Source organism: Neolamprologus brichardi, chromosome 3, assembly GCF_056152115.1.
Source record: "Neolamprologus brichardi isolate AB-2024 chromosome 3, ASM5615211v1, whole genome shotgun sequence".
Lineage (NCBI taxonomy): Eukaryota > Metazoa > Chordata > Actinopteri > Cichliformes > Cichlidae > Neolamprologus > Neolamprologus brichardi.
Genome location: NC_142106.1, coordinates 27545816 through 27616462, shown reverse-complemented (window position 1 = coordinate 27616462; position 70647 = coordinate 27545816). Strand labels below are relative to the sequence as shown.

Sequence of the window (70647 nt, the reverse complement as noted above, 5' to 3'; positions counted from 1 at the left end):
TTTTACATAATGGTGGCACTAACCATACAGAAAAAGTCAAAAGAGAGACCAATAAATAGGGTAATACTAATAAGACTGTCAGGAAGAATATTATGATGTTCAGTTTCAAAGATAATCCTCTGTAAAAATGCGTTTCAACGCTCTACACTCAAGTCAAAGTAAGATTATGAGAACCCAGAAGTCTCCATTACTGATTGTCATGTCCAGAGTAAGCGTTGAGTGTTAGCAGAGAACAACACAAAGGATTAAATCACTCAAAACTCACCATCCATGATGAAAAGAAATGCAGTACACAGATGAATAGGTTTGACTTCAGGTTTTATGTTGTCCTTTGTTTATTTGTTGCTTCTCGTTGTCTGCTCTTGTGCGCTCCACGGTTAAACTGGCTCAATGACAATTTTGCTTCACTTTTGTTTTGACTGTCAAGTCAGTGAACCACCCACAGATAAAAAAGAGGAAGAGGCTTGTTGTTGACTTATTGTCTTTGTTGCCAGGTTTCAACAACTTCCAGGTTGTCTACAAAACTGATTCCCTAGTCTGGAGTTTCATTTACATTTGTAAATCTGTTGTTGTGATCTGTGGTTTTATTGCTTCAGTGCCCAGTGACATCCAGGTCTTTTTGTGTTGCTGAGCTCACCATGGCATTTTTTTTATTTCTCAGGATGTTCCAAAGTGTAGATTTAGATCTAGTGTAGCAAGTCCTTGGAGGGTTTTTCTGCTTTCGCAGCTTAAGGATGGCTTGTTTCACTTGCATGGAGAGCATCTTTGAACACATATAAAAGATGACTCCTGTTGTTCAGTGTCCTTCTCAACTTTGTGTTTTCTTATGTTCGCTATGACAGACAAAATCTCCTGGAAATTCGTCAAAACTTGTAATCCGGACATTCACAGACCGACATTTTTGTGAATGGTGGCAACTCACCTTGGCTACCTGGGCAAAAGAAACGCTGTAGAAAAAGGCGGCAAAGAGCCGGGCTTCTGGTCAGGTTGAGAAACAGAAGACATCGCACCCTGCTTTCCAGCATTGTTCTAGCAAATGTCCAGTCTCTGGAAAACAAGCTGGATGAACTAAGGGCCAGGAAAACTTTCCATGTCATCTTTATCGACCGGCAGGAAACGTTACACCTGGAGGCTGCTCTTATCGTGCCTGGCGACTTTAAGACGACCTCCAAGGTCAGTCACAAACCTGTAGTAGACAGTTCAAGAAAGTAACTATTAATCTACACAATAACTATCAACAATAGAGCTTCATGAAGAAACAGTAACAATAAGTTAAAAAATAGTTTATGTGGCTCTAAGACGGTCGCCAGCTTTTGTTTGTCTAAAGCAAAAACATCCTATTGATCCTTTAGTAGACGAGAAACCATGACCAGTGTTGAAATCCACTGTGTGGAAACATCCTGTATGGGTGGCTCTTTCTGTTGCCCCAGTCTTGTTTGCTCCTCGTGTAGTTCCTCCATATTAGCAGGGCTGTGTTTAAAGTGACCCGCTATCTTGCGACATTTTGCTAATGCATCACTAAACCTACTATCAGCAAGGCTAACAGTGATGGTTCTTTGCAAGATGTGAGCAACACAAAGCATGTGTTGGAATGGTAGGTGTCTCGCTGTAGCCACCATGGTTCGTGCACTGTCTGTTCCAATTGTGGTGACCTTTTGTTGAATTTCCCATTTTCCTGCCACAGAGAGAAATTGCTCAGTTCAGTTTTCGGCGTGGTTTCTGGTGTTTGGCTTCTCCACAGTCAGGGCAAAAGACTCTAGAATCCACCTTACGTCTTTTAAATCAACAATATGTGCTGTGACTCCCATGTAATTAGAATTACTAACGGAAGTCCATTGATCTCCAGTAAAAGCCAGAAACTCTGCTTTCTTTAATGCATCTAATTTTGATTGATTTTCAAGGTCATAAAGCTGTTGAATTTTACTTGAAATAGTCCTTCTGCACGGCAGATGGAAAGTTGGATCACCTGACGCCAACTGTAGCACATTTTCTAACCCCCTATCTTTACCAATGATAGTAGTCTACAGCCCAGAGCAATCCAGTTTACGAGAGAATTTGTACGTTTGTGTAATTGATATACCAGGAAATCGTGCATTGACAAAAGTTCCCCTTTGCTTGGAATGCAAAGTGCGATTAAATTCATTAATCACTATTAACACGTTAAATTCCAACCCCTGAATATTATATATAATATTGGTTTTTTTAAATACAAAAGTCACAAGCAAAGGGAGATGTTAAACCAAGGAAGGTCTATTCAAAAATTTCAAAATGTATTATCATCTAAATGTATTATCAAACAAACATAACATTATTTTTGTTATGTTCAAAGCACCACAATGGTGGCCCAATATTATACAGAACTCTCACAGTATATTAAACAGAAGCTGTCAATTAAGATCTGTAAAGTGGGCAATGATAATGAAGCAGTTCATTTCAAGTTGTGGATTAAAGTTGCTCTTCATATTTTTGGCCAACTAATACAAAGAACAGATATGAAACTAGAATATGAAAACCTCCAACTCAAAAGACTAAGGCACAAAACCATAATCAACTCAAAATTGGGTCAAAGACTCAGGACCATGACCGATTAGTGATGGTGTAAAATAGATTATTGGGACAGCAGTGCAGAGGCTTCAGAACTTCCCTTAGAATCCTCTAGTTTAAAGATTTCTTCAGCAGTAAAGTAATCCAGAGACAGTTGTCAGTATTTTTTTTACTGCTGCACAGGAAACCCCCACCCTCTTTCCTTTGTGTGTGCTTTCCCTCCAAATAGTCACAAGTCAGTTGATTTGATGAGCAGTGTTCATCTAAGAGTGTGAAACTGCAGCTGCGGGCACAATGCTCACTCTGACGTGTGGCTTCATTGTGCTCCTGGCTGCTGAGTTCTACGTGTTGAATTCACATACGTGTGGTAATGACTACGTGTGCTTTTGCACGACTTGTGACATAAATAATAAAATAAAGAACCTAGTATTCAGTGTTAATATCATCAGTATCAGTGTAGTACACACATATGCACAGATGAAATAAAAATTACACTTTTGAGTAATTACCTGTTTAACAGATAATTCTTTGAAACTTTTCAGTTATTTACTTTTGTTGTTTTTGAAATGATTATTGGGATCCAAATAAATAAAGTAACAAATATAATAGAGCAGGATTTGCTTTTGGCAAGTTATTTCTTTTATTAAGCAACAGGAAAGAAACACTTGTTTATATCAGTTTTCTTACGTTTTGCTGCCATAATGCTAATGCGTTATCAGACAATGTACATGATACTCTGTATAAACATACTATATGAAGACACATTCAACTAACACACATCAAAGAATTTTAAACTATTAATCAGAAAAACACAAAAGATCAAACTTTTCTCTCTCTCGCTGTTTCAAGGTTTGAATCTACAATTCTCCCACAGGCTACAGATTTTAAGAAAGTGACAGCAATAATACAAGAGATAAACTTTGCCTGCATTATCAGCCTAATTTCAGAGAATGTAAAGTATACAGTTTTTAACGTTCAGTAATAACAACCAAAATAAAATCACTATGTCTGTTGTTAGTTTTGGTTGTTTGAAAATGAAAAATATCAAACAAAGATTGATAAAGAGAAAAGATAAATGTTTGGTAAAATACAGATAATCACTCAGATCCAGTCTGAACTGGAATAACTGACTTTTTACTGACTGTTATTTAACATCTAAAAGAAAACCAGAATCTTTGCCTAATCCTTTCAAAACCCTTCAAAACCAAATCCCTTGCTTCATACACTCTTAAACACTGCACATTACATTCAAATTCAGCCATCCAGAATGACCAATAGTTTTTTGACAGGATTTTACCTTGAATCTCAACTTTCACAAAGGTCATTTGCTGATTTTAATATTATGGCAATGTAAACGGTCACCATCCTTATTTTTCATGACCTATAAGCAACAACAAAAGCAACAATCCCACCACCTACTGGTACAAGGAATCCTCCCAGCAGTACTCTTGCTGTAATACTAGCAAAAGTGATCAAAAGCATTTCAGTGCCCCACTGACTTTTATTTTTCCACACTGCCTGAAGCATTTATTTGCTGTAGTAGCTTGTTGAGAAGCTGTTTCACTTGTAACTGATTACTCCACCAGGACTGGTATTATTGCAGATGTTGTTGCAGTATTTACTGTCAGCTTTTTGACATCTAATGAAGAAGAGACGTCTTTGTCCTGCATTAGTACGCTATTTTTCCATATAAATACTGTGACATTGGGCGTTATCTGTCATCAGCTGAGTTACCTCTGCAAATGTGCGCATCACTCAAGGGAACTTTGAAACAATGTCAGGATCTAAAAATACCAGAAAGACTGATGGAGCCTAGGCCACTGATAGCAATGCTACATCCCCAGACACGGCCGCGCTAATGGCTGCCATAGCTAGCTCGGAGAAAAATGTAGTCGCCGAAATTTCTACACTGGAAGCAAAAGTTGAGCCCAAGTGCCAAGCTCTTAATGACCTGATCGATTCGCAGCAATGTTTCTGACCAAAAGGATGAAGTGCGGAATGAACTTTGTGCTAAGATTGATGCTCTAGCTCAGTGGTTCTTAACCTTGTTGGAGGTACTGAACCCACCAGTTTCATATGCGCAGTGACTGAACCCCTCTTTAGAGAAAAATAAAATATTTGATTGATTTTTTTTTTCAAATTCAAGACATGGATATGTTTTTTACTGGTGCACAAAATGAGCTGTGCATGTCACGGCGGAGGCTCTGCCGAACCCTTGAGACAGACTCTCCAAAACCATAGGGTTAGATCGAACCCAGGTTAAGAACCACTGCTCTAGCTACTACCTGCACTGACCACCATAGCTGGCTAACTAGCCTGGAAGAAGCTGCAAACACGTATTTGGACCGGGTTGTGGACTTGGAGAAGCAAGTTCACGATCTGAAAGAAATTATATCAGCTCCTTCGGACAAGACCAAAGACCTTGAGGGGAGCGCAGATGCAACATTCGAATACTTAGCGTGAGGGATCACTTTGAGACTGGGACGTGCCCTGTCAACTCTGTCTAAACGTTATGTTATAGTTGCCGTTCCCTGTTAGGGGCAACTTCTGTTTTAGGGAGTGAAGAGACATGTTGGATATAAGCTCTTTTGGGGGGGAAGGTGTAGCTTGCTCCCGGTTTGTGGGAGTTACGTTTGTAGTTACTCTGGGTTTTTACTTTTACTTTTTCCCCCCTTGTTGGCTGCAGTTGTGTATACTTAACCCAAATTATTGTTCGGCTTGCTTTTCATGATTGTCTTGAAAGTGTGATTATGGCTAACTATGTCACCAAATATGCGGCAACTACACCTCATTCTGCTAGATTAGATTAGATTAGATTAAACTTTATTAATCCCTCGGGTGGGTTCCTCTGGGAAATTTGTTTTCCAAAAAGCACAGCACCGACAGAAGTTACAGAGTTAAGAATATTATCTATCTATATATATATATATATATATATATATATATATATATATATATATATATATATATATATATATATATATTTTAAAGTTGCCCTTTAAAATGTTGTCAAGCCAATCAAACTTCTCGTGATTCAGCCCTTCTGTCAGTTAACGGTGATGGTGATAGTTTGCTGGTCTTTGATTTGTGGACAAATCAAACATGAAACTAAAATAGTCTAACCAGCAGTGATACCAACACCAAAGAAGGGACACGAAGGATAATCCCGTAAAATGCTGCAATTTATATCAATAGAATGTTTATAATGTCCACTTGTAATTTTAACATGTGCTACTGGAACAAACACAAAGCATCAATGAAGTACATGAAAAACTAGTTTGTGAAAAATAACTTTTGTATATACCATATTGTGGTATTTATACTGTAAATAAATGCGCACTGACTGCGATTACCTCGAGTCATGCATTCATTGGTATGTACATGACATTCTCCTAGCTATCCGTGATTAGTTGGACCTGATGAGTAAAAAAAAGTCAGCTTCCTTTTTGAACAGGATGTTTTTTCTTTGTTAGATAGGTGTCTTATTTTCTTTATCTTTTAAAATTATGAGAACACCAGGTTTATTTTACAGCATAATACAAATAAAATCAGCTGATATGAAACACTTGGAGACACAAGAATTTCAGTCTTTTAATTCAACGGATTGTATAAAATCTGAGTACTAAGTGCACTTACTGTGTGTGCAATCACAATAAACCTCCTGATATCGAGAGATTTTCAGTGCATTAACAAATTCATTGCAATAACTCAGTCCTTGTGGCATCACTGACTTTAAGCTGCATTATTTTAGTGAAAGGAAAATATTGTTTTTTTAAAGTAAACTTTGTAATGGACAACCTTTTAATCTTACATTTGACTGATCTTCCAACACTTCAGTCTGATTTCACAACAGCCAGTTTCAGAAAACACACAACAGCATCAGCTCAGTTTATTTCAGCCTTTATTGCAGAAAAATGGACAACATTTTTTTAATCATGTGACTACTCACACAGACAGATTTAAGTCACTGTGGAAAAACAACACACCACAAATGCACACAAAGTTGTGAAATCATCTAACTCTACACTGGGCTACATATTGAAATCTCTTGTGACTGTATATGTTCACATTTGAGACTGACTGCAGAGAACCCAGAGCTGCAAAAATTTAAAAGTGATGCATTTTAAACATTTTTGTGTACTCAACAATGTCTGATATCAAATAATGACTTTATTTGTAAGGAGGCATTAGCTGATGACAGATGGCAGCAAAGCACGTGATGTCAGTAAAATAACTTAAAATAGTTGAATGTTTTGCTCCAGTGACTCAGAAAGGCGTTTGTGCTGCTGAAGCTACTGAATCATAACTGCTACAGTTTTGAAGCTTCTATAAAAGAAGTATGCTCCTATTAGCAGCGCTACATTGCAAAAGACTTTCACTGATGTTCTCCTTGCATTTCTTTTAATAAATGTGACGACCCTGGGGAGAAAGGCTGTTGACTGTATGTGTCTCTTCAGGACCTCAGAGGTGTAGCAGCCTCCTTCATTTCCCTTCACCATGTTCTCTATTGTGTTGAGCAGCTGTGTCACCTGGAAGCGGTTGTTCTCATATTCATGCTGCTGGTTGCTGTTGTTCCAGTATTGATTATCGACGACGTGACACCGACCGCCACACTTCTCCACCAGATCTTTCAGATGCTTTTCTTTTTTGATGAATGCCTCAATTTTCATTCCTTCAGATAACTGGGAGCCACATGTGAAGACAACTGCAGAATATTTAAAAACGTCTGCAGAAAAATATTCTTCGATCTTTCTAATGACAGCCATCTCCTGCTCTGTGAATTTCTCCACTCTGAGCACGATGAGAAAAGCGTGAGGACCAGGAGGGCACTCTGCGATGCTCCTCTGTATCTCACGCTTCAGCTCCCACTCTGACATTTCTGGACTGAAGAAACCAGGAGTGTCGATCACAGTGAGGTGTCTCCCGCTGACAGATCCAGATGTTGCTGCTTCACAAACTGCTTGTGAGTCTGAAAAATATTTGACTTCGAACACATTCTTTCCAAATATGGTGTTAGCCAGGCTGCTCTTCCCAATTCCAGTTTTTCCCAGCAGGACGATCCTCATTGTGTCTGGCAATAAGACACACACACAAAAATCACTATTATCAACAATGTGCATTTTCTTATTCTTTATGAATGTCACTGTTCTTAACTGTGCTGTTCAAAAACCAGCACGAAAACTCTGCTTTGTGAAATTTGCTTTGTGAACTACTTTAGGGTAATTAGTACCAAAAATCATATCCTCTGTGTACAGACACACATAAGTATTCATTAGAAGAGAAAACATTCAGAAACAGAAATGCCATCATATATAACACCACTCACAGTACAGAGTTTAAAGTGTTAATACCCAAATTTCATGTTTTTCATTTTATCCTGACTGAATAATTCACTTAAATGGTTAATGACAAATATGAAAGGGCAGCCAGTTAAATTCTCAGTGTCAAACTTTTACCTGTGTCTTCTTCTGTTACAGATTACCTGGTGATTTTCTGGAGGAGGAACTGAGAGGCGACATGTTGTGGAAGGACTTGATATGGAACTATGTGTGTGGACCTGCAACTGCACTAACTGGAAAACATTTGCTTGGATTTTTGTCATTTTCTTATTGTAAATAAATTGTGTTGTAAATACGCATTTTACACAGGAGTTTTGCATTTGAGTCCCTATTCATTCATCTGATGACAAATTCAGATATACTTAGAATAATGATTAACAGCAAAAGGTTGTGACTTCCTGTACAAGATATTTAATAAGAAGATAAAGAAGTACAATTGTTACTTAATATAACAAGTGATCATCCTAAAATATACCTTAAACTCTATTAGTAAAAATGGAAACCTCAAAGATTGTAAAATGTAGGTGTAACTTACATTTTCACATTTTATTTTGACATTTTTCAGAGAGTAAATGAGAGATACGTTTGTTTCCTGCTACTGCAGCTGCTGTTGTTACAGGTCAGTTATGAATTTTGAATGTATGACCTTTGAGTTGTCTTACTCAAGCATGAGAGGGCAATTTTATAGTATGCTACAAACTGTTTTAGTTAGAAACAAAGGAATAGTGGTGGTGGCAGGGTGGGCTATCATAGATTAGAAAATATGAGAAATACATTTAAAAATTAGCAAATCAGAATAGAAAATATGTTTTGAATCAATATTTATTTCAGAGTTTAGTGTTGTGGATCAAAATAATGTGTTTTTAGTGATCAGATGGTATTTCACACACTTGTTAGTTTAATGCTGCTTTGTAAACAGGACGTGAGCGATTTAAAGAGGATCAAACCATTTTATTCAGACTGTTTCGGTAAACCTGTCTGAGGATCATTGACGAGGTACAGACATATGAACAGAGTGGCTCATTTTACAAAATGGCGGCACTAACAATAGAGCCCAAGTCAAAAGAAAGACATTAAATAGGCTAATACTAATAAGATTGTCAGGAAGAATATTATGATGTTCAGTTTCAAAGATAATTGTCAGGGTTCCTGGGTCGGTGACCCAGTGTTTTCAGTTTTGTCACATTTAGGTTATGTTGCCACATCAATGCTTTCACTTCCTGTTTTTCCCCGTGTCAGCTTGTCTCTCGTGTCATTAGTCAGATTATGTTCAGCCCTGTACTCACCTGTTTCCAATCATTGTCATCATTCAACCTGTGTATTTAAGTTCCTCGGTTTCACCAGTTCTCTGTCGTGTCATTGATGTTATGTTGTCGTTTCCGCCTGCGTTCAGCCAGCCAGCCATTCAGTCCGTCCGTCCTTCATTCATTCATTCATTCATTCATTCATTCAGTCAGTCGTCCAGCCAGCCAGCCAGCCATTTCCTACCTCTGTTCTGTTTGTTCACTGAATCGGCAATAAACACCAACCTTCACCTAACTATCCACGAGTCCTGCGTTTGGGTCACTTCCTCACCTCCACTCAGCAACCCCTGACACTAATCCTCTGTAAAAATGTGTTTCAACGATCTACCTTCTTATGCTGGGCATACACTGTGCGATTTTTTCAGTCGCATTATTCAGCTTCTGCTTAGGAAATTCGTAGGTCACGATGCAGGGTCTCACACTATACGGCCTGATGCCCTGATGCGACCTGAGTGCTCACACTGTGCGTCCATAACATGAAGCTTATAACACAAAATCTGTCTCTCGCTCTCCTTCTCTGCCTTTCACTCACACAGACACACTCGCACCATCAACTTTGCTAAATTGCTAATGAAAATCATTGACCAGCCGGCTTCAATTGAGTAGCAATGTCCATCCAACTATTTTCACGGTTGTTGCGGTCGTGATAATTTTGTGAGGCCACATCAAAAAGGCTCGGATGAGCTTGCCAAAGTTCTACAAGTTGTGCCTCCATGCTTGTGCCCAGCTTAAAGCTGGGCATACACAGTGCAATTTTTGGCCCATTTGAGCCGATTTTTCAGTCGTATGACCGTTTTGCCTTAATCTTGTGTCGTGCATCGTGTAGTATACTTGAGGTAACAACAAGCAATTAACACCTCACGACCAGCTCCCGATCATCAATCGCTTGGTCGCAAGAAAATCAAACTTGTTTGAAATCCTGTCAGCCCACGTGAGGGTGTCAACGCAGCCTTTCACACTGCGCACGCGCAAACACATAAACGCCTGTGAAAAAGACGAGTAGCACGGTAGTGCAGCGTGTGATCTGGACACAAGCGATGGAGACACTTGTAGAACTTTGGAAAGCTCATCCGAGCCTTTTTGATGTGGCCCCACAAAATTATCACGACCACAACAACCGTGAAAATAGTTGGATTTACATTGCTGCTCAATCACAGCTGCCTGATCAATGTTTTTCATTAGCAATTTAGCAAAGTTGATGGTGGTGGTGTGTGTCTGTGTCTGTGTGAGTGAAAGACAGAGAAGGAGCGCGAGGGACAGATTTTGTGTTATAATCTTCATGTTATGGAGGCACAGTGTGAGCACTCAGATCGCATCAGAGCATCGGGCCATATAGTGTGAGACCCTGCATCGTGGCCTATGAACTTCTAACCCCTGCGAGTCAATCGTGCAGTTTGAGCAGGAGCAGAATAACGCGACTGAAAAAAATCGCACAGTGTATGCGCAACTTTAGTCAAAGTAAAAGATATGAAAGATTATGAGAACCCAGAAGTCTCCGTTATTGATTCTCATGTCCTGAGTAAGCGTTGAGTGTTAGCAGAGAACAACACAAAGGAGTAAATCACTGAAAACTCACCATCCATGATGAAAAGAAATGCAGTATGCAGACAAATCAGGTTGACTTCAGGTTTTGTGTCGTCCTTTGTTTATTTGTTGCTTCTTGTTGTCTGCTCTTGTGCGCTCCACGGTTAAACTGGCTCAATGACAATTTTGTTTCACTTTCGTTTTGACTGCACTCCACAAGTGAAGTCAGTGAACCACCCACAGATAAAAAAGAGGAACAGGCTGTTTTTTTCCACTCGTTTATTGTCCTTCTTGTTAGGTTTCCAAAGTTTATTCAACAGTTCATGTCTGCATACAAAATAGAGTACAACTTTCATATTATTCTTATCTTTGTACTGCTCCTGTACAAAAATACACTGGATCGATGTGTTTCATAATAAAAGACTTGATTCACATAGTCAGGAGTTTCATTTATGTTTGTAAATCTGTGGTTTTTATTGCTTCGGTGACCTTGAGTCCACGAGGTTTTATAAGATGAGGGAGCAGGCTGTTTGTTGTACTAATATTGTCATATGTATATATGTGTCGAGCACCACAAACCCAATCTGAAATCAGTGATTTGAATCTCATCTTGTCCAAGCGTGTTCAATTAAAGGTTTGCAAACTTTATAGGAAAAAATGGTTCTACCGTACAGTAAGGCTACACCTGTAAAACACGTGTGACTGTAATATAGATAACCTGAGAAAACATTAAAATTCCCTCAAGTAGTGTAATGCATTTTGTCTTTTATGGCTGTTGACGTCTTCATTTTCATAACTGTATTTTCTGCTTCACTTGTTACCTTTATTATTATAATTGTTATCCCGGAGCAATTAAACACATTAATTAAGCTAGATAATCAAATCTCTATTTCTAACAGTTAAAAAAATTAAACCATAAACTGTTAGTATCTTCCTTTTATTTAGCTTTTTCTCCGCTTTAATGTTGTCTCATTTTATTTTGTCTTTCTGTAAAATGGAACACATTTATTTGAAATGGACCAAGTTACACCAGTGTTATAACATATACCTTTTCTTATAAAAATCTCTCTGTTAAACTTGTTTGTTTTCAAAAACGTTATTACAATCAAATATATCAAATGCGGTAAAAAAAAAAAACAGTAGCTGTTGATTGGAATGATATAACTATATTGAAATGTATACAATAAACAAACAGGAATATAAAATGTAACAGAACAGAATAAAATATGTAGTATATGTTTATATAAGCCAGCAAATAAAACTAATGTAATGAAACAGAAGTAGTTATTTAGTATTACTTTGTTGTATTTAAAATTTACATTTTTAGCATTAAAAACACAGATACTGTCACGGACCCGGCTCTGGAGGACTCAGGGGTCCGTGAGCAGTGGTTATTATTGTTGTTGTTATTATTATTACGACTATTATTTGGGGTCTGTGTCGTCTACTGTTCTGTCCACGTTTGTATGTAGAGTGCGTGTGTCTGCTTCTCTCTCTCCCCCCGGTCCTCGGGGCTGTTGACGGAAGCGCGCGTCGTGGGAGAGGCGTGTCCGGGCGACTGTCGTCACTGGGAGTCCCTCTTTGCTGTTGCAGCTGATTACCTGACCAGCTGGTGGTAATCATCCCTGCCGGCTAGGAAGAGGTATTTAACCTGGACTCGCGGCGACAGTCGACGTGGGATTATTACTCTTGACCGCTATAGTCTATGCTAGGCGTGTGGTCTTGGTAGTCGGCTAGCGTGTGTGGCTAATTGTGGTTTTTCCTTCTTCCTCCAGGAAAGTCGAGCGAAGAAGCGAGTTGGGGAGCACACAAACTAAGGGAGCTACAGCACGGGACGCACTGGCAAATTACATCTCTGAGTTAATTGTTGGACTTACCTGTCTATTCACTGTAATTAAAGTGCACTGTGGCATCGCAGAGTCCTGCGTTTTGGGTCCTACTTTCCTCATCCCCACGGTCTGCCAGCCAGACCGTGACAGAATAATAGACGACACAGACCCTAAATAATAGTCGTAATAATAATAATAACAACAACAATAATAACCACTGCTCACGGACCCCTGAGTCCTCCAGAGCCGGGTCCGTGACAGATAAATACAGATGCAAACAAAGAAATGGTTAAATTGAACAGTAAAAAAAAATCTAGGTTGTGGGTGTACACAAACACACAACACAAAAAATACTTTTATTGTCACTAAGATAAAATATAACTAACTTACAATAATTATGCTGTGCAATCAAGTGTGGAGCATCTTTTTTCTTGCCATAACCCCGGGCTTCAAGTCCATCCCTCCAGAATCATGGCAGCTGTGGTTTGGCAGTACCAATGGGCAAAGTACTGCTGGTGTGTGGTAGGGTCCCTCTCCTGCTGACACTGTTTACACATGATTGTATTAGTCTTCCTTACACAACTCCTCTTCGTTTACCCAATGTGTTTCTCATCCTTTATTTCCTTTTATAAAACTGCTAGGTGGTGTGAGGCACATCTACCAGCAAAGCACATGCAGGTTGGTGAGGAAGAGAACAGGAGGAAGGAAGTGTAGTTTATGGTACTGGCAGGAGAGGTTGTGGAGCTGGGTGGGTTCAAGAACCAGAAAATGACAGCAAGGAAATGGAGCCAGTTGCTGGGGTCCCTTATACTCCTCACAGAGTTTGACAAAAAGGGCTTCACACACACGAGTAGAGTCAGGCCACTGTGCTGGGCATCTGCAATTGTAATAAAACCCATGAAAATGTTAATGCTGTCAATGTCAGCCCAGGACCCTTTAGGAAAAAAAGAGTGTAACTTCTTTGTTGAATAAAGGTTCATATTATTAAGAGGCATCAGTGTACAAAGTATTTATACAATAGCTTAATGTCATATTCTACAAATTACAAGCATTGTTTTGTACTCTCCAAGTGAAACAGTGATGTTTGTGGCCCTGAATCTCCATTTGGGAAGTTGAGTTGTGTCATTGATGGTATATGGTTCATTTCTTCTCATATTCAGACAAACACTCACATACATAAATTATATCAACACACTCCTTTTGACAAGACAAGACTGTAGTATTTTAATTTAAATAAATCTGTCATATTCTGTACTGCTTTGCATCCTTGAATATTATCTGGTCCTACTGAGCCCCAAAATATAAAAAAAAGCAGAGAAAACAATGTCAATCTGAAGCCATTACAGAGGGAAAAAGAAGAGATTGATGAAAAATGGAAACGTACATCATGACTGTTTCCTGCCGATGAGCTAAACAAAAAAAGGAAAGAAAAAGAACATACTTATGTTTACTACTAATAAATCACTGGATGTTATCAAATGAAATGACAATTGCGTAATAATAACAGGACATCAAAAACGTAAAATTTGGAAGCTTTGGTTTATTACTGTGCTAAATTAATTAAATAAAGACATTGACTCACACGATATCTGAGACACTGATGTAGTAAACCTATCTTTTCTCTTGTCAATACGGCAATTCTATTATTTTATTTAATCAAAGCTACAGGTTGGATGATGTCATTTCCAATCAGCAACGGAAGCTAACAAATATATATAACATACAGTGGGGCAAAAAAGTATTTAGTCAGCCACCGATTGTGCAAGTTCCCCCACTTAAAATGATGACAGAGGTCAGTAATTTGCACCAGAGGTACACTTCAACTGTGAGAGACAGAATGTGAAAAAAAAATCCATGATACGGTGACATGGTAGGATTTGTAAAGAATTTATTCGTAAATCAGGGTGGAAAATAAGTATTTGGTCACCTCAAACAAGGAAAATCCCTGGGTCTCACAGACCTGTAACGTCTTCTGTAAGAAGCTTTTCTGTCCCCCACTCGTTACCTGTATGAATGGCACCTGTTTGACCTCATCATCTGTATAAAAGACACCTGTCCACAGCCTCAACCAGTCAGACTCCAAACTCCGCCATGGCCAAGACCAAAGAGCTTTCGAAGGACACCAGGAAAAGAATTGTAGACCTGCACCAGACTGGGAAGAGTGAATCTACAATAGGCAAGCAGCTTGGTGTGAAAAAATCAACTGTGGGAGCAATCATCAGAAAATGGAAGACATACAAGACCACTGATAATCTCCCTCGATCTGGGGCTCCACGCAAGATCTCATCCCGTGGGGTCAAAATGATCATGAGAACGGTGAGCAAAGATCCCAGAACCACACGGGGGGACCTGGTGAATGACCTGCAGAGAGCTGGGACCAAAGTAACAAAGGTCACCATCAGTAACACACTACAACGGCAGGGAATCAAATCCCGCAGTGCCAGACGTGTTCCGCTGCTGAAGCCAGTGCATGTCCAGGCCCGTCTGAAGTTTGCCAGAGAGCACATGGATGATACAGCAGAGGATTGGGAGAATGTCATGTGGTCAGATGAAACCAAAGTAGAACTTTTTGGTATAAACTCAACTCGTCGTGTTTGGAGGAAGAAGAATACTGAGTTGCATCCCAAGAACACCATACCTACTGTGAAGCATGGGGGTGGAAACATCATGCTATGGGGCTGTTTTTCTGCCAAGGGGACAGGACGACTGATCCGTGTTAAGGACAGAATGAATGGGGCCAAGTATCGTGAGATTTTGAGCCAAAACCTCCTTCCATCAGTGAGAACTTTGAAGATGAAACGAGGCTGGGTCTTCCAACATGACAATGATCCAAAACACACCGCCCGGGCAACAAAGGAGTGGCTCCGTAAGAAGCATTTGAAAGTCCTGGAGTGGCCTAGCCAGTCTCCAGACCTCAACCCCATAGAAAATCTGTGGCGGGAGTTGAAAGTCCGTGTTGCTCGGCGACAGCCCCAAAACATCACTGCTCTTGAGAAGATCTGCATGGAGGAATGGGCCAAAATACCAGCTACTGTGTGTGCAAACCTGGTAAAGACCTATAGTAAACGTTTGACCTCTGTTATTGCCAACAAAGGTTATGTTACAAAGTATTGAGTTGTATTTTTGTTATTGACCAAATACTTATTTTCCACCCTGATTTACGAATAAATTCTTTACAAATCCTACCATGTGAATTCATGGATTTTTTTTTTTCACATTCTGTCTCTCACAGTTGAAGTGTACCTCTGGTGCAAATTACTGACCTCTGTCATCATTTTAAGTGGGGGAACTTGCACAATCGGTGGCTGACTAAATACTTTTTTGCCCCACTGTATATGATAACAGACCGTCACTGTTCACCGGACATTGAATATCTGACTGTCAAATGCAGGCCCATCTACCTACTTAGGGAGTTCACCGTTGTCATAATAAAAGCTGTTTACATACCACCAGATGCTAATGCTAATTCGGCGAGCACACTTCTGCACGCAAACATCAATAATAAACAGAGCATTTACCCTGATGCTGTACATATCGTAGCAGGCGACTTCAATCACGCAGACTTAAAAACAGCAATCACCAAACTCCACCAGCACATCAAGTGTGCCACCAGGGGTGACAAGATTCTGGAAAAAGTTTATTCCAACATCAAAATGGGCTACAGGGCCAGACCTCTGCCACATCTGGGTCAGTCTGACCACTTGTCACTGTTGCTAATACCTGCATATGCCCCTCTCAAGAAAACTGCTCCTATCATCACAAAGAATATTACCATATGGCCATAGGGTGCCTATCAGCAGCTGCAGGACTGTTTTGACAGGACTAAATGGGATATCTTTGAACATCAGGACCTGGAAATGTTCACATACAGTGTTCTCTGCTACATAAAACACTGTTACAGTAGACAAATGTATCCAGGCTTATCCCAACCAAAAGCCCTGGATGACCCGGGAGGTCAAACAGCTGCTGAAGGAGAGGAACATCGCGTTCAGGTCTGGCAACAGGGACCACTACACCGCAGCACGATCCAACCAGAAGAGATGCATCAGAGAGGCGAAGGTGGACTATAGGAGGAGGAGGACCATCTGGAGAGTAACAACAGCCGGCAGGTGTGGCAGGGCATCCAGCATGAATCTTAACAAGTGGTACTTTCCCCGGATGGGCAGAGCTCCTAACTCTGCCTGACGCTTTTCTGTGGCACAAAAGCACTATGGTCTCACCGTAGGAGGTAGGGTGCTGTCCCGCTGCTAACTAATCCTCTGGCCTCAAGCTAGTCCAGCAACAGCACAGCTCTCGCTGACTCTCCACGCACTGGCTGTTGTATGTCCTCGCCGCGTACTGGTAGACCAACCCGCACCAACGCCGTGCTCCGCTTGCGGCCGCCACTGCCTGCCACTATCTACTTCGCAATCTCTGCTGCTCTCCTGCTCCTGACCAGCCAGGCCCTCTTATTGGGCCTATGTGACCTCCCAGGTGTGCCAAGTTGTAATCAGGGAGGGGTGGAGTCTCTCCAGGACAAGTCAACAATAAATACAATAAAAGCATGCAATAAAACAAAAATAAAACACTATAGAATATTAAAATATTAACAATAATGCAACACAGCAACTCATGTCCGAAAAAAATCTAGTTAACTTGTCCATTTCCACCCCACCAGGGTGGTGGAAGAGCACGAGGTGAGGCGTACGCTGAGGGCCGTTAACTCGAGGAAGGTGGCGGGTCCTAATAGCTAAGCGAACATTGCCAGTGTACAATTTAACTGAGAATATCCACGGGCTCCACCGAGCCCCATGAGAACATAAGATGTAAAGTACGCTCCTGCGCCAAATAATCCCAGGGAAGCGAGGCCTCTCACTTCTTCCCCTTTTCTTTGTTCTTCCTCCTTTCTTCTCTTTAGCCTTTCTCCTTTGAGTTTCTTACACATCTTGTTGGTGTAGTGGTTTCCTCCATTGAAATCCACCATTTCATCTATTTCATCCAGAAGACTTTTGACTTGGTTTCTACTTTGTGTTATGATTCAGTGTTATGGATATTTTTGTTGTACTGTAGCATAGTTTGTGTCCTGTGTTATTGCTGCTATGTGAGTTCCAGGTGGAGGCTGACCATTGGTGGAGGACTGGGAGAGGCCGGCTATAAATGAGGACCCTTTTCAACCGGCACGCCATCTACTTCCTGTTCCCAACGAACTGTGCATGTGGCTGCATGTGAATTTGTATTCTGGAAGCTTTTGCCGTGTTGTAAATAGTTGTCGATATATATTTTTTTTACTTGGTAGCTGTAGGGGTGAGAAGCCATTTTTCTTTGGGAACCTTTTCTCCTGCTTTTGGTTAGGGAGGCAGGTAAGACAACTGTAATTTTCTTTTGGGGTTTTCTAGAGTTTTATTTTATGTTTATTGTTTTGGATATGCTCACCCGGATGCCCGCTACCTTTTGGGCCTTAATAAATTGACTGGCTGTTGTGAAATCCGTGGCAGTTGTCTTTTTGGTTTGTCTTCCTTGAGAGCAGGGAGTGTGGGGGCATTTCTCCTTATTTTTATTTTCCTTATGTTGCACGCCGGTTTTCCCTGGGCTGGGGTGTAACATAACGATTGTTGATGAGTGAACGGTACCTTCCTCCGCACTGGTTTATCAGTCGTTGTAGATGTTTACTTTCTTTCACGTAGTCTTTCACTGACTTGTTATCCCACAGCAGGTCCCTGTGCATAAACAGAACTACGACGTAGGTGGAGGCATCTTCACCAAAGTTGTCTCGAATCCACTTCACAGCATCGCGTTCCTCTTGCGTGAACCTCGACTTGTGGCTCACCGCTAAAAGAAAAGCGTGGGGTCCGGGAGCCGACAGTTCGACACACTCCTCGATTTTTGTTTTCACCTCGTCTCGCGTTTTGGTCGTGTCAAACAGCCCCGGAGTGTCGATCACAGCGATTTTTCTTCCGACTTCGCCCTCTACCTCTTTTCTTAGACAGCCGTCGGTGACAGACTTGGGCAAAACATCCTCTTTGAAAGCATTCGCATCCCCCCAGGATGGTGTTTCTGGACGCACTCTTTCCCGCCACGATCGCCCTACGATCGAATGTGGGTTGGGGTGGTAAAATACCGCATCGCGATTACTAAGGGATCACAGAGTACCCACGGAACACAGAGCGCCCGAGGTCCCAACTTAGGCCTGTTTACGCATAACTCGGGGCTCATCCGCCTAAGCGCTCGCCAGCGAGAAGCAGGAGAACCGAGAAGAAGGAGGACTGGGAGGCAGGGAGAGTCCGAGGTCATCACTTAGGCCGGTTTACGCGAACACTGCCGAGAAGGAGACGACGATGATGATGATGTGAAGTTGTGAGTTGTTTGCTCTGGCGGTTCGGGGTCCCTCCAGACTCCAGTGTTTGCCATCATAACTTATGAATGTGGGTTGGGGTGGCGAAATACCCCATTGCGATCACTAAAGTGTCACAGAGTACCAACGGAGGACGGAGCGCCCGCGGTCCCCACTTAGGCCGGTTTACGCAAACACTCTTGAGAAGGAGACGGTGATGATGATGATGATGATGATGTGAAGTTGAGAGTTGTTGCCGTGGCGCTTGGGGGTCCCTCCAGACCCCAAGGTTTGCTATCGTAACGTACGCGATCGATGGAGGGTTACAGCCGCTTAGGTGCCTTTGTCCGACGTCGTGATGAGACCCGCTATACCCAGTGTCCGCCTGACCCCCATCCGCCCCCACCCCGAGCCAGAGCCCTGTTTCGCGACGAGACCTGGGTCCGTGCTGCCGGGGTCTGCGTGACACCCCCCCCCCCCCCCCCCCCCCTTCTTTTATCCAGGCCGCACAAGGGTTAATTCTACCTTTAGAATTTGTCTAAACTCTGCGTTGGGATAAAAACTGCAAGTTAAAAGAACACAGCAGACTCTCAGGGATTCCGTTCACATTTATTTCAGCTTAAATACGTCACAATAATTAAAATTTTTACAATAATGAGAAGTAATTATATATACTTGATATCTTAGGCGCTATTAAATTCCGTACTTTTGAATTCTTTTGGCGACAGAGAAAGACTGGACTGGAGTGGTCAAGCTCAAAAAAGAATCTTTATTTTTACACTTCCGCAAATGGAGACCCGCCACACGAACACACAAGCTCAGATCTGAAAGCATTAGAAGCCAGCATGGTTATATAGTTCTGCTGCACGTCACACACACACACAGTTTATTTAGTTTTTCTATACTTCCTGTTTTCTGCACAAGACGTGCAGTCTACTCTGTGACTTTTGGCATACATTCTAACTCAAAAGGGCGTATTCCTACACTGGGCTCTCTAAAACAATATAAACAAAAAATAAGCATTAAGAATATATATTTATATCGTAACAACACACAAGCTATACTGATGTTAATATACTACTGTGGTGCTATGTGCCGACCCTCCCCAAGCCTGGTTCTGCCGGAGGTTTCTTCCTGTTAAAAGGGAGTTTTTCCTTCCCACTGTCGCCAAAGTGCTTGCTTATAGGGGGTCATATGATTGTTGGGTTTTCTCTGTATGTATTATTGTAGGGTCTACCTTACAATATAAAGCGCCTTGATAGAGGCATCTGGTTGGAGTCATAAAGTTATTTTAAATCAGGTTTTGAGCTATAATCTAAGTTATACCATATTAATAAATTACCAAAGAATGAGTAGTGTAAAAATGTAGGCAGGATTCATGCAGTGCTATCCACCGTAGTGATCGTGTATAGGTGCATCTTATAGTTCCTAAACCATCACTAATGTGTCATTGTCAGATAACTGTGGACTTATCAGTGGAAGTTTTATCCTCATTTACATACATTTGTCCTACCTTAGTAGACATAAGTGGATGGTTCAGATGAACCCTTGCTTGGGTCTTTAGCTCTTTTTAAAAACCTCTTTATAGATATCATCAGGAAGATTAAGAGACATTAGCAAACCTCGTGGTTTAACTATGACTTTTGACTGGAATAAATAAATAATATGCCCAAACACCTTGCAGGAGCTAAGCTTGGTCTTTCGTTCTGCTCCCAGTGTTTGCATTTACAGATTACAACTTATCCAGACAATGAATGTGGATGCTCTCAAGGTTTTAAAAAGGATCCTCCGAGTCTCTCGCTCAACGTGCTGAAGTGTCTACAGTGATCCCAGCCTCGATCGGGCAGATAACCAGCTGGCCCGTGTTCTTCCCATTGTCATGTATGCAGGGGTTAAAGTACGGATACAGCGGCTCAGTGAAAGTGAGCCCGCTGTAAGTATAAATGTGAGTCTTTGCCTCTGTGTTGTAGAAGGACACCGAGCCTTCTTCATAGTCCAGGAATATACCGACTTTCTGAGGAATTTCTTTAAGGTGAAGAGTGACGGCGGGCCCAGCGCAGGCGCACAGGCTACCACCGTTACGTCGGCATATCGCCCAGTAACCGTTATCAGGGCAAACTGTGATGGCGCCCTTCCTGTTGATGGACTCCCGGGCCACCCCAAGATCCCAGTCTGTTTTATCCCCAACCTGAAACACAAAGAAGGACAAAAATGATGCTAGACTGCAGAGTAGAGCTTCATTTCTTTAGGTTGCTTTTTAAATGATAATACATTTTTTACTGACAGTAAACGCAGCAGATATAAAATCAGAAGTGAACATCATGTAGCCACCAGGGGGCGTAAAGAGTTTTATTTTCCTGCTTATTTAGATCATATACATTATACAGTCCTAGTCACAGGTTGTGTCGTGGTGTTCATGTGTAATTTTCTTTGGTGTATTTTAACCCAAATCTTACTCTAAATAAAGCTGTTGTGTTCCACTTTGGATAATATTCACACTGATCACAACTATAAGCTGTTTAGCAGTTATTTATTTTATCCTTTTATCCTACCTGAACCACCCAGTAACGTTTCCCAGATGTGAAGCTTTGTTTTCCCAGCACGGCGACGCAGGAGTTGAACCTGCGGGGGTCGTCAGGTAGCGGGGTCGTCCACTGCTGGTAGCTCATGCTCACCTGTGGATTGCCACAATCACATTCATTCACAACAACTACTGATGCCGTACTTGTCATTATTTTGCATCTTACTGACTTCTGGGCCACTAGTTTCCGTCATTTTAGTTCCTGCATAATATTTGTCATCCATTAGCTGTTGTCTGTAATTCACAGACTCTAATTTCACAGACAAGGAATGCAATTTCCCAATAATAGGTGTTGTAATAAGTGTTTTCCCAATAATATTACAGGGCTAAACTGAACTAGGTGTGTATAACTAACTAAGCAAATGACTTTACACTTAATTCTACAAACAGCTGCACATGTATCAACACTTTGTTGGATCATTTTTTACAGCAGGACAAGACTTTGTTTAACTCCGAGCTCTTGTTAAGGTGTTACAGTCAGGAATCATGCAGCTGATAATTACAGCTCACCTTTTTATTATCCGGGGACAGGACCACCCAGCCAGCAGCAGTAGCAGGATCCAGAGTTACATCCACTGGAGACAGAGACAGAAAAAAAAACACATAAAAAGATTTGCTATTTCATATTTATTCAAATTTTCAGGATTAAAGAAATAATATGAAAAAATAACCCTGTTGTTTTGAAGCATATTGTTACTGAAGTCACCTTTTTTGGCAACAGAGTATCTGTATTCTGAATCTTGTACATGTATGAAGATTATTTGAATAAGTGTGTAGAGCCACTTTCTTTCTACTGACATCAGTAAAAGTCTTTATTAGATATGGTGGTGACAAATTTTCAATCTTGTGTAATCCATATAACGTAATCACAATATAAATATCATATCCATACACATACCTGCATATTTATTCATCTTGTTTACCTCTGCAAAAGATCAGAAAAGAAACTGTGTCATTTTAGTTTCATTAAACATTAACGTAGAACAATTAAAATATTCACGAATATTTTAGCGAATGTTACAAGATTTATTTTTGCACCCTAAGTGTATCACTAAAGTTAGTTATGTGCAGACTTATAGTGTAAAATATGATATAAATATATATGCAATACAAAAAGTGGCAGGATTGTGATCAAACCAAAGGAACCGGTGATGCAAAGAAAGTCTTGTGTTCTAAAATCAGAGACTATAATGTCATGTCATCATAAGGATTACAGACCCTCTGCACACAGCTTCCTCTCCAGTTCCTGGCAGATGTCGACCAGTTTGGAGAAATTTCTCCTCACAGTCCGTGCGTAGCTCTCCGATTGGACTCTGACGTCAGCCCAGTGCTTGACGGACATCGGAGCATCCAGATGTAAAAAGTTCTAAAACAGCATCAGTGACAGAAATGAGCACAAATAAATGATTTCACTAACAAGCAGACAGGCCAGTTTGTATTCATATCATATTACAATCGCTTTAGATGCTTTAAACTTGCTTGGCTGCGCAGAAATATTAAACATAAATACTGATTCTGACCTGCTGGAGTTGAACTGGGTTCTCAATGTGCTCCAGGAGGTGCAGCTCACTGCGTCTCTTCTGCAGCTCATTGATCTCCTGGCTGATCTCCTTGAGAAGCTCCTCTGCTCTCTTCTCAGCCACCTCCTGCTTCCGTTCGATCTCCTCGATGAGCAAAGCCTGGTTTCTCTCAATGGCACTTACCATCATTGTGGCAGCCTGAACGCTGGCCTGTATCTCTCTTTCTTTATTTCTCTGCAGATATGAAATGAGTTTAATTAATATGTGAAATATGTTAAAATGCACCACCTTTGTACTTTGCTACCCCTTCTTCAATGAAATGCAAAACAAATTAAACTTAGGGAAAAACTGCTTATGTACGATGATTCTTATTAATATGCCCATAATTTAACACATTTCCCCCCAAAAGAAGACATAACTTCAAAAAGAAGATGACCTCAGTGAGACCAGCCTGCAGTCCTCTGATAACAGTGGATCTATTGTCCCAACCCACCTCCAGCCTTGCTTTTCCATGTCTCTTTATGTCTACATAATGAAGGTTTATTATATCAATAAAAACAACTAATAAAAGTTTAAAAGAGCTCTTAAAACAGAGTCACGCTGCCATATATGAATTACTAAAGATGGAAAAATACTTTGCCTGAAGTAATCCTGACTTTAGAAGATATGCAAGGATTTTAGCTTTTGAGTTTCTATAGTTACGCTGCCCTGTAATCAGAGTCTTTTGTGCACAAGGTTACTTACACTCTGCATGGATATAATAGCAGGATAAACTGCAAATAAAAACCAAAAGTGGATTCCAGGCTTGAAAAGTGAAGCTAATGCATTTTTTAAAATGACCAGCAGGGGGAGTCTCCTCTTTTTAAATACAGTCTACATGAAGCAGAACAACACTGCTGTTTTTCTTCTGGTGTGAGCTTCTCCAAACAAATTAGTTGAAGTTTTGTTTCTTAGAGAGCAAACAGGCCGAGAAATGTTCATGTCTGTAAATGATTAAAAAGGCAATGCTCACTTTGCTCAGCTCCATTGACTGTTTGATCTCCTCGGTCTTTCTGATTCGGATCTGGATCATCTGTTGATACTGCTCTTGGGTCTTCTTTATCCGAGTCTGCAGAAGTTGAAGTCGAAAACATGTATTTTACATCTTGGATCATCTGGAGTTCCTTACAAGATAATCCATGAGCATCGTTATATTTTAACCACTTCTTTCTCCCACCTTGATCTTGATGTCCTTCTCTTCTCCAGACGTGGATGGCTGTTGTGGAATGATGGGTCTCTTTGGTTTGAATCCTGGCATTTCCTTTAATAAGCTATAAGATGATGATGTACATCCGATTAGTTTCAATCAAATGTGCTAAAACGTTGAAATAAAGCACTAGTTACAGTCAACCAACCTTTGAAATCTTTCAGTGATTTCTTTTAAGGCCCAATTCACCCTGAGTTCGGGGCGACTTCTGAAGGATTCTTTGCACAGCGGACAATCCGACTTATGCGCCACATCCCAATAACGTTTGATGCACTCCAGGCAGAAATTGTGCCCACACGGGATAGAGACAGGGTTTTTGAAGATGCACAAACAGATGCTGCACTGAAATTGCTCTTCAGACAATGTGGAGGCCATGTTTCTGACAGAGAAATAACATTTTGTTACCCACACATGTTGAAATTCTTCTGTACACTATGGGATTTAAACTCTTTAGGTCAGATTGTAAAGATGCAGGTTTATAAATCTAAGTTTAAAAAAATCTAAATGGCAAACCAAGAAGACTAAAGGATATTTTTAAACATAAGTTAAAAGTAAAGCGTCCAGTGTGCCCTTTTCACTTATATTTCACAGAAAAGGGCAAAACACATGAAAGCTCATCATGCTGTAGCACAGAGAAAAGTGGACAGATTTATTTCAGATGCTTCTAAGACAACAACTATGTTTAAGTTTAATCTGCAGACTGCAAATATACAAGGGTTCACAAACAGAGTCTGAAGGTACATTTTTATGAATCTAATGGATTTACCAGTAAAGAGATCAAAAAATGGGCTGTGAAAGAGGCAATAGAAGGAGAAAATCTCAGACTTTTCATTGACTGAATTATTGACTACAATAATTTTCTTTGTAGTCAAATTTAAAATCAAAGAAATGCTCATTATTTCAGTGTAGATTAACAAAATTAAAAGAAAGACGTTTTGAGACAATGGGTAAAATTCAAATGAAAACAATATAAAGAGAAATTGTTTCTGAACCTTTTCTTACAATTTCATCACTATATTAACTATTTTACTCACTTACTTGAATTTTTCCCAATAAATCAGCCCTCAGCTCTTTATTAATGCATTTTATTTAGCCACTGCTCTCCCCTTACTGAGTTCTCTCTAACACTCCAGTCAACGTGTTAAAAAAGTAAAAGTAGTAGTAGTTGTTGCTCTAATTTAAAGATTGAAACCTGAAATTACATCCACAATACACACACCTACATTTTACACATCATCTGTGAGATATCCACTTTTACTATTTCTGTGCCTCTATTTAAAAATATTGCTGTCAATATTTGGATCAAAAGTCAGTCTATCTTGAAGAAAAGGCAGCTGATGTCTTGTTTCATGTATTTTTATTCTCTACGCTGTCTGCTTGGTATAAATAATCACTTACTTGTTTAGGTCAAGCAGGCAGACGGTCCTTGAAAGACGCAGAACGCAGAACGAATGCCCACAAAAACACGCTCATTTCTCTAAAAAGTAAAACACGGTACAAAGTTCCTCCCACAGTGGAATTTCCCAACGAGTTATACCGGTTTTTCTTGCACTCCCTGTTAGCTTTTCCTGGCATTTACTCTACATTTTAATTGCTGTTCGCTGTTGCAAATGTTTTTGTATGCAGTTATCAATTTAACTACAGATTAAATCCAAGCAATTAATAAATACAGGCTGGGAATGACAACAACGTGCGCTTTGGTGCAGAAATAATCGACCTTCCTATTGTCTTTCATTGGACATATGTTTCCTTTTATGATCAACATGAAAAGGGTTCAAACAGAAAATATTTATTCGTGGGCTAAAAATAGGCCTAAATTCAGCAATATAAACTTAATTAGAGTGTAAAAAACAATGCTTTGAGGGATCAGGTATATAATTCCTTAATGTAAATAATATAGTTTAAGACAAAACCCAAAGGAGGTCAATGGCACAGTCTCCAGAGCAGGGATGGGGAGTGAATATTCCCACGGGGTCACATGAGAAGCTGGGACTGTTGTGGAGGGCCACTGTCTATAAGCTTATTAGTGCAGACCTCAACAACAGTCCCAGCTTCTCATGTGACCCCGTGGGAAAATTCATATCCCCACCCCTGCCAGAGTCTTTGGACCCTGTTGTCAACTTTGTCCCTGTACTAAGCAGTTCAAGATTCAAGAGATTCAAAGCGTTTATTGTCATGTGTATAAAGAAAAGCATTTCTCTGTGCAATGAAATTCTTTCTCTGCTGTCCGCACACAGATGCTGGTTAAAATGTACAAATAGAACTAGAACAATGGAAATACAAATAGTATAAATAAATAAATGGAGACACAAATTGAAGTGTTAAATAGATTTGTGTGTAAAAGAGCTTAATAGAAAGAAAGTTTACTTTATTGATCCCCGTGGGGAAATTCCTCTCTGCATTTAAACCATTCACTCAGTGAAGCAGTGGGCAGTCATTGGGTGCCCGGGGAGCAGTGTGTAGGGACGGTACCTTGCTCAGGGGTACCTTAGAGTAGCTGTTCAGGGGAATCGAACCCCCAACCTTCCGATCATGGGGCCACCACTCTACCTACTGAGCTATCCCTGCCCATGCTGGTTTAATATGTAAGATGACATTATGTGCAAAAATTACTATGTTATCTTATATTATCTTGGGAAGAGGGATGATTGTTGTGGTCTTGAAGCATGTGGGGACGGTACTCTGGCTGAGGGAGAGGTTGAAGACGGGAGTGAGAACATCAGCCAACTCGTTAGCACATGCTTTAAGGACCCGTCCCGGGATGCTATCTGGTCCTGCTGCTTCAATACATTGAGGTCATCTAGCTGCTAGCAGACTGCCTGCAGAGCTGATGGTGCTGATGGTGGTCCTAAACTCTGTGATGTGCTGCAAGCCTTGCCACATCCGCCCAAGGTCAGCAGAAGAATAGAAGCCATCCAGCTTCTCTCTGTACTGCCTCTTGGCCGCTGTAATGGCTTTCCTCAGTCCATACCTCGCAGCTTTGTACTCTCATTGCCTGATCTAAATGTGAGAGACTGAGTACGCAGCATGTGTCGTACCTGACTGCTGATCCAGTCAACAGGGGAACTTTCTGACATCTGTGGTGGGCACAATATTGTCAACTTAAGTGCTGATGTACTTGGTCACATATTCAGCATAGTCCTGTATAGTGACAGAGCAGATCTCCTTGGTGGCTGCAGTTTGAAACAGTCTGTTTGGGCAAAACAGTCCTGTAGGATGCTCTCAGACTCTGGGGTCCACAGTTTAACAGGTGTGATGACAGGGTTCGATTGTTTCAGTTTCTGTCTGTAAGCCGGGTACATGAACAGAGAGAGGTAGTCAGACTGTCCAAAGTGGGGATGTGGTGCAGCCCTGTATGCACCGTGTATGTTGCTGTAGATGTGATCCAGGGTGTTTAGTAATGTTGCTGCGAGATGCCACAAATTGTAAAATCTTTCATTGTTAAGTTTGTAGTAATTTTAAATCTGTAAACAGAGTAATTCATTCGAGGAAGCTCTGTGTCACAGAGGCCTTGATGAACACACCCATGGTTGTTGGGATGAATCATTCCCAGGTCAGAGCTGGATTTTTCTAATCCATCCTATGTGACACATAGCCAGCTAAAAATATGCAGGAATGCTTTTCAGGTCATTTACAGTAATTGCATTAGGTAGTGGCATATCGGTATAAACACACCCAAATAAAGACAGTAAACACCATCAGCAGCCAGCACACAGACTGGCTCCCTGATACCAGCATCTGTTAAAGCTTCAATTATTCCTAGTTTATGTAGAAGAAGAAATGAGGTGCTACAGCTCCTGCTTCTGTTAGAAATATCACTGTTGCTACTCTGCTCTGTTTTGTTTCACTGGGTCACACTCATACTGTGTTATGACTCATTCAGGTTCCCGCTGGACGCATCCTGTTTAACCTTTCAGCTGAATGCCACACCAAACTCACGTGTTTCACACTTCCAGTACAATAAGTATTAATTCTATTGTTCTTGCTTGTTCTCTACACAAGTGTTGCCAATATGCATGTGTGTAAACCTGGCACGCTGTCACAGCATTGCACTTTGAACTAGGAAGGTGCAAGTCATTTTTACAATGACAATTTTTGGTTTCCAGTCATTTTCTAAAACAGTTACCCCAAAAGAGATGACAGGTGAAGCTGCTAGTGTAAAACTTCCTGGTATTTTTTGTTATTCAGCTCTTCACGTGCTATCTATAAATATACTGAACAGTGCTGTGGGTATAACAGACTGGTAAAGAGGGCCAGCTCTGTCTTGGCCAGTCCCCTAGACTCCAAAGAGGAGGATGTTAGCCAAGCAAAGGTTTATTATGGACAACACTGCTAACCCCCTGCATGATACTGCGGAGGCCCTGAGCAGCTCCTTCAGCAACTGACTCTTCCTGGCACTGTGTAAGAGACAGGTTCTTTAATCCTGCCTGTCTGGTTAGGCTCCTCCTACGCTCACCAGACAAAACATGACAGACATGTTTACCAAATCCTTGATGAGAAGGAAGAATGAGGCTTTGGGAATTTAGGCCACGTAGTGAAAAGAGTGACAAACACAAGGATTAGCTCATGTGGACGTCAAAGTTCACTTCCAGTTGGATGATACAGTTTTATTTGTTTGAGCTATTAGCATTAATTTTTCAGTTTTTAGTGAAGTTTTATTTGGCTTAGTTGACTTACTTCCCTTACAACTACCAGAAAAAAATCACAGTTTGGTGTTAAAGTACTTCCTGGTACTCTGAAAGGCCTAAAGTGAAACTCCACACGTGTTCCCCTGATCCCCAACACAGCTGTCAGGAACGATGACAGAATGATAAATCATCTTGTAAACGTTTTGTCACGTGGCTGTTACGCCCATGTTTTTAGCCTTGCTAACTGTTCCTGTTGTGCTGCTCACAAATATGCAAGCCTTATTTACGTGTAACACACTTAAATATAAAGTCTGGAATTCTCGGTGTTCAACACACTAACAAACTATTTCTTTGTTGATTTTCAAAGCAGATTAACCTGACATAACAAACAATATACTATCTCCATTCTGGAAATAAGGAGTACAACCTGCCTGTTTTGATAAGAAAGCTATTATGATAACTCCAAATATTCCAGTCTCAACTAGTTTGGGTCAAGTTAATGGTTGATAGGACTTCAAACACTGAGGCGTCCTCCCTAACTGATGTGAAAAGCACCTGATAAAATACAGAACAGATTTTTGAGTTAAATTAAAAAAGTCTTTGTAAAAGTGATGCCTGTGAAACCAATTCAAACCTGCTTCCTGTCAACATTATGCCAGTGTGATTGCATAAAAGGAAGCAACGATTCAATATTAATAACTATAAATGATTAAAAAAGGAAACCCAGAATGGCCAAAAAAATGCAAGTAGATAAAAAGGGATTTTACATGATTAAAGCAACTGACATGGAAAAAGAGACACAACAAAGTACTTTCATTATTATTATACATATTGGTTTTGTTCATCAAAGAAAAAACACAAAAACAACAAAAGCAAACACTCTTCCATCACTTTGGACGCCAGTATTTGTCCCAAAATGAACAGTGTTGGACTCTGTGGATAAAAGGCAGTAGACAGAATTTAGAAAACAAGAAAGAGCTAAAATATTGTATTTACTTCTTTCTAATCAAAACCATAAATTAGATCAGCGGACTCAAATGTTACTGAACCTCTTCTGAGAGTTCACAACTGCATTAAAAAAAATGATAGCATATAGCCAAAGTCAAAGTCAAATTTCTTTACATAGCACATTTACAACAACAACCGTTGACCAAGGTGCTGTACAATTAAGATAATTAAAAGAAATAAAAACATATGACAAGAGTTAAGAAAAAGAATCATAAAATTAGAAGATTTGAGTGAGAAATAAGATAAATAAAAGTAATACAAACTCATTCTGATTTAAAAGCCAAGGAATAAAAGTGGGTTTTCAAACATATGATACAGCAAATGAACAACAATCAACTACGTATTCTTACTAGGTGACGTCAACATTTTTTAATGAGTGAATGACTCACAGCTCATTGTTAGGTGACTTAACAAAAATAAAAACACATTCCTCTGAAGATGGTCAGGTACAAGTACTGAAAGTGAACAAGCATGAATAAAGAAACAGCCAAGAAACAAAAAAACAAAAACAACATCATTTATTTTTCACTTCCCGTTTTACACTTTCAAGTAAAAGATCCATGCAGGATCAGTCCCCTTCCTCCTGACATGTAAGAACTGAAGTCTCTCTCACAGGTTGAGACAGTGGTTCCCAAACTTTTTTGCTAACCCCCCTTTGTTTTAAAAGAAAAATGTTCGCCCCTCACCCCCACCTAAACACCTCCCGCACAAACACATCCTCTAACCACACACACCCATATTTTGTTCTCCATTGCAGTTTATTTCACATCTCAAACATTTAGTAAACAATTAAGCAAATACAAGTAAACTGCAATAAATTACAGGTAGTAATAAAATAAATTACTAACTCTTTTACGATACATCTGGGGTCAGCAACCCTGGGCCACAGCTGGCACGCAAAGGGTTAACTGATGGCACGACCATAGCTGCAGAAGTTCAGTAACATTTGAGTCCGGCCCACCATCGATGCTGATTTTTCTTTGTTATGGGTCATGACTTTTTTTCTTTTTCTTTTAGTAACGGTATAAACAATAAAAGGTGGTGGATTGGCCAGATGCTGGCAGATGTGTAAAACTAAGTCAGTTGTTTGGTGGTGGCTGTGGCGGAGCTTCCACAGAGGCCAGCAGGTGGATGGGGGAAGGGGAAGCAGGAGGAGGAGAGACCTGAGGTGGCCTTCGGTCCGAGTGTCAGGTGAACTGAACTTCAGGTAAGAAGTTATGACCTGCAGTCTATCTGGGTCAGATATAAACCAAATTTAGGTGGAGTTTATTTTTGTTGTGCTGACTTTTTACTGTCAGTTACAATGACTCGCAGTGCGCACTAGCTAGCAAATAGGTGGGTGCTATGATGTTACTGATAGTGAACTTTATTTTATTCATAAGGTTAGTTAGTAGAGTTGCCAACCGTCAGGTAAAAAACGTAATCGTCCCGTATTCAGAGAAAATATTACGCGTCTTGTGTTGAGCTGAGAGGGGACGCAGTTTGTCCCAGACTTCCGCTAGAATGAAAAAAGACACAAAGCTGGAGTTATCCTGTCTTTGCTGCACAGCTGCCTCTCCCCTGCTCTCTCCTGTTCCTACTTCAATCATGACGTGATGTCACGTTAAACAACAGCAGCACGTTTAAGCTTGATCAGCTGTTGTTAGAATTTATTTAATATTAATTTCTAGTATCAGCTGATGTTTGCTGGAGCCACAGCTGTATAGCTGCTGGTCATGATATCGGTTTGGTTATCTGGTGAGAGGGAAACATGAAGATGAAACCAGGAGATGTCCTTACTGAATCATCAGAGCTGAACAGGTGATGGAGAAACAGGTTTACCTTTTAGGTCACATGAATGAGTTGAAGGGAAGTTATGAACTGTTTCTGAGAGACAAATTACACCAGCATCCTTTTTTATGTAGCTGACAGCTGTTAACTGTGCAGGGGCGGGTCAAGGAAAGTTTTTCCAGGGGGGCAGGTAGGGCATTAACAGGGAAAGGGGGGCACAAAGAAATACTTTCTTATTTTCATTTAAAATGTATGTTATTAAATTATTATCTGAAGCTTACAACCAAAGTTATCTGATGTAAAATGTATAGAAATCATACATATACCAACAAGACTGTACATCACTGTCACAACAGCATTTGCATAGACGCATTAGTTGTGCCTCTTCTTAATGACGGTATCTTAGCTAACAACCCCAACTACCAGATTCAACTTGTAATTGGCTAAAAATAACAGCCTACTGGTGAGAGGGACGTTGTTAGTTTTCCACTTTCTGAAACTTCAAAAGCTTCAGGAGCTGTTCACTCAGCACAGCATCAGCACCACGGAGATACACGGATACATCCGTAGACTCGAGACAGAATTCACAATGTGTTTTTGGGATTTTCAGGTGTATGGACCGATGTTTTATTTTCTGATCAAACCAGAAAGCTTTAATGAGCAGCTAGATTTGTCTCGCATTTACTGGCTAAGGTAATGCCAGTTAATGCGACATCCAAATGCAACTGATTGAAATAAATACCTCGGCTCTGTGGGGGTCAAAGTTTGCAGAACTACGAACACAGCTGGAATCCACAGCTGTGCGTGTTCATGGAGCTGCATTTTCTCCTGCTGGACATCACTACCTGACAAGTTTAACTGTCTTCAGAACATTGCAGAGGCCTTATTGACAGTATTTGGCTCTACATATCTGTGTGAGCAGATTTTCTCTCACATGAGTGTTCTCAGGTAGCCGTCTGAATGCTGGACCTGTGTCTCTGAGTGGGAGACCAGAGATCACATTAACATGTGTATCTCTGTATCAACAAACATGCCATATTGACCCAGTTTATTTTTCTTATCATTGTTGTGAGGAAACCATAAATAGCATTTGCATGTTCTGTTGTACAGTTCATTTGCTGTTCTTGTTATGGATAAAAGTTCCTTTTTTTGTTTCAAAGTAGCTGATAACTATTCGCTGATAGCTGCCAACATCTGCGAACAAATATAATTCTATAAAGTTGTTCTATAAAGTGTGTAACTGTTAATATAGAGTGTTATTAAATTTATTGCTAATGCACTCATATGGCACATTGACTTCTTTTTTTTTTTTTTTTTTGCCTGTCCCATTTGGTTCTTTAGCCGTCAGAATTGTTGTCTGAAGACCAACAAGGATACCCAATGGATTTATTTTGCCAAATGGATCATCATGGCATTGCCGTATTGGTCCATTTGATCGACCTTTGTTTTTATTATTTATTTTATTTTATTTTCAGTTGTTACAGACGGGACAGACATGAGTGAGGGATAGGAAAGGGAGAAAGAAAGAGGAAGGAAAAGAAAAACAGAAGGGGAGAGGGACAGTGAGAAAGGGGGAAAAAAAAATATCTCCGGGATCACCTGTTGAGAGAAAAAGAATAGAAAACAAGCAAAAAAACCAAAAAAACAAAACAAAGCAACATACTATACACAACACCATCACATTAATCTAGCTAAGTGTAAACAGCAGTAAATACTAAATATTGAATGTTGTTGTGCAGCACGCAGGACAGACAGCGCACAATGTGCTTTGAAGTAGCAGCCAAGAAAGGTGTGATTTAAGTCTACAAACAAGTCTACAAACAGTGAAGGCACATTGACTTCTGAGGAAATTTTAGACAGCACTCGCCATCAGAAAGGTTGCCGACCCCTGCTCTACTGTCTCCTCGTCGGCACCTTTCCATTCAATAGCTTTCTCTCGGGCTTCATCTCTTGCGTGGGCTCTTTTATTCTCGCGGGTAAATGTTTATTCGATTAAATGTGTTGCCGGTGATTTTATTTTATTACATTTTTTTATACAAAAAGGGGTGATCCAGTAAGTGTGCTCAGGCACAAGTTAGCTATCTATGCTAAACTAGTAGCGTGACTTCAGATTATTTATTTATTTATTAAAATTAAATGAATACACGTGGTTTCCCGAGTAACTTTTTGGGTGACATTGGTTAATTATTTTTAAGGCTGCACAGATGCTTATTTTGCAGCTAGGAAAATGTGCATTAAGTAGTTTTCATACATTCCCGTAGCCCTGAACTTTTCACGAATGTCCAACGCAGGTGTATGGGAAGGCCATGGACTCAAAGACTGTAAACGTTAGATGGTCACACAGGGATTTTGACTATTGACTTGTATGTACTGCATGTCCAAGCCAAAATATTAGTTTTGTCAACTGCCATGTTTTTTTTTAAAACTAATTTCTTTTTCTTTCTTTCTTTTTTTAAAGCCAACAATCACATTGTTTGTATGATAGCATAGTGGGCTAAGTTATTAGCTAACACTAGCAAGCTTGGTTCAAACTGTTAGCATGAATAAGCACATGTTTGTTAAGTAATTAAATACCAGAATGTCACTCATTAAAAACTGAAGCACAAACCAAGTCTATTTTGGATAGGCTCATTTCTCAGGTAATTCCATTAACACAAGAAAATACAAGTTCATCTGTAATTGAGACAGTGTGAAGGGTTCCGTTTAGTTGTTCTTGTGGAAGTTTGTTGCTCCGATGCTGTCGTCCCATCAGGTGTGCAGAGGTTTTGAACTAGTTGTTATACAATTTTATTAAAATGCTCAAGGTACCAAAAGTGCAAACATGTTGGAAATTTTTACTATACAGATGGAGATGGAAAAAAACCCACTGTGTAGCTGCTATGAAGGGGAACCCATGCATTGAGGCTAAAACATTTTTTTTTGTTCAGGGCTCAAAACATTTTACCCCTCCGTCATAAAAGGCTGATGGAGTATTGCTGTCACCCTGCTGGACATGGGCACTCATGTTGGTGAATGTAAAAACTCAAAAATGAAGCGATTTTATCAATAGGCGTCAATTTGAAACAGTCTCAAATTAACACCATAGGTAGATGCCATAGGTGTATCTACTAAAAATCTCAGTGACTACGATGTCACGTTTTCTGAAAATCTCATGAATGCGATGACTGGATAACAAAGTGAAGTAGGAATTTCAGATCGATACCAAAGGTGTATCTACTAAAAGTCTTGGACAAGTTTAAATCTTACTGACCTCGACCTCAAGGTTAGTGGTCAGAGGTCTAGTTTTCTGAAAATCTTGTGAATGTAATAACTTGAGAGCCAGTTGATGTAGGATTTTGAAATTCCACTGATTTCCACTGGTGTATCTAGTAAGAGGCTGAGGCGTATCCCTGGCTGACAGCCAGCATTTTTTTTTAAATAGAGTAAAATTAGGGGTTTTAAGATAGGCATTGACTTGCTTTTGGAGCCAGCCTTAAGTGGCCGCTAGTATCGATTTATCAATTTATTTATAAAGGTGTTGTTATTGGCGTTTGTAATGGACAATAAATAAAAATTTTAAAAATACAGATGTTAGAGTTGATGCTTTTGAGATGGTGCTAAGATATATATAACCACTGCTTTTATGTGTCCTAATATGGTTGTCATTGTGCAGAAAGAGCGTGATGATTAGCAGCTTTATTTTCAGGTTTAGAAGTGCTAACATAAGATGTAGGAAGCAGTCTCATCGCTATAATATTTCATTGCACACAAGAAACCACGAGTTCTTGCTTTTCTAAGTTTAGCAGGATTGCTTACTTCTGCTTTTGTGTTTAAAGGTCATGCCTAAATGGAGTGACTTGAGATGTCACGCCATATACGATGTCAGGAAGTGTCTAACAAACACACCCACACACATGCATATACGGGTCGTGTCCAAATTCATGGGCTGCGTCCTCCTGAGGATGCATTTGTAGGCTGATTATGTCACAGCGACGTGCCGAAGGCTGTCCTCCTTTTCCCCGAATTTGAAGGATGGGTCTTGTGTGTCCTTCGTGGCCCACCATATCCCAGAATTCATAGCGCGGCCCTGCCAATTCCAGTTTTCAACAATGGCGGCCGCTACTAAGTTTTTAATATTACTCTTATCACTCTTTCTGGGTCACAAAATAAACTTTTAACATATTTTCAGGCGAGAAAGTAGCTGTGTAAACTTCAAATATCTGCTCGGTTTATCAAGATATCGCATATTTGCAAAAGTGCTCCTACGTTTTCAGAGACGTCTGTTACCCACCAGCTCGATAGCTAGCCGAGAGCTCGAGGGTCACTAGAGCCGCAGAGAACGGCATATAAATCTCAGATCACTGCAGACTTTCGCTACTCAGGTTAAACGTAATATATAAGTCACTTAGACAACCTAAAAATGCTATTGTTTGGCTTTTTCAGTGTTTTATTTGTTTGTGAGTAAATCGGTTTGGCTGAGGTTAAAGTTACTAGATTATATTAGATCAAATAAAACTTTATTGATCCCCCGGGTGGTTTTCACACAGCTGAATAAACGGCAAACAGAAAATTAATTAAACAGAAGTGTGAGATGGTCGAGAATTTACGCCAGTGTCCTGTTATATTTTACATAGCAAGGAGCAGACGGCCGAGTTTATTCAACTCCACCGAGACGGCGGTGACGCAAATCTGAAGGCTAGACCGTCCAATTTCATAGCTGTTTACTTCTGGCCTACCCGACCTTCTGAGGACCCGGCCCACATAGACCGCGAAAGCCGGGTCCTCAGGAGGATGCAGCCCATGAATTTGGACACGACTATACACACAGACAACCTCACGCATGCACGCTTCAGACTGCCACGTGATTTGTTGAACTGTGTATAGCTGCTGTGCCACTTTTACCACCATAAGATGCTGTTAGTGAACTCTAATTTCTTTTTCTCTCAGCTTGTTGTTGTTTGTGGCATTACAAACACGCAATGCCAACAGGAAGTTGCAGAGTGCCCTCTGGTGTACACACCATGTAACATCAGCAATCATAATATGGTCAAAGGGTGTTTCTCCTATCAGTACTTTTTATCAGATTTTCATATCTCGTCAGTTATAAATTCCAATACCAGTGGCTCTTCAAATAGCTACTAGAAGTCAGTAATTTAAGCCCATTGGTAAATTGGTGGCCTTTATAACACATCATGTTGGACATTAACAAGTATGAGAATTTATTTGGTTTATAAATGTGATGGAGGTGTGGTGTTTTGAGGATGACAAAAAATGGAAATTATCAGTCTGCATTGACCAATCAGCTAATCAGTTAATTATTTCAGCCACACTGCATAGTATCTGTGCTTCCTATTTCCACCTAAATGCAAAAACAGGTAACGACCTGAAAATTGTGAAAAAATCAGGCTGTCTGACTTTTGGTGTTTAACTTCTAAACCACTAACCCTAATATTTAAAACTATTTAAGTTATCATGAAAAAAAAAAACTCTGCTGTAGCCCCACTGCAGTTGTTGCAGTAGTTGGCAAGTGAAAGAGGTACATACTGATACGTAATCTCTTGTTTGTTTTTCAGTTTTTCATCCAGATAAACCCACAGAACAAATGAGATTTTCTGTCCATCTCCCCAGAGAGAGCCTTCGCCGACTTCCTGTTTGCTCACACCGTCCTCCATCTTGTTGTGATGAATTTCATTGGCTGAGGCAAACATGTAAGTGCGTCTAAGTGTTCCACGACACAATGGAGGCTATGCCATGGTTTGATGGTGGAATTCCAGCCAGCGGTGTTGGGGATCTTGTCAGATTTGACGGTATTGTGAATGCTGAAAAGTACCATTAGATTTTGATTCACCATCTAATACCATCTGACCTAAATGTTATTGAAGCAGTGTCAGAGCATTTTGACAGACAACAGAACAAAAGGCAGTCAACATCCAAAGAAAAGCTTTGAATGGCCTTAAAGAAGCCCGGAGAACTGCTAGATGAAAGCTTGCCGGAAAGAGTTCAGGCTGTGTTGCAGAATAAAGGTGGTCATATTAAATATTGACTTTGAAGCTTGGTAGGATTAGACAAGGCCCTTATTTGCATTATATGCAGTATTTCTGTATGTATTTACACATGCTTCCTATTTCTCATTTTCCTGGCAAAATATAAAGAAAGTAGTGGTGGCTCCACACTTTTGCACAGCACTGTATTTCTGTGCATCCCCCCCACCCCCCAACTTCTGCAGCTTCTTATACAGAGTAGGATTGTTCAAATCTGGCTTTTCAAATGACCATTTAGTGCTGGTTATTGCAAAGAGACATACTTTCTTCTTTTCAAGGGTAGCAGGGAAGAAAACTCTAACATCCAAATGGTTGTGGTAAAGGACTCCAGGCTCGGTGGTGGAACACACCACTTTAGAAGTTGTGCATTTCCATTTTATGCCACAGTCCAAAATGTCCCCCCCCCCCCCCTTTTTTTTTTTTTCTTTCTAACTTCGGGGTCTAAGCTTAAGCATATTCAGTTCTACATAAAGAAATGAATACTGTATTAATGTGCCAAGACTCAGTTTTAATTGGAGTGGATTTACGGCAGTATTGAAAAGTGTTCCATAAAAATGCAGCAATTTTTACTGCAGAATTTAGGGGTGTGAGAATAATTGCACAGATCCACATCCAAAGTCATATTTAATCATTCTAATTGAAAACCATGTGGTGAATGACTGCTTTAAGTCTTAGACATCAGCAGACACTTTGTGTTTTCCCTGGAGATGCTCCCACAGACTTTTACTGCAGACACCTGGGGTTCTCTCCACCTTTTCTCTGCCTTCACTTTTCCACGATGGCGATGATGACCAGCCAGCGGCCTAGAAGATGGCCGGCGATGTTGAGACGCGGACCGGATGACGGCGTGGCAGCAGCAGTACCAGGCGAGGATGAGGATGAGGCTGAAGCTGCATCCAAGGCTGAAGCTGATGCTGAAGCTGGACCAGGCGGGGCAGAGGATGGACCAGGCGAGGCTAAAGCTGCTGCAGGTGTGGATGACGGGGATGCTGCAGTCGACGGTGATGGCCGGACGGGCTCCTCGGACTCCTCAGCGAAAACAGTCACAGAACCAGCGGGCACAGGGGCCCCTGGCACACACAGGGCTGAACCGGCAGGCACGTGGGCCTCTGGAAAACACAGAGCAGACTGCAGCTGCGCAGAGCACTGACCCTGCTCAGGCAGTGACAGCCAGGTGCAGTCCTCAGCTGGGTTCTTAGCTCCCAGGGGTCCAGAGTGGGCTGAGGGCTGAAACTCAACCTCTGGGGAGGCCCTGGAGTGAGTCACAGCCAGCTTTTGAGGAACCTTTCCATTGTTAACAGGTTTGTCTCTCTGCTTAGAAACAGTGGTTGAAAAACAGTCCTTTCAGGGTTGTGCTGACCTAGCCCTAATAACAGGAGGGGGTAAAGGCAGAATAGATGGTAAGTGGCCTGTATTTGTATAGCGCTTTACTAGTCCCTAAGGACCCCAAAGCGCTTTACACATCCAGTCATCCACCCATTCACACACTGGTGATGGCAAGCTACATTGTAGCCACAGCCACCCTGGGGCGCACTGACAGAGGCGAGGCTGCCGGACACTGGCGCCACCGGGCCCTCTGACCACCACCAGTAGGCAACGGGTGAAGGACACAACGACCGAGACTGTTGGAGCCGGGGCTCGAACTGGCAACCTTCCGATTATAAGGCGAACTCCCCACTCTTGAGCCACGATCGATAGGTGGTGCAGCTAATGACTGAACTGAGGAGTGAACTAATGGGTGGACAGTAGACTGTGCAGGAGAGAGAACTACAGCCTGGGAAGTAACTGACACAAAGTTACCAGGGTCACGATAAACAGAGTCACTAGAAATTAATTTCGGCTTAGAAGGGGCAAAACAAATAGAGTCCTTAATAGAGCGTGCATTAGAATGCAAAGCAGTCTCAGAAGAAACAGTCTTTACACCACTTGGCTCCGGAGCGACAAAGGTTGCACAGTCTTTAGAGCCCAGAGAGGTGTAATTATTCTCAAAATGAACACTCATTTTATTATCATGAACCGGAGGAACACAAGCTCTGGGGTTCATAAAGCTGGCGTTAGCAGCCTTGGGGAAAACAGTCTGTTTATCCCTTGACACAAAAGGCAGCAGAATGGAGTCTTTGTCACTCACCCCCACTGGACGTTCCTGAGGGAAGTTAGACAAACCAGTTATCACAAAAATTGCATTGCAGGAATAGATGCACAGTTGCATTATCTTAGAGGGTGCAGAAAGCAACATTTAACAACTGTCTGACATTGTCATAAATATAGACAAAGAAGCAGAACTAGGTAGAAAGCTTGCTGTGTTTTAAAATAGTTAATTTGTAGATTGCCCACACACTGAAATGAAGGCTTAAATTAAGAAAGAGACAGAGTTAGGATGCATGATCATAAAATGAGCTGTTTTGATCAAAACTGTGCATGAGGGGCGCAGGGGACACAGAAGGCTGACGAACAGGAAAGTCAGATGCTGAAAACAAAGGTTATAAATGTAACAGACTGAGGAAGCGCCCCTCAGATCTGCAGGAGGCTGTGCATATCTCCCTTCCGGAAGGTTTTGTTGAATAAAGCATACATTTTGAATACACTGAGTTTGCGTCTTCTTTATCCAGCCTGAGGGCAAAAGAATTGGGTCTCAGCATCCGCTGACCCCATAACAGTCTAGTACAATTCAGAATCAGAATCAGAATGTCTTTATTGTCATTGTCACAGGTACAGTGAAATTAAAAATGGTCCCCGATCAGTGCATCATCCCTAACAATATCAAAATATAAATAAAACAATAACATTCAATAATATTGATAAATAACAATAAAAGTGATAATAGGAATAGTATTAGCAAACATTCACATACATTCCCACATACATGCTTCAGTCAGCGCATAGATTCATACAAGAGTGGCGTGATGGACATCTTTTTTTGCAGTATTCAGACGTGTTATTGCAGTTGGATAAAAACTGTGTTTGAGTCTATTAGTCCTTACACTGATTGCTCTGTGTAAGGGGATCTGAAAAGAGTGGGGAATTTTAGGGGTTATTTTGCCAGCAAGGTCAAACTGACTAAAAATGTCCCTTCTGAGATCATCACAAATGTTTCCAGGAAATAGATGACCATAAAAGGTCTTGTAGCATAAGCAACAACTGTCAAGCAACAACTGCAGAAGTAACAACGGCACAGTTCAAACAGGGAGTCCCCAGGATGTGAGATATCTTTTATAATGTTTTGAGCTTTTTTAAGACAGCGGGTATTGTTTAGATCTTCCAGTGTGGGGAGAGGGCAGCCAGTGACCTATTAAAATAATCAGCAGAACATCAACACAACATTCATCAAATTCTAATTCAAATCTAAAGAAGTGTTCATTACAGTGTCATTACAATCTGGCATTTATGTAGTTAACATCTGAAGCATCTGAATCTGCCCAATGGTCACATGACAAAGGGAAAGTTTATATATGGTGGAGTCTGTGTTTGCACAACACAGAACACTTTCTTGTTAAGCATCAAACTTGAAGAGGAAACATGCAGCGACTCTTTATACTCACGCTCAGCCTGATACCATGGATCCCAGGTATTCAATGTGACTGTGTGCATTTGATTAGAGAAGTCAAAAAAAAAAAAAAAAAGATTTTCAAGCTGTTTTCAGCTTCACATAATTGGAAAAAACAAAGATAATTTATGTCTGTGCCGCCTCCTCCTCACTTCTCTGCTGTGCTTTTGGCAAATACTCTTGTTAAAATGTATGATACTCCTTAGGCTTCCTTCTCTTTACAATTTCATGACTTTTCTGTATTAATCGTTTGTTTAAGACGGACTACAAGGTTGTTAAAAGCTTGCAATCCCCCCCCCCCCCCCTCCCCCCAAGAGCCAGAGAGGGCTTTCGTGTTTTTGTAAATCTTCCAACCTTCTGTACAGTTTGCCCTTTAGCAAACAGTATGTTTGATGTTTATTTTGTCAGGCCTTCAAAAGCCTGTGTATTATACAGAGATAATCCAATTTTGGATGGGAAGAGGTAAATTAAAGCAGGAGACGTCTTTGAAGGTTCTCAGTCATCCAGGTCATCGTAGTCAAAGGAGCTTGGAAAGAAAAGCGTCTGGACTTCTTTAAGTTGCTTGAAGACGTTTCACCTCTCATCCGAGAAGCTTCTTCAGTTCTAAGGTCAAATGGTGGAGAGTCCCAGATTTAAATTAGAGATGGCACGATACCACTTTTTTATGTCCGATACCGATATCATAAATTTGGATATCTGCCGATACCGATATGAATCCGATATAGTGTTTTTTAATCAATAAAACGTTTTTTTAATATCTTGCTGCATTTTGTACAAGTTTATACTCAAGTTTAAATAAATAACAACACTAAAGCTATTCTGTTATACCTGTATGTAAAAAATACACTGCGCCCAAAATATTTCATAGTTCAGCAACACTGATCAATCTAATAAACTTAAACCTGCTCCATCCTTCCTATTCTGGTATTTTAAAGAGTACTTAGCAGAAATATTAAGCAACCTAACTAATAGGGTTGCAAACTCCCAGCAAAAAACAAACAAACCACCCTCCTCCTCATGATGCTTAATCGATGTAATCAAATTTAATTTGATGCAGGGGGGAAAAATGCACAGAAATAAATTATTTTTCAAGAATAATTAAATAGATTCAACATCTTTCTTCAACAGAACTGCAGACTGCACAGATGGTATCTTCCCAAAGGAAAAAGTACTACAGCTTACTAGGGTATATTAGACTTAACAGTTACTATATACAGTAATGAACTTCTATACAGTTTACATCAGATTAAAACTTTGGGTGTAAGAGTCAGATAATTACTTATTAAAAGCTCGACATTTTAAATGAGAATAAGAAAGAAAAGTATGTCTTTGTGTCCTGATCCTGGTGTAGAAAGTAATATTAAATAAATTCTAACAACAGCTTATCAAGCTTAATAGTGCTGCTGTTGTTCAGCCGCTGGTTTCCTCTGTCTGGTGAGAAGTGGGCCAAAAACTAAGAAGAGAGACGGACTCCCGACAGAAAAGCCGATCAGCTAAGCATTAGCATTATCATTAAGCAGTTTCACGATTGAAGTAGCAACAGGAGAGAGAGAGAGAGAGAGAGAGAGAGGCAGTCGCTCCTAATATCTGTTGTTAAGCTTAACATGGGAATGCTTTACAGACATTCAGAGATGAACTTACACACTTGCTTTACTTCTCTCTGAGATAACTTCCTCGGAGATGAAATGCTGGTTTGCTAGCAAGGCTACAAATACACACAGCCTCTCTATCACGTGATGCATATTGCTGCAACGTGCTACGGTTATGAGCCGAGTTACGCCGTGTAGCAAGTTTTGTGAGGTGCTTTTTTGATATTTAATGGATCGGATTACATTTTTTATTTCTCACCGATATCCGATCCAGTAATTTGGGTCAGTATCGGACCGATACCGATACGTAATATCGGATCGGTCCATCTCTAATTTAAACCCAGTGGGAGTTTCCCCCCAAAGAGGGACAAAAGGACCCCCTGATGATCCTCTACCTAATCACATGAGCCAAGGTGTGACAAGATAGCGACCATCTTTGAACAGAAGTGGGGGTTTACGACACCAACTGTCTGCCATCTATAATCCAGTTTTGAGTTCCCTTCCCAGATGACCTTAACGCCCACTCACACCCTGGGCCATCTGACCTCAGGAAGTCACATGATAGGGTGGGGCCAGGTTTCACAATGAGCTCACCCGAAACCCTGGCTGATTATGACCCACACCCAGTTTCACACCTTGGCTCAGGCGATTAGAGGATCATCAGGGGGTCCTTTTGTCCCTCTTTGGGGGGAAACTCCCACTGGGTTTAAGTCTGGGACTCTACACCATGTGACCCTTAGAACTGAAGAAGCTTCTCGGATGAGAGGTGAAACATCTACAAGCAACTTAAAGAAGTCCAGACGCTTTTCTTTCCAAGCTCCTTAGACTAAAGCAGGAAACTGTGCTTTGTAACAAAGGAAACTGAAGGGGGTTAATATGGTGCAAGTGTTGCCAAAGGCCACACCTTTTATTTATAGATAACAGGTGTCCGATAAGAGCAACTGCTCTGTTAAAGTTGTGTCATGACTAAAAATTTAATTTCAAATTGGTGTTTAACATTTAATCATTTCCACTTCTTGTCAGCTGTTCTCTGCTGGGTGACCACTAAGAAGGAGTTTATTGGCCTGGAGGGTGGATCCCTCACTGTCCAATGTCGATATGGTTCTCACTATGCTGACCATGTCAAATACTGGTGTCATGGGGGGACGAGAATTTACTGCGCGATCTTGGCTCGAACTGACAAGACCCCCTCGGCCAATCAAGACAAAGTGAGCATTTTTGACGACCCGGCTGGGTTGATGTTCACAGTGACCATGAATGACCTGAAAGAGACGGACTCTGGGTGGTACTCGTGTGGTGTGGAGATAGCATTAGGGGCTGATGACATTGCTTACACTGAAGTAAAAGTGTTTCATGGTGAGTAATGGAGAAATTTTGAAATGATAAACATTCATTGACCCACAGTTTTAAAGAAGTTTGTTGCATTTTCACGATCTCTGCAGGTGTGTCAGTTGTGAACAGCATTGTGAGTGGGGAAGAAGGAAGTAGTCTCACGGTTCAATGCCTTTACACTCAGAGACTGAGGTATTTGGTTTTCCTTCAGAGGATTTTATCTACATTTTATCCTTTAAAACCCTTAGAACTGTCCTTAAAGAAGCACTGATCACACTTCAGTAAATGTGGGAATTTGTCCAGAAACTTTCATTGGTATCAAACGCTGGTGGACAGTGAGCATTCACTGATTCTCCTGTGACTGCCTGTCAACAGACTAAGTGAGAAGAAGTGGTGTCGGAGCGGAGACCCGAGCTCCTGTCTGTCGACAGGTTCTGAAGGGAGTTACGAAGATACTTCAGTGACCATCAGCGATGACAGAACTGGGGCTTTCACTGTAACCTTAAAGAAGCTGCAGATGAGAGATGCTGACTGGTATTTATGTTCTGCAGGGCAGCAGCAAGTAGCCGTGCAGGTTCAGGTCAGACCACACGGCTCTACTAGTAAGTTGATAAAGAGCCTTTCATATTTTAGACATAAAAAACATAACAAATTATACTTTTGAGCTTTGCTGTCTAACTGACTCGAAACTGTGATAATTAAACTTCATTATGGATTTTCTGTGTGCTGATATCATCAAGGATGATTTTTTTTTCATCACAGGGAGTCTAGAGTTAGTCAACATCCTTATGTTGAATAACTCTAGACTTCCCTCTCTAGAAATGCGCCCCGTATATTTTTATTGCTATTCAGCCAACATTTAAAATGACACAAAAATCACATGTAACACAGTTGGCTGTAAAAGAAATGCAACTGATAAGAGCAACACAGCTGACGGCATGCATTAAGAGGAAAAGAGAAACCTGTATTCAGATAAAAGCATTGCTATTTTCTCTCTCTGTTTCTATAAATATTAAGTGATTCTCTCAAAATCAGCATGTGGTCCATTAATTAGACTAAGTCTAAATCATGATAGAATGTGTTATCAAGGAAAACAGGGTGACAGGTAACACAATTGACATTTCTTTAATTTTAGGCCCTCGCTAACATGTCACCTCTAAATGCAGCCCAGTGTTAATTTGAATAGCAAAACTTGACATTTAGTTAAATGGCCATGAAAAAAATAAATGATGGAAACTGTTGCTTTTTAAAAAATGAATTAAAAACAACTATGATATTTATCATTGCTTGAAATGAATGTTTGGCTGATAAAGCTTGTTGACATAAAATTGACCCCTAACTGTAGAACGAACCAAAAATTGCTAAAATGCTAAACAGACAGTCTGAGATTGTGTCATTATTGTGTATCATCGGTTGCAAATGATTTTAACAAACATAATGCCATTTTGTGTTATAGACAACATTATTTTAAGTGAAAGAAAACATACTAAGACCCTTCCCATGTTTCACAGTCCTTACATGCTAATACAGGCATATTTACCATCTCTGTGTTCTTAGGTTAGAGTAATAGCAACATTTCCAAGATAAATAAATGATTACAGCTTATCATTTGCATAACCTATTAGCATTTTAAATCATGCATTGTAGGTATTTTTCTGATTGCTTGTGATTGCTTTTCTCCATGTCACCTTGTAGCTGCTGAAATGGGAAGAAGCAGCTTTAAAGATCAATATGTGTCTGTGACAGATGGCAGAGGCTCTCAAGTCTGTACTTGTTCAGGGTATCGATTATTAAAAGTCACCTATGAACAATATTGATGTTAGGATGCTGGAAACACTCTTTACCTATAAGCATATTTACAGAGTTGTTACAGTATTTTTTTAGCGCTACAATATCCTTACCTTCAAAAACAGAGCCCGTGACATCCCCACCTACTCCAAGTCGGCCCTGGAACCGTTACCGGTAAAAGTCAGCACTTTTTTATTTTCACTTTAATGGATGTCGAAGGTGGATTGTCTGCTCAGTCTGCTTTGTGCCTGCTTCCTAGTTACATGTTGGAGTCTATAGTGGGGTGTTCGTCTCTCCTGCTTCTAGTGGGCTTGGCTGTATTGGCAAGAAAGATACTGCGCAGTAAGGCAACTTCATATTCCTTTGAATTTTAAATTGTTATTAAGTGTGTGTGTGTGTGTGTTTGTGTGTGTTTGTGTGTGTTTGTGTGTGCGTGCATCAGCCACAAATTCTATATATAAATAAAGATTTATACGATATAACAAAATGCATTAAATATATCTGACTACTAATTTGCATTTATATTTTGGGCATTCTTTCTAGAGAAGGCTTCTTCACGCTTTAAGGAGACGGAAGAGATTTTGTGAATTGTTAATTGTTACTCTTTGTAACTGAATGTAATTTTTCTATTAATTTGCCACACCAGAACATATGGTCTTTGGTCCAGTATCTTTTTTTTACCAAACCAAACCACGTCTGAACAAAGCTATATGTTCTGCTTCCTGCAATATAAATTTGGCACATTATAGACTTGGCTTATATAGACTCAGTATTTTAGACTCAATAAGATAAATCAAAATACACGTGTATAATTATATGTGACTTTTTATTTATGTACCAGACTCTATGTATTTTTGCAACCTGTGACCCTTTTTGCTCATTATAAGGGTCTTATGGCAAAGTAGCATTTTAGTTACACTTCAATAGACCTAGAGTGTTTGGGGCTTCCCATGATGCACTGATGGTTTCTTCTTCACTAAACTTTTTTCACTCTCTCTGTGCTTACGTGCCACTTTGCATTTAATCATCATTATTAATCTCTGGCCCTCCTTCACTGTGTATTTAATTTGTCCTGTCTTGCTCACCAAACCGGTCAGTGCAAATGTCTCCCCCTCCCCGAGCCTTATTCTGACAGAGGTTTCTACCTGTTAAAAGGAAAAGGGAGTTTTTCCTTCCCACTGTTGCAAAGTTCTTGTTCAGGGTTAGCTCATTGTAGTTATATATAACACCTCGAGGCGAGTGTTGTGATTTGGAGCTAGATAACTAAAATTAAATTGAATTGAATCTGCCAATCAAAGTTGCAGCTGAAGAGAAGGAATACTCACTTGGGGTTTAAGTGTTTGTGTTTCACAGATGGTGTATATGGACACTATAGTTTAAGTTGGGCTCTGCTTTAGTTTCTACTACTGCTGAGAGAAATGTCTACTGTTCTGATTTTATCTGTTTTGATTTTTGATTTTATATACTGTTTTGTTTGTTTGTTTGTTTGTTTGTTTGTTTGTTAGTTAGTTAGTTTGCTTGTTTTTATCAATTTTAAACAGTGTTGGGGAGTAACGGAATACATGTACCGCCGTTACGTATTTAAAATACAAAATATGAGTAACTGTATTCCGTTACAGTTACCATTTAAAAAGGTGGTATTTAGAATACAGTTACTTTGTTGAAATAAATGGATTACACGGCGGTACTTCCGTGTTTCATATTGTCGCGAGTCAGGACTGTTTGGGTTTTGTTTGACAGCTACGTTCTGTTGTTCCAGGCGGCAGCGTTACGGTTGCCATGGTTACCGGGTGACACTCTCTCTCTGCGTGTTTCCTGGGTGAGAGAGCGCCTGTTGTTGTGCTAAGCTAATAGGCAGAATGCTACCGGCATAGCTCTAAAGAATGTAGCCTCATAGGCAGTGTAGTCCGTGCTGCAGGGAGAATGGACTGCCATACCCGTTATGTGTCTGTGAGCGAGGGAGGGAGAAAAAGGAAAAGTACGAGCTGTCATCGAGCAAAAACGGGAGCTGGAAGCATGTAAATATAATAATAACCACTGCAGCCAAGAAGAGTGCCTGAAGAGCCCAGCTGTAAGTAAGCTATTAAGACTCGACTGTACACCGTGTTCGTGTTTTCCTCCAAAAACAATAAGGGCCTATTGGAGCAGCTTTTCAACGCCTCTCTCTGTCTCTGGCTAGCAAAGTTGACCCAGACAACAAAGTAAAGCTAGTTTTCGGCTACGAGCTGACACGAACCGACTATTAGCCAGAGGTCCTTTTACTAGGTTTGGAGCCGCGGACCTTCAGTAACAGTAATAAATCACAGCAATAGTACATTCACGTAGTTGTAAACAGCATGATAATATATTAAGTAATCCAAAGTATTCAGAATACGTTACTCTCATTGAGTAACGTAACGGAATACGTTACAGAATACATTTTGGGGCATGTATTCTGTATTCTGTAATGGAATACATTTTAAAAGTAACCTTCCCAACACTGATTTTAAATCATGCTTTTTATTTGTTTTTGTTTCTAATGTCTCTGTAAAGCACTTTGAATCACCTTGTTGTTGAATTTCGCTATACAAATAAACTTGCCTTGCCTATTTTGCTTATTATTGCAACTGAGTAGGGGGTTTTGGTACTGTATTTGCTCAAAAGGGCCAAAAGTGCAAAAATGATGTCAAGTACTGTCAAGAGCATGACAGCGCTACAGGTGGCGATATAATCTTGTCTGTATTAAAAGGCTGGCCAATCAGAAGCCTAGGAGGAACTATCACCAACACTGTGCACATTCTGACATTGAAGAAGGAAATAGAGACCCACACCTTTGATGTCTGGAAGCCGTTTTCCTTGTCCACATGTGAACACATAAAGTGACTTTCTAAAACCTTCACCCTGTAAGCAGTTTTCCAAAGTGCTATTTTCAGTTATCTAAAAAGCTGTTTACATGTGGATGAAACACACAAAAAAGCTACATTTTCTTATGTAAGTGTAGACAGACCCACATAGAGCTCTCTTTAATTGTCTTTAATGCATCCACGAGTGCAGCAGTTCCAAGAGGAAGCAACTGTTACATGTCGATGAAACTACAACCAATTAAGAACAAAACTGACAAGTTCAACATTGTAAGACTTTCTTTTTGTTATCATAAGCAACATAATTATTGCAGTCAATTAAAATAACATGTTAACACTGATGGTTCCCAAGAAATCATAAAGCCTGCATATATAATGTACATATGAAGCGGTAATTTTTTCAGCTCCAAACTGCTGCTTGTTGCTACAAAGACCAAACAGAAAGAATATCCAATGCAAACAGTAAATCTTGTCTGCCCAAAAAGCCCATGAGACCCAGAGGGGAAAGAGGATTTCAGTTTTTGCTCCTATTAGTGGAAACAGACTGCACTGTTTGCTATGTAATATCGTCATAATGATATGGCTAATTAACACATTTAGACATGGATATAGTCTGACTGAAAATTTGTGGAGGAAAATGTACATGACGTTAGCGTAGTTGTGAAATGCACTTCAGAAAATAGGATTTCAGCGAATTAACTCTGAAAGGAACAGCTCTACATTTTATGCTTGAAGTGTCTGTTCTCATACTGAACCACAAATCAGGCTTTAGAATTGTAAATTGAACAAGCTAATGAGCCCATGATTCAACTAGACCTTGAAAATATTATATTAATATTTAGCTCATTTGAAGGGTAAAAAAATATCAAAATTCAAAGAGTCAAGATTCATTCACTGTGCTATAACAGCACCTATGTTCAGGCATGGCAGGTGATTCTTTTGTTTATGAACTGCAGCCTTTTAACAGGAAGAAACATGCTGTGGAAGATAGTCAGAGATTAATAACAAGTGTGATTCAATGCAGAGATTTCTATAGTAAGTGACAGATAGTGATGTGTCCCGTGTGTCGAAGCTTTGAAGCGTGTGTCGAGTAATATCGGGGAAGTTTTTGTGAGGCTTGCTTTGATTACGTATACAGTGACGTTCGAGGCCTCGCGGGCAGTCCGTACCATGTGACTGATTTAGGAACTGGCTTGCCGGTTCGCGCCAGATTAGACATAAAATGGGCAGCAAAACACAGCGGATTCCCCATCACACTGTTGTGGAATTGGATTACGTACGTGCTACATAGTTACTTGAGCATTTCTACTTGATGGAACGAGCAAGGAAGAGAAGATTTTCCCCTGTGTGGCAACATTTTCATCTCATCTCTCCTAATAAAGTATGCGCACAGTAATAAATATCACGAATGATAAGTACCATAATATAATTAAACAACACCACAGATTCCTATAATCTGATTTCTGTCTTTTAGTTTATTAAAGAGTGAAACGCTAGTTTGTGTCATGATTACACAGTTACACAATCATACCAAAACTCTGTCCTGATAGTTTCCACTTTCTCTTTCGTATCAGACATACTGAGACAATATTCATGATAAATAACCATGAAAACAATTTATTTATTCAGTTTAGAGGTTTACACATCACATCATTATAATCACAGAGACTGTTTCACTTGAATTGTCCACTTGATGGCGCAGTAGAGCAAATGAATCATCACAATGCTTCAAACCAGGAGTCGACCAGTTGGATGGCAAGCTTCATCTCACCATCACTAGGTACAGCCTATGCTCAGTGATGTATGGAGTGCTTTAAAGGGCAGCGATGCCAAGCTTTTAAATCACCTTGTGTTGAACTCGGAGCTGAAGCTGGAGTGATAGCGTGTTCATTTGTTTATTTTCTTTCTTCAAACTGCAGATTTGACTGAGTCATTTGAACCATTTATGAAGAATCTTGATAGGCAAAAAGCGATCAAAGCAGAGGTATGAGGTCATAGATTGTGGTGCAGAGCTGTGTTGAGCCATGCAAACACATGCAAAGTTTCATGCCTGATGCAAACAGTTTGCTGACATCTGGGTACTCTTTCCTTTTGTATAAATGCATATTAAAAAAAAAAAATAAATTAGACAATATTCAAAAAACTTGACCGAGAACAGGCACAGTATTTCACTCCCTGCATGGATGCTTTGCTAAACCTGATCATGTCTCTGCTGGAGCTGTGCTTTAAGTGTTTAAAAAGCTATAATTGAGCAATGTTTTCATAGCTATGGTTTTGCTTAAAATGTTCATATTCAAATGGACTCATTAACTGTGGTTCAGCAATAATGAGCAATGGATTTGTTTTGTGTACCAAAGCAGTTGTGCTATTGTAACTGCGAACTGGACTGCTGAGCCAGTAGATTAAAAAAATTGCCAGTTTCGGATTTGAATTCCAAATTTGAAGCCAACACATGAAAAAAGTTATTTTTTCTTTCTTATTTTCTTTTCTAAATGTACTTGTATATTGTTCACATGTTGAAATAAATTACCAACCAATCAATCAATCAATCAATTAAATAGTCTTCCACACATTTATTATAGCAGCAAGCTGACACTGTGTGTGTTTAAAGCTACAAAGCAGAGATGTCGGCCCCATAAGATGCAGTCAGCAGCCTTAGCTCTGTTAGACCAGTAGGTGTGCAGGAGCCCTGTTTTATATGATATCATTACATGTGTTGTGTTTGAACCTCTGGTTACTTACTTGTTTTGTTTGTTGTTGCATTCTCAATCATAATAATTCTCTGTAATAATAAATATTTTCTTCCAGTGTCTGTTTTCTGTGACCTTTTGAATGAAAGGAGGAAAGCACAATAAATGTGACCTTTGAGAGGAAATCTATCTGTATTTAACATTTATAAGTGTGCTTTCTTACTTAAAGTGTAACGAGCTTTATATTCAATATTTTATTCTTATTTTTGTATCTTTAAGGCCTTGAGCATCAAGTGGTGTTACTTCTCTCTCACTTAATTTTCACATGTCATGTGAAGTGATAAACCTTCCACTGAAATGCTTTGCCTAACAAAAGAGAGAGCGAGATAAAAAGGAGCTGTGACTCCCTCAAGGCTTTGCAAATCATGATATTTAAATTTTTTTATCAACTTCAAACATATTCCATAACAGGACAGACACCAGGAGGACCAAACATCTAGTCCAACTCTTATACATTTATGGTAATGCGGATGACATCTGGAAAAAGAGGATTTTAAATGGTTTTAATATGGGTGTGGTATGACTGCTGTAGGCTACACAACTCACAACTCATGTCAGCAGTTGTTGATGTGAGCACGCCTGCAGGCACGTAAATGACAGCAGCACAAGGTTCTGCGTGTGCTTTGCATGCAGGTAAATAGTCACATTAAGACAGAAGGCATGTATGAAACTGTATATACATGGGTGTATTTTGAGTCCAGTGTGGATACAACCTTTTTCTGATTTCGGATGCACAGTTAATGCTGATCCCCACCAAACATTTCAAATCTACTCAGTTTAATTCCATTAAGTTTTGTTTATATTGCTCCAAATCACAACAACAGTCACCTCAAGGCCCTTATTATTATATTGTACATTATACTGTAAGGTAAAATAGTACAGAGAAAAACCAGACAATCAGACAACCCCGCAAACCCCACAGCTTTGAGCACTTGGCAACAGTGGGAAGGAAAAACTCCCTTGTAACAGGAAGAAACTTCCAGCAGAACCAGACTGCATTCCCTGTTTCTCTCAAATGTGCTGCAATCTCAGCCTAGATTTATTTATAATTAGCAATTATAAACCTATTTCTAATCTGTCATTCCTCAGTGGAATATTTGAAAAATGCTTACAAACAACTAAATAAGCAATTTTCAACTTATTGACTTTATAAGTGCCAGTTAGGTTTCAGATTGAATCATAGCATAGAAACAGCTCAGTGACCAAAATATCAACGGTGACAGAAAGTCTCATTCTTAGGTGATCTCATTGCTGCTTTTGACACCGTGCATCATGACATTTTAATTCAAAAGCTTCATGACTCAGTTGGTTTAACAGGTCAGGTTCTTGACTAGCTCTCATCGTATCTAAAGAGCAAAAGTTTTTATGTTGCAATTAGCAGTTTTAGATCTGCAAAAATAAAAAATCAATCAGGAGTTCCTCAAGGGTCAGTCCCTGGTCTGTTACTCTTTAACTTTTACATGGTCCCACTTGGTACTGTCGTAACGAATCAAAACATATCGTAGCGTTCTAATGCAGATGACACACAGCTGTACTTATCACCAGTAGCGGTTTTAGATACGGGCAACACGGGCGGTTGCCCGGGGCGGCATTGTGGTGGGGGGCGGCATCACGGTCATCTGCAAAAAAAAAAATAAAAAATGCTCGTACTCATGCTGCACGTCATCCAGCGCATATTGGGAATGGCATAGGCACCGATCGGTTTTCTATCGCACATTTGCTGGGAGTAAGGACGCCCTTCGTTTGCGAGGTGCGCCTGCTGCTTGCGGCGCAGAGAGGAGAGGGCGGGGCGGCAGGGGATTTTCTGACCGGCTGGAGAAGCATCTAATAACCAACTCGCAAAATAAAACAAAAATAAAAACAAACCAAAAAACACGAAAACACCAGACATTATCATACAGACTTATAATTTTGTTTGTTTTTTCGAAATTCTGTACACGAAAAGTGAGCGCCAGAGCCCTCGGTGCGCCTGCTCGCTGATGAAGTCAAAGTAAACTTTATTGTCATCTCTGCTACATACAGTCCAGTAGAGAGACGAGCTCCAGTTACAGCAGTGCAAGTAAACAAAAAATATATGTAAGAAGAGTAAGAAAATAAATATACACCTTAGGACCAGGGGTAAAGGGATCAATAACAACAATTTAAAATTTACAGTTTGATGATTTAAAGTCTCACACACAAGCCGTAAGGGGAGGGGGGCCCTGCTGCTTCCAAATAGAGCACATTTCATTCATAATGATGTAAATCCAAGCCCATCATGTATTCATGATTTGAATCCTGGGTTGTGTGAAATCTCAGAAATGCACCCTAGACAAAGTGAATCCGTGACCTAAGGTGTAGGTCTATTAGGTTATGTTGTGGCGATCCTTGAGTTGGGGGATTTGTGTTCATACTGGAGTGCAAAATTAAAACCAATGGAAGATGGACAAGAAAAGTTCAAAGCCATCAGGTCCTCAGTTTAGAAAAAAGAGAAAAGAAGAGGAGGAGAAACGAGCAAAAGATGCAGGTAAGCAGATGTGTGATTGGATAATGGCAGGTCATCCTGAAACAATCAGAATCAGAATACTTTATTAATCCCTAAGGAAATTATGTGAGTTAAAGTTGCTCCAAGAAGAAATGGTAAAAATAGTAACAGTAACAGACTAAACGCCAAACAATACATTATGTTACAGATTTTAATATTAATTAGTCAGTGTCAATTGTTGATTTGTCCTGTTCTCATTGTATGACGAATTATGATGGCTGTTTGGTAGCCGTTTGCATACTATGCATACTCTCTCTCTCTTCATGTGTGTGTGTGTGTGTGTACAACAATATTATGTTAATGTACAATCCTTAATATGTTTTGTGTGTGTGTGTGGGGGAGGGGGGAGGGGGGGGGCAGAGGGAGTGTTCGCCCAGGGCGCCAAACTGGCTAGGACCGCCACTGCTTATCACTTTCCTTTAATGATCTAACCTCTGTTCACAAAGTAATGAGCTGTCTTGATGAAATGTGAACTGCTGGAAACTTTTAAGAACTGAACAGAGACAAGACAGAAATATTTGTTGCTGGTCCAGAAAGTCAAAGATTTGTAATTTGTTCATATTTATCATCAGTTTCTCTGAAACACTGTGAGCAAATCAGGATCCTTGGCATCATTTTGAAATGTGATTTCAGTTTTGATAATCATGTCAATAAGGTTAACACAAATGCTTTTTATTGCTTAAAAATATATCAAAAGTTACATAAGTATTTTCTAACCTTTAAATCTTTTAGAGAATGTTTAACATACCGAACATGTTAAACGTTCTGTATACCGGATTATCTAAATTAGCGGTCTCCAACCTTTTTCGCTTTTAAGGTGTCGCGGATAAAAACAACAAAATAAAAACAAGTACTGGTACCAAAAAAGAAGATTTATTCACAACACACGGGAAAAGACCCAGGGAAGCAGTTAATGATAAAAACGATTAAAAAAATAATGCTAAAAACCGATAAAAACCCTGAAAACCATAAATTTCACACCCAAGCCTCAACTACCCGGGGGTTGGGGACCGCTGATCTAAATCATCAGCAGGATGGCTTCAGCTTATTGGAAATTCAGCAGCCAGACACCTTAGAGCTATGCAGAAATTTGACCGTATTAGCCAAGTATTAAAATCACTTCACAGTACTTTACACCTTTAAAATCCTTCTACTAGTTAACAATGCTGTCAATACTTTGCAGCTGTAACCTGTACTTTTAAAATATTTCATATGGGATATGTACTCATCACTTCTTATCATCTGCATGAAACAATTTAAAAATAATAAAGCAGTAAATATGTAGGATAAATATAGAGTTAAAATTGAAATGGAGTAGAAGAAGAAACTTCATGAAACTGTACCACTCAGTAAATGTGTTCTAAAGTCGGAGCTCCATCACACGCCAGTCACATGATCACTAATCTGAAAATGAGCTCAAACCACCCAGTTTGGCTCCAGTTTTTATCTAAGAGCCCCAGTGGGTGTGAAACAGCTACTGTAACTCCATTCAGAGATGATATCAGCCAGCCTTGCCTGTACCCATCTATTCTTCCTCATGGCTTTTATTCAAGTTTGATTATGAAAGCTGAACATGTCCTTTTAACCAGTGCAAAGCTCTGCAGCGTTCCTCAGAGTATTCTGCTGTCTAAGGCCTTCGTGAGGAGAAAACATTGGACAACCATTGGACTTAAACACCACACCCATGAGGTAAACACACTCCTTGCTAGTATGAAACCTATTATTACACACTCCTGTGCACACAAAGTATGTGCTAAACGTGCACATTCATGTGGTATGTAACTAATGCTGGGCTGTGCTGAGAATGCTGCCGTTTTAAGATTAGGAAGTAAAGAGAAACCGGAGCAGGGCTCAGGAGTGGGAGGGCCGGGCTGATGAATAACAGTTGTGACGTTACATTTTCCTGTTTAACAGCTAGTCCTGTTATCTATTCATGCCAATTTATGCAGCAGGAGTCACCTGATCTGCTGTCAGTAAGAACACAGGAGTGGTTGGATAACTTCCATTACAGAAGAAAAGCTGTAAGTATGAGCAGAAAGTTTTTTATTTAATTCTTAAACTGTGAAACAGATCAGGTCAAGCAGCATCAATTAATTCAAAAGAGGAACAGCACATGTGCACCCCTTATTGGAGAGTTGTTTAGATAGGCTGCACAAAGCTAAATCCTGAGTATTCAAAGAGTACAGTAATAACACATGTAAAATGTTGCTAGTTGTTTGCATTTGAAATGTAACAAGCTTCACTTGTGTGCTTAAGACTATCCTCTAAAAAAGAAACAGCCGCCTGTTTGTGCACTTGTTAACTGAATGCATTTAATTGGTGCCTTTACATAAGCTGCTTCCTCTTTAGTTTTGTAGCTTTCAGCGTAGTTAAAATCCACTCACTGCCCGATCAGCTTGTTCCAAGTATGGAATAAATCTTTATGATGACTGAAGTTTGTAATGATTGACCCAGTTAGATCTGTATATGGCCTAAAAGCCTTCACTGTGTGTGCGCTGGAATGTGTTCTTAAGGGAGTTTGGAGTAAAATGCCTGTTCTTGGCTGGGGAGATTCATATAAATCCCTTTGTGTAGTGACTGCGTAGCAGTTGTCAAACTTAGCTCACTATAAAGATTTTAAAAAGGTGTAAAAAGTTGGCTGTGTCTCAATGTGGCTTCACGTTACTATAAGAAACCACCACTGCTGTTTTTACACCTTGGTTTATGGAGTAGGTTAAACAAATAATATGAAAAGTTTACATTAGTGAGCTGGCTGGCTGATTCTGGTGGAGAGAAGCAGTAATTATGCAAAGCTAAGGGCAATAAACTTTCATTTGTTTACCACAAATTTAGCTAAACTGGTTCTTTAACAAAGGGTGTAAAGTTCAGTTTTTACTAATTGTAGTTATTTGGTAATAACTGCTGGGTTGGGTTTTCTTCAGGAGCTGCTTTCCTCATATTCTCCTGTGGTAGGAGTTCTTCCAACACCACTATGTTTGTGAGCATTTAACCCTTTAACATATAAGTCATTATGATAATCCCAACCCTTAAACCCGTCTACTAGCCTACCTCAGGACCCCAACCCTAATTGCTTAACACACAAGAAGAACTTGAGTGCAACAATACCTATAACTCAAGGCCCAGTAGTGACATATGATGGCCTGTGCATTGCTTTTATTCCCCTCTTTGCCAAATTAATATCAGATTGGATTGGGGAAGACCAAAAAAACCTGCTATTAACGTCTAACCCCAACTCTGAACTGGGACAATCAGAAAATGGACTTTTTATTAAATTGTTCTCTTCAATTTTGTCCATTAGGCAACAAATGTGAACCAAGAGAGGGAAAAAAGCCTGTTTTTGCTTTCTCTGAATTACAGGGCAAGGGTGAAATTAGGGTCAACAAGGGTTAGAAATAATTCAATTCAATTCAATTTTATTTATATAGTGCCAAATCACAACAAAAGTCGCCTCAAATAGGGACTCACACCTCAGAAGGTTAAGACAGAAACATATACTGTATATAAATGATGGACATGATCTTTCTGATCTAAAAATCAAAGCCAATTTCTACTAGAAAAGTAACCCTTGGTTTCTCAGACTGTCATCACACTTCTCACATTCACTATGGAAACACCAAGATGATGATAGAGGCAAAAAAGCACTAAGAATAAAGCTTCAAGGCAGCACCAACCAATGAGATGGTGACAAGTTGGCAACGTTCATGAAGAAACTGAAACAACGTGGACTAAAAACCCAAAACAAACAAACCACAAAAAACCTGAACACTTGTCAGAGCTGACTTGTCGGAGTCAAGTTGCAGTTCATTGCAGAATTTCCAAATATCCGGATTCACCTTAAATGACTTTGCATATGTATTTTTCCAGTCTTGCCTTTAAAATAAAAACAAATTACAAAAGTCTTTAATGTTTCTTGGGTTAAATTGCTGCTTTCATGCTTTGTGAAACTAGTCTCACACTTATGAGTTCAGAAGTGTTTTTTGTAGCAAGTCATTATAATTATACCTCTGATCTCTAAGTAAGATATTTTGATTGGTGGAAGAGTAGACTATTATTATATTACAGTAATAACATGTGGAAAGAATGGGTGTGTCAGTTTGGGAAACAATGACTCATTCATTAAGCACACTGAAGAGTGCAGGGTGTATGCAGCCTGAATTTCAAGAAGTGCTTGCTTCAACATATTTACACAATTACACAGACACGCGCACACACACACACAAGCACACAAGCAGAAGTCACAAGAGTGCTAAACGTTTGTTAATAAAGTCCTTTTGTTGCCTCAAGGTTGCTAAAATAATTTTTTTCTGGTAGCGTTTTCGGACATGAACAATATGTTTTATCGAGCTCTCCTCTCATCACGACATTCAGACATTTGCATTTACTCCCTCTGCCTGCAGCTTATCATTTGACTTCCTCATTTACAGTTCTGCAGGTCATGGCCTCCAACATGCTACCAGAAAAACAGTTCTACTGTCCCGTCTGTGAGCAGGTGTTCACAGACCCGGTGACGACTCCCTGCGGACACAACTTCTGCCAAGCCTGCATTCAGAGCAAGTGGGAAGGCACTAATGTCTGCCAGTGCCCTGCGTGTGACAGGTCGTTCCCTTCAAGGCCTGAAATGAGCATAAATATAGCTTTCAAAGAGCTCGCAGACACATTCAAACAGATGATAGTCTGCTCATCGGCCGCGCCGCTGTCTTCAGCCCAGCCTGGTGAGGTGGTGTGTGATGTCTGTGCCGCCACGTCCCTGCAGGTGAAAGCACTGAAATCCTGCCTGGTGTGTCTGACATCGTACTGTGAATCCCACCTGGAGCCTCACAAGAGGGTGGTCACCCTGAAGCTGCACAAGCTCATGGAGCCGGTGAAGAACCTGCAGGACAGGATGTGTAAGAAGCACGAGCGGCTGCTGGAGATGTTCTGCAGGGATGAGCAGAAGTGTGTGTGCCAGTTCTGCACTGAGACTGAGCACAGAGATCACAAGGTTGTTTCTGTAGAGGACGAGAGCATGGAGAGGAAGGTGTGTGGTGAACTTTCTAAACTGTCAGAACATTTTTTATGTATACTTATAAATCTATAGTTCCTCTTACACACACTTAAACACTTGACCATAGGAATAGAGGAATCGAGGAAATGAATAATGATTCAACTTCCTGTAGTCATGCCAATCAGCAATGCCTTTTCATTTATTTTGTGCCTGATTAGGTCCTTATTAAGAAGAGTGAGAATGATTTTCAGCAGATGATCCAGGAGCGACTGAAGAAAGGGGAGGAGATCAAAAACTGTTTGAAGCTCAGCACGGTGAGCCACGACGCAAATATTTCTGTTATGTGGTTTGTTGGATTCTCTCTTACTGATTTCTTGTTTTGGTCAAAGTCAAAAAATGTGTTTAGAAAGTCTGACATGAGTTTGGTAAAAGCTTAGAGAGACTTTTACACAAACACCAGTTCTTTAGGAGGCTAGGCGTATAAATAGTTCAGTTAGTTTCATGAAATTAGACCAAGAGTAGAATTAATCTTGATCTGTAGAGCAGAATACCAAGTCCGTGAGTCGTTTGGTACCAGGCTGCGAGAGTTGAGGTGAAATGGATGGTTTTCAGGGTTTTTATCGGTTTTCAGCGTTATTTTGTTATCGTTTTTATCGTTAACTCGGTTTTCCTGGGTCTTTTCACGTGTGTTATGAATAAATCGTCTTTTTTTCGGTACCGGTTCTAGTTTTATTTTGTTGTATTTATCCGCGACACCTTAAAGGCCGGTCCGTGAAAATATTGTCTGGCATAAACCGGTCCGTGGCGCAAAAAAGGTTTGAGACCGCTGCCCTAATAGATCTATCAGAGTGTAAAAGTGTGAATGTTAGATGAAGCATAGATAAAACCACTGTATCAATGCATGTGTGAATGGGAGAGTGAGATTTATAGTAGGAAGTGCTTTGAGTGTTCAAACTGAGAAATACTTGACTAGTAAATGAGTCGGGGACACTGACTTCACCACAAGAGGCTCAGTGGATCAGAATAAAATAAAGTTACTTGAAAAGATTTATTTTTCTTGATTCTGGTACGTGACCCCTGTTGTAGGACCTTGGTGGATCTAATTTGTTCTTGAAGATGTATAATCCATAGACCGTATATAGGACAGATTCACATTCCTAAATGTGGAGCGGGTGAGGAACCTGCTTTATTTTGAACAGCCACCAGGGGCAGCCCTTGCCGTTGCAAGGTGGTTTATTTAAAGTGTGCAAAAATGAAGATGCAAAACCACAGAGAGCAACACGGAGAAGAACACAGACAAGCATATGCAGCATGTTGCACACATGCAAAACTCAAATGAGAGAATAACATATATAGAGGAAACGAGACATGTGGGAGAAGGGAGAGAGGACAAAAGGCACTCTGTGGAAGAAAACCAGAGAATAATTACACATGACTAAATGCAGAGTGGTGTATAAACACATAGGGAGTGAAAACGGTGAGTGAAGAAGAAACATTTCTTGCATCATGGAAAGTGTGCAGCAGCCTACACATATTGCAGCATAACTAAGAGAGGATTTAGGTCAGGGGTTTCCAAATCCAAGCCTCAAGGGCCGGTGTCCTGCAGGTTTTAAATGTATCCTTTATCCAACACAGCAGATTTAAATGGCTAAATTCCTCCTCAACATGTCTTTAAGTTCTCCAGAGGCCTGGTAATGAACTAGTCATTTGATTCAGGTGTGTTGGCCCAGGGTGAGATCTAAAACCTGCAGGACACCGGCCCTCGAGGCCTGGAGTTCAGCACCCCTGGTTTTGGGTATGATTTAAGAAAAGCATGAACTAGTTTTTCAGCATCGCTCTGAGACAAGATGTTTGTCATTTTAGAGATATTGTGGAAATGCTACAAAGCAGTCTTACATATGTGTTTAATATATGCATTGAAGGACATATGCTGGTCAACAACTCCAAGGTTGTGCCATCCAGATTAAGAATCTGGTTAGACAACATGAAAACACAAGATTTTTAGGTCCGAGTACAATAACCTCAGTTTTATCTCAATTTGGAAGCAACAAATTGGAGGTCAGCCAGGTCTTAATGTCCGTTAGATATTCCTTCAGCTTAACTAATTGTTGGATAGATAAAGCTCAGTAACATCTACACATCTACATGATACTGCTTAATCAGAATCAGAACAATTTATTGATCCCTAGGGGAAATTGTTGACTAAATACAGAGTGGTGCATAAAAACATAGGGAGTGAAAAAGGTGAGTGAAGTAGAAACACTCAGTGCATCATGGAAAGTCTGCAGCAGCCTACACCTATTGCAGCGTAACTAAGCGTTAGGGTTTAGAGAAGCATGTATAATGTAGACAATAGTCACAGTATGAAACCCTCTGGAACAGTTCTGCCCGTTTCTGTGTTGGTTCCCTCCAGGTCCTTTATTTGGAGACTTAATGCCAGGATACATAATTAATCATAATAGAGACAACCTCGGCTACATGGCCCATGACATCAGATTGCATTTAGGTCTATGCAAATATAGCGTTCAGCTTCCCCCCCTTTCTCTGTGACCTCAGTAGGCACGTTCCTGATGAGACTATGGGCTTAGTCTCTAGGTTCAGGTCCTATTTTTTCCCCCACATCTTTTATACTATCTATGGCACAGTAACGTAATGGGATTGATTTATTGACTTAAGTCCATGTGGTTTCTTGAGACATTCCTGTGTAGTTTTTGGAGTGTGCTGGGCTACATAGTGCAGCAGGACAGACCAGAGCTGTCCCAGAGAGCAGTTTTAGAGGGGCTGCTTGTATTAAAGGAACACGCATATGAAAATTCAAGGACCCAAAGGTCGTTGTAATACAACAAGACAGTCAGTGGTTTCAATGTCATGGTAAGCTGTCCAGGAAAAGCAGGGAAGGATTTCAGAAACAGACCATCGAAAAGACCAAGATGATCACACAGCAGCAAACGTAACACATAACTCAATCTTTTCTTTTTCATTCAGGTAAGTGGAGAGATGGAGGTGAAGGAGAGCGATCGTCTCTTTACGTCTCTGATTCATACCATCAAGGAGAGACAGACCGAAGTGAATGCAGAGATAAAGGAGAAGCAGAAGGCAGTGGAGAGGAGGGCGGAGGAGTTCATCAGTGAGCTGCAGCAGGAGATCACTGAGCTGCAGAGGAGAAACACGGAGATGGAGGAGCTGAAGAATACTGAGGATCACCTGCACCTCCTGCAGGTTAACATTAAACTAGGACTTTGAGTTAGACTGATGACGGTTGAAACTTTTTTGGCTTTGGCATCACTTAATTACATTTAAAAAAATCTCATCTTTATATGTAGGAAATATTGAATGTGTGTTAAGGGCATTCATTTAGTTTTTGTCATTTTGTTATATAAAAAGACTAAATTTTAAATGCCAGCATTAAACTTTCTATGCTCTATTTCTCTCTTATAAAGCATTTGCCCTCTATTACATCACCTCCACCCACAAAAGAGTGGATGGAGATCAACATACCACCTGAGCTCTGTGTGGGGACTGTGCGGAGAGCGTTGTCTAAAGTTGAACGGACCTTCATGAATGAAATGGAAAATTTGAAGAAAGAAGGTGACACAAGCTTAGCAGGAAAAACAGCCTTTTATTTTTGAGCTGGAGCTCTTCTTAAAAATGTCAGAACTCATCATCTTACTTTTCTTATGACAGAGATGAAGAGGATGCAGAAATATGCAGGTATGCACACATTTAAATGCATAAATAAATAGCACTGCATTGCTTTCTGTCTTATTCTGTCATATTTAGGCAAATGCATGTTTTGCGTGCTTATGTATAGGAATGCTTGTAAAGATACTTTTAGTCATATGCTTAGAGAAGCTTTCTTAACTTTCTTAACTTTTGTATCCAAACTTTTGTATCTGTTCTTCTATTCTATTCAAATTATGGGTGCAGGATGACTGGTGCATTTCTCAGCTGATTTTGGCGAACAAACCTTAATTATATGTAAGCCAATCGTGTCTGATTTGCATACCAACCATTAGAAGTTGTATAAACTAAAGTTATTTTCATTTTACCTTCTAGTTGACGTGGTTTTAGATCCGGACACTGCCCATCCAAACATCGTCTTAACAGCTGACGGGAAGCAAGCGGGTCGTGGTGAGCTTCTTCACGTTGTTCCAGACAACCCCCAACGCTTCGACCCTGTCATCTGTGTTTTGGCCAAGCAAGGCTACATCTCGGGGAGGTTCTACTTCCAGGTGAACTACTTAATTATAAAATCCTAGTAATCCTAGAAATGCAAAACACGTTTTTGATCTCTCTCATTCTCATATTTGGTTTTTAATCAGGTTTCAGTCGGTCAAAAGACCTTCTGGGATCTGGGCGTGGTCAAAGGGTCTGTCAACAGGAAGGGCATGATCACCTCCAAGCCAGAGAACGGCTACTGGACAGTGCGCTTGAGGAACGGCGATGAGTATCGAGCTTTAGACTCCCCTTCGGTCCGTCTTCCTCTCAAGGAGAAACCGGAGATTGTGGGGGTCTTTACGGATTACGACAAGGGAACTGTGTCGTTCTTCGACGTGGAGGCCAGATCTCAAATCTACACCTTTACTGGGTGCCTTTTCTCTGAGAAAGTTTACCCCTTCTTCAGCCCAGGCGTTTGCGACGAAGGAAAAAACAAAGGGCCATTGATTATCACAACTGTCAATCATGAGTCATAGACTGGAGGAGCCGATACCTGCTTTTTAAAGATGCAAGGGATGTTTTATCTTTACTAAACTCGAATATTAATCTTAAAGCTTTTTTGGTATTTGGGTTCTATGTAACATGTTTCATGGCTTGAAGTATTGATGTGAATGGTGACAGTGGTGCTTAAATGAAGAGCCTTTCTCTAATACATTTGCTGTTGTTATAAAAGGTTTTTTTGGGACTCTACAAAAAAGTTGCACTAACAGCAAGAAATGCTTCTTTTTTTTTAATATTGTCTTTTTAACCAATGACGTGGTTAAATGATGTGAAAGAAGCCACAATAAAACACAATCTCCTGTTTCAGATGCAATTTTTAATTTCTTCTAGCTATTTGGGATTAATTGGCCCTGACTAAGCTTCATCTTTGCATCTTTGAACAGAAAGTGTTTGGGTTCTTTTTAGCTTGATGAGTGTACTTTAGAACATAATCAAATCATCATTTTTTAAAAAGATATAAAACATTTTAATACGCAGATTGGAGTATAAGGTGCAGAAATGCCAGATGAGATGAAGATATAGGGACACATTCAAAAACATGCAACACTAACCCTGTAAAGTCAAATGTATTATATTTGGTCCATACTATTTTAAGACGTAAGTATGATTTTTGAACCCTAACCCTCTTTATTTAAGTTTTCAAGATAAACAAACTGTAGACAAAAATGCCAAATGTAGTAAAAATTAAAACTTTGATATTTAATTTATTTATTTTTAAATTTAATGAACACTTCAGCCTCAAAACATTAGAATTTGCTGGCAATTATTTCATGTTTCAGGCTTTACAGGGTTAAAATTATGTAAAAAAAAAAAAGAATTGAGGCAAAAAATGTCAAAAAGCACAAAAACATATTTAATGTTAAATGAGCGACAAACTTATTGCACTTAAATGCTTGACAAAAGTGTTTTATTGTATATCCTGCCCTTTTCATAACGCAGCAGTGATCCAGAGCACTGCTGCCACACCTGAATTTGTATATAAATTGTATTTTAGTTACACAATGTAATTAATGTTATAATGTTTAATGGTGCTCACTAATTCAGTACAGTGATGGAGAGACATATGCCTTTGAGTCTGACCCTACTTCACTTGTTTACTGGTGCTTATTTATTATGGTTGTTGTTAGTTAATTTAAAAAAAAAAGAGAGAAATTGCCAGATTAAGGCTGTGACTATGTTTTGATCAGTGTTTTGTGGTGATTTGTTTTTTAAATAAATGTTTGCGTCATCCCCAGCAGGACTACGTGTGTTTCCATGTGCTTTGCATTCACAGAGGCCTTCTGACTAAGGCTAAATGCTGCAGGAGGGATTATTTGTCCTGTATGAGAGAGCGAGGACTTCTGAGTTATGTCCTCCTGCTTCTGATATGAAAAAATGCTTATAGGAAAATCTATGATAAATTATTGTCTCTGCAGCGTTATGCTTGGCACATGTTGAACAAATGCAAAGCACAATATTCAAACTTTCTTATCTTGTACAGGTGTTACGGCAAAGTTACTGCTTATGAAAGCATTCAGTATTTCGAGTCACCTTTCTTCCTCGACATGATGGATGTAATCCAGTCTTAAGGAAAATATAAAAGATTATCAAGAACACTTAATGAGATAGAGTCTTGTCAGTTCAAGCAGCAAATCTCTCAGTGGAGATGATGAAAACTGTGGAATTAGTTTGTTTATGAATTCTTACTGTTAAATATAATCCTTTTATGTTTGAGACATTTCCAAGTTTGCTGGAGGTCACAGACATGCAAAACTCTTTTTCTTGAACAAAAGTAGATTTTTGCATCTACCTGCAAGGACATAAGATCCGGAAATCCAGGCAGACACCTGCTTTGAATTTGCAGATTCAAGAGAAGGCTGCATCCAGCTTTTCACATCAGAGCTGTCTCCTTCACAGGTAGGAGTTATTGGGGGCTTAGATTATTGCCTGACATTTGGATGTAATCCACCTTTTTGTGTTTTTATGAGTATACTTTAATCTCTCTGAAAGCAGAGACCATGGAGAAGAAGATGTTTTGCATCTTTCTATTCTCTGGTGAGTACATTTTCTCTCTTGCCTTTAAAGTTAATTGATCTACATCAATACTGAAGTGTTGAAGGATGGATGTAGAAGGCATAAAAGCTGTGATACAAAATTTTTTTTTAATCTTTGGCATTACACACAGGTCTGTGCCATTTCACCTTCTCTTACCAACGTCCTCTGTACCACTTTATCAACAACCCTAAAGACTGGCTCACTGCCCAGCAGTACTGTAGAGACATGTACACTGATTTGGCAACCGTAACTGATGAGCAGGACTTGGAGGATTTAGCAGGTCTGGTGGGGTCTGGTGGTCCCTTTGTGTATTTAGGTTTGTACAGAGATTGGGGCTGGTCAGTGTCTGAAAATGATGACTACAAAGAAGGAGAACCTGTGTACTGGAACTGGGCAAGTGGTGAGCCCAGTGTTCAGTCCTGTGCAAGCATGTCAGCAACAGGGGAATGGTATGCTACACCGTGCAACTCCACTTTAAGCTTCTTCTGCTACACTGGTAAGATTTTTAACACTTTTCTGTGCTTTTTACCTTTTGTGTGAGCCACAGTCCATACCACAGTCTCCCCCCCCCCCCCCCCCCCCGCTTTGAAACGAGAGTCACTCTTTTAAACCTTAAAGTGAGAAAATTATAAAGAACCAAATCAGAAATTATGACACCAAACAAGCACATTAGAAGCAATTACAAGCAAAAAAAAAAAACCAGCAACTTTTTGCACTTTGTTTTATAATATTCTGGAAACCTTGGATCTAACATTGTGCACCCCAGGATCATAATCATTATGTAATTTGAGATATTAAAATTATTCTGCTGACTAACTGAGCATTTTTTTCCCCAAACATCTGTTTTTTTCTGTAGCACTTGCCACTGACGTTTCTGAAAGGTTTGTCCTGGTCACCAACACCATGGACTGGCTCTCTGCTCAGAGCTACTGCAGGACTACGTACACAGATCTGGCCCGAGTGCGGAACCAGCAGGAAAATGACCTGCTGCAAGCCTTGGTGACAAACCAGCAGGTGTGGATCGGCCTGACGAGGATGTCCTGGAGGTGGTCTGATGGAAGCGAACCCTCGTTCATACCCTGGGGACTCTCTGTGTTAACGTCAGCTCAACTCAGCGATTGTGGTGTGCTTGAGGTCAGCAGCAATCCTCTTGGGATGGTCCAAAGGCGCTATGCTGAAAAACAGCCCTTTATTTGCTACACCGGTAATCATTTCTTTATTCTGTCATAAACCACAAACCATGATTTGTATGATAACCTTTTAAAAATTCTCTGAGGTCAAAATGATTATCAGTGATGACCAGTGTTGGTCAAGTTACTTGAAAAAAGTAATCAGTAATTAATTACTGATTACTTCCCCCAAAAAGTAATCCCGTTACTTTACTGATTACTTATTTTCAAAAGTAATTAATTACTTAGTTACTTAGTTACTTAGTTACTTTTTAAAAACATGATTTACAACCTGAATAGGTGATAAAGCGATAGATCTTTCAGCCCAATTCTACTTTTTATACATAATCCATCATACAAAATGTAATCAAATGGAAAAGTCTCTTTTTAAAACTTGTTTTGTTAGTTTTAATCTTTTAACTTTATGCATGAAGCAAAATTTTAATTATATGCACCATTCTCTGACTGGAAGAAATTAGTTTAACAATTAAACCTATTTCCTGCACATTCCAGCACATAATATATATATATATATATATATATATATATATATATATATATATATATATATATATATATATATAATTTTTTTTTTTTTTTGTGTTTACACTCACTCTTTCAGATGCAAGTAAAACACAGCAGAAAATAAATAAAGTCAAAGACTAGCGGTCCTTTTGCTCTATTTTCACCTGTAAAGCAGGAGTAGAGTAGGCGGAGGTTTATCCTGGTGCAGGTGTGCCGCAGCGGTCAGTGGAAGGATACCGCAGTTTCTCTGTGAGTTTGTCATTACATCGTAGCTACTCGTGCTTGCTTGGAAGTTTAGTTTTTTTCGCTGTAAAAAGAAGTTTTCTTCCCACGCACAGCGGACACTAATGTTTTTGTCACTTTTTACGGAATCAAACTCAAAATAAGGTCAGTACTTCCACGCTTTAAACGCTGCACGCTCATACTCTCTCCCGCACTCGATATATTATCCATTGTTGATCTGCACACAGCTGTTGTCACGAACATCACACTGGCTTACGTCACTGTCATGAGACATTCTCGCAAGAAAATCACGGTTTTAGTAACGCAGTAACGCAGCGTTCCTATGGGAAAGTAACTGTAATCTAATTACCGTTTTTGCAATAGTAATCCCTTACTTTACTCGTTACTTGAAAAAAGTAATCGGATTACAGTAACGCGTTACTTGTAACGCGTTACTGCCCATCTCTGGTGATGACTAACCCTGTACTATCAAAATAAGTAATTTTGATCACTTTTTAAATTTGTTTTCCTAAATCGAAGAAAATGTTATCCATTAAGGTATATATTGGGTTTATTATTATTGTTATTATTATTATTATTTATAATCATTACTTATAATCATTTTCAAAGAGTGTGTGTAAACCTTGTGGGATCTGCAGTGCAATGTAGTGGCAGAAAGTTGGAAGGACCAGTTCCTGTTATTAAAAAATAAAAGGTGTTTGGGAGCTTAATTTTAAATTGACCCCCCAAAAAATTCACTCTTATTGTACACGTAAAAAGATTTCTGGTGATTAGAGCAAGAAAACTAAAGGCAGATATAACTGGAAAGCACTGTTGATGTTTTACACTTATATTACAGTGTAGTTTATCAAAATGTAGAGAACAAGAAATTACAAAAAGTTTCATTTAAAAATTAGTGTATAATTGTATAATTACAACTGTTAGCATTTGAAATGATGATGAACTAAAATTAAAGAGGAATTTATAACCTTACCAGCTCCGCGGAAGAAGACATTGGTGCAAATGCAGCTCAGTGCTGATGTGGACATGACAGACCCGGGTGTGAGGGAGTCTGTCTTGAAATGGGTAAGTTGTGAAGAGTCATAAAATGCCAAGTAAAGTTTATGCAATGAGAACATCTGCCAGACGTTTTTGAGGTGGACTGAATATCAACTCTGTAGGTCACTGTAACGTCAACATACATTTTAAATGGACACAACTTTATTACACTCTTTTGTACAAAATTTAAAGGTGACCATCTATTCTCACTGGACAGTTTATCACATACAGAGTAGTAGTACTCAGCTGGACTCTTTTGCCTTCAGGGAGTTTTAATTCTTTATGGCAGGGGTCCCCAATCCCAGTCCACGAGGGCCGGTATCCCTGCAGGTTTTAGATCTCACCCTGAGTCAACACACCTGAATCACATGATTAGTTCATTACCAGGCCTCTGGAGAACTTCAAGACATGTTGAGAAGGTAATTTGTCCATTTAAATCAGCTGTGTTGGATCAAGGACACATCTAAAACCTGCAGGGACACCGGCCCTTTTGGACTGGGATTGGGGACCCATGCTGTAGAGGCCATTTGAATACAGTGAACTGTGGATACAGTAGATAGGCACAGTCAGCAACAACATTTAGGGACAATGCGGTGTTTAAATGATGCTACCTAGCACTAAAATATCCAGGGTGTTCCCGGAAAGTCTCAGATTCTTACACTTTCTGAATATTGCATCAGAAACTGAGACAAATCAAACCAGAAAACATTTTTCTAATCTTCTTTTGGCCTAATTTGGTGAGCCTGCGTGAACTGTAGCCTCGGATTCTTGTTCTTAGCTAACAGATGTAACTGGATTATTAGATTTGCTTTACTAGCTGAATAACTGTACCTAATTAAGTGGCTAATGAGTGTTTAAGTTCCGATATAACCATTACATTTTTGTTTCTCTTACACAGGTTAAAAATAAGCTGGGCGGTACATCTGATGACCTAAACGTGAGCTGGTGGAAACCTCCAGAAAAGAAATACCTCTTAAAGCATGAGAAATGCCCCCCATAGTTACCACTGTTTGTTTCTATATCTGCATAAAAGAGGCTCAATATCATAAATGCACCTAATATACCTTTGGTATATTACTTTTATCATTTGCAAAAGTGAAACCAAACATGATTGATTTGTTCTTTATTTCTTAGGTTATATTTGTATATTTCCTTTTTCTGTTGGAGTGCATAAATAAACATGAAGGGATGCAAACTTTCGGGGTTATTTAAGGTGATGAACGACTAAAGAAGACGAGTTGTGTTTGTCTCATCAGAGAGAAATATCAGATCTGAAAATTAGCATCTACTTTGAATCGAGCTCAAGTAAACTGGATTTCCATGTAGTTTGCATACATCGAAGCAGGCCTTAGAGGACTTTTTCTAAATTGGTCATGAGGTGAAGTTAGAATTAAAGTACAAGCCATTCTATAGGGAACATTTAGAACTGACTGCTGGGCTAATGCCATGCTTAAGCTAACTACGAGATTATGCTACTCAGGCCCATTTTGGTGTAAATCTGCATGTTAATTGGGGATCTTTCAAATGATCTTTATTAATAAAAAGAACAAATCTGTGTAACAGTAGTTGAGGACTAGCTTTCCAGTTTTAATATTTTGTTAATTTATTATTGTATTTAAATTATATGAAGATTGTTCTCTTGTGTTAAGACTGTGGTACATACAATAATTCTTTGGTGTGATTCGACTTTAGCTTGGACAGATTTCCTTTTATTTATTTATTACTGATCCTGCTGTGTGTGCAGGTTGAGTGGCTGCTCGCTTCCACTACGCTTCTTCCTCTCAGCGACATCAGTTTCCAGTAATTTGAGGAAAAGTACAAAAATTCCCAGATTTCTGTGGAAATGTTCTTTCTTTAATGAAACAATAATAATAAAGAGTGAATTCTGTTGGAGATATTTTATGATTTGATTTTACCAAGCATTTAAGTGATCTTTCATCACAAC

General features: G+C 39.9%; 7 protein-coding genes and 1 pseudogene across 7 annotated transcripts in view; 3 read left to right on the top strand and 5 right to left on the bottom strand.

Annotated features, from left to right (window-relative positions):
- The window catches only part of LOC148104114 (GTPase IMAP family member 7-like), a 2373-nt gene extending 2101 nt beyond the window's left edge, over window positions 1-272 (bottom strand). Inside the window, exon 1 of the mRNA XM_087838254.1 lies at window positions 266-272. Within this exon, the coding sequence (XP_087694380.1) occupies window positions 266-272 (7 nt within the window). The remainder of the gene's footprint in view (window positions 1-265) is intronic.
- Window positions 273-1174: 902 nt separating this feature from the next.
- LOC148104113 (E3 SUMO-protein ligase ZBED1-like) lies at window positions 1175-2095 on the bottom strand (annotated as a pseudogene).
- Window positions 2096-6607: 4512 nt separating this feature from the next.
- LOC102775803 (GTPase IMAP family member 7-like) lies at window positions 6608-10901 on the bottom strand. Its single transcript, XM_035916289.2, has 2 exons — window positions 10764-10901; window positions 6608-7615 (listed from the first exon to the last, which is right to left on the bottom strand). The coding sequence occupies exons 1-2, from the start codon at window positions 10768-10770 to the stop codon at window positions 6837-6839; spliced, it is 786 nt and encodes a 261-aa protein (XP_035772182.2). The 5' UTR covers window positions 10771-10901; the 3' UTR covers window positions 6608-6836.
- A 6269-nt stretch (window positions 10902-17170) lies between these two features.
- Window positions 17171-18968, bottom strand: LOC148104112 (GTPase IMAP family member 9-like). The gene is made up of 4 exons (XM_087838253.1): window positions 18964-18968; window positions 18096-18650; window positions 17396-17540; window positions 17171-17269 (listed from the first exon to the last, which is right to left on the bottom strand). Exons 1-4 carry the CDS (start codon window positions 18966-18968, stop codon window positions 17171-17173), a joined length of 804 nt encoding a protein of 267 aa, XP_087694379.1.
- Window positions 18969-19457: 489 nt separating this feature from the next.
- LOC102800255 (nuclear factor 7, ovary-like) lies at window positions 19458-25628 on the bottom strand. Its single transcript, XM_035916288.2, has 10 exons — window positions 25596-25628; window positions 24346-24576; window positions 24168-24261; window positions 23964-24059; window positions 22952-23185; window positions 22650-22797; window positions 22330-22356; window positions 21942-22006; window positions 21403-21525; window positions 19458-21038 (listed from the first exon to the last, which is right to left on the bottom strand). Exons 2-10 carry the CDS (start codon window positions 24570-24572, stop codon window positions 20652-20654), a joined length of 1401 nt encoding a protein of 466 aa, XP_035772181.2. The 5' UTR covers window positions 24573-24576; window positions 25596-25628; the 3' UTR covers window positions 19458-20651.
- Window positions 25629-41139: 15511 nt separating this feature from the next.
- On the top strand, window positions 41140-46471 carry LOC102782700 (polymeric immunoglobulin receptor-like). Its single transcript, XM_087839266.1, has 7 exons — window positions 41140-41188; window positions 43780-44112; window positions 44199-44280; window positions 44464-44690; window positions 46002-46050; window positions 46136-46218; window positions 46420-46471. Exons 1-7 carry the CDS (start codon window positions 41140-41142, stop codon window positions 46461-46463), a joined length of 867 nt encoding a protein of 288 aa, XP_087695392.1. The 3' UTR covers window positions 46464-46471.
- Window positions 46472-55979: 9508 nt separating this feature from the next.
- Window positions 55980-63822, top strand: LOC102782402 (E3 ubiquitin-protein ligase TRIM39-like). The gene is made up of 8 exons (XM_006807060.3): window positions 55980-56011; window positions 58415-59007; window positions 59193-59288; window positions 61960-62193; window positions 62415-62562; window positions 62659-62685; window positions 63031-63206; window positions 63297-63822. The coding sequence occupies exons 2-8, from the start codon at window positions 58426-58428 to the stop codon at window positions 63666-63668; spliced, it is 1635 nt and encodes a 544-aa protein (XP_006807123.3). The 5' UTR covers window positions 55980-56011; window positions 58415-58425; the 3' UTR covers window positions 63669-63822.
- A 1868-nt stretch (window positions 63823-65690) lies between these two features.
- LOC148104111 (C-type mannose receptor 2-like) lies at window positions 65691-69702 on the top strand. Its single transcript, XM_087839265.1, has 5 exons — window positions 65691-65727; window positions 65858-66223; window positions 66584-66931; window positions 68641-68729; window positions 69601-69702. The coding sequence occupies exons 1-5, from the start codon at window positions 65691-65693 to the stop codon at window positions 69700-69702; spliced, it is 942 nt and encodes a 313-aa protein (XP_087695391.1).
- The last annotated feature ends 945 nt before the right edge of the window (window positions 69703-70647 follow it).

Coding starts and splice junctions, on each gene's coding strand:
- LOC102800255 (XM_035916288.2), bottom strand. CDS start 24,572: ATGGCCTCCACATTGTCTGAAGAGCAATTTCAGTGCAGCATCTGTTTG. Junction 22,007..22,329: donor CAAGATGAATAAATATGCAG/GTATGTGTATGG, acceptor CTCTGTCTCCAG/TGGATGTAACTCTGGATCCT. Junction 21,039..21,402: donor AACGTTACTGGGTGGTTCAG/GTAGGATAAAAG, acceptor TTTGTGTTTCAG/GTTGGGGATAAAACAGACTG.
- LOC102782402 (XM_006807060.3), top strand. CDS start 58,426: ATGGCCTCCAACATGCTACCAGAAAAACAGTTCTACTGTCCCGTCTGT. Junction 62,194..62,414: donor ATCACCTGCACCTCCTGCAG/GTTAACATTAAA, acceptor TCTCTTATAAAG/CATTTGCCCTCTATTACATC. Junction 63,207..63,296: donor CGGGGAGGTTCTACTTCCAG/GTGAACTACTTA, acceptor GTTTTTAATCAG/GTTTCAGTCGGTCAAAAGAC.
- LOC148104111 (XM_087839265.1), top strand. CDS start 65,691: ATGGAGAAGAAGATGTTTTGCATCTTTCTATTCTCTG. Junction 65,728..65,857: donor TTGCATCTTTCTATTCTCTG/GTGAGTACATTT, acceptor CATTACACACAG/GTCTGTGCCATTTCACCTTC. Junction 66,224..66,583: donor AAGCTTCTTCTGCTACACTG/GTAAGATTTTTA, acceptor TTTTTTCTGTAG/CACTTGCCACTGACGTTTCT.
- LOC148104112 (XM_087838253.1), bottom strand. Junction 17,541..18,095: donor CCCCAGCCCAGGGAAAACCG/GCGTGCAACATA, acceptor AACACAAAGTAG/AAACCAAGTCAAAAGTCTTC. Junction 17,270..17,395: donor AACAAAGAAAAGGGGAAGAA/GTGAGAGGCCTC, acceptor ATGTTCGCTTAG/CTATTAGGACCCGCCACCTT.
- LOC102782700 (XM_087839266.1), top strand. CDS start 41,140: ATGCAGCGACTCTTTATACTCACGCTCAGCCTGATACCATGGATCCCA. Junction 44,691..46,001: donor CAGACCACACGGCTCTACTA/GTAAGTTGATAA, acceptor CTTCAAAAACAG/AGCCCGTGACATCCCCACCT. Junction 46,219..46,419: donor GGCAAGAAAGATACTGCGCA/GTAAGGCAACTT, acceptor CATTCTTTCTAG/AGAAGGCTTCTTCACGCTTT.